The sequence below is a fragment of the Nyctibius grandis genome, chromosome Z (genome assembly GCF_013368605.1).
Source record: "Nyctibius grandis isolate bNycGra1 chromosome Z, bNycGra1.pri, whole genome shotgun sequence".
NCBI classification, from domain to species: domain Eukaryota; kingdom Metazoa; phylum Chordata; class Aves; order Nyctibiiformes; family Nyctibiidae; genus Nyctibius; species Nyctibius grandis.
In genome coordinates, this window is record NC_090695.1 from 64,518,653 (window position 1) to 64,590,741 (window position 72,089).

Below are 72,089 nucleotides of genomic sequence, written 5' to 3' on the forward strand. Positions count from 1 at the left end.
GGAGCAATTCAGGGGATGAAGTGTGATGGGAAAAGATGGGGACAATTCCTTGGTGACCACTTGCAAGAAGGTCTGTGAGATTTAGGCACTTATCTGGGGCCTGGAAGACAAATCTGGCCTCTTTATCATTAAATAAGAGGCAAAGTATAAATCAGCTTACAAATGCAGGCATTTGTTATTGAGACAGTCTAACCGAAACTTGTATTTCAAAAAGGTTCACAAGCTTTGGATGCCTCGTTCCTTCACATGCAGCAGTTGTTAGTTCACCCCAGAGCCCCGTCTCCACCCGTCCTCTACCTTCTCTCAAGTCCTAACCCATCCCTGCCCCGATCCTACCTGGATCCCAGGTGTTCTGTGTCAATACATGTGTGGTCGTCATGGTTGTGCCGTGGTGGAGAGGTCCTTGTGGGTGGTGCCCCTTGCTCTGCTGGAGAAGAGACGCATGGGACATGAGTGTGTGTCCAGCAGCTGCAGATGGTCATCAGCTCCTCCTTTGCCAACTTCTTTTCTCCACAGCAGCAAGATGTCGGGGGTAGAAAATGCTTTCCGTAAATTTGCGATATATGGTGACACATCTGCCAGTGGCAACGACATGACGGGGAAAAACTTCTCCAAGATGTGCAAAGAGTGTGGGGTGATGGATGGGAAAGCTGTGACCAGCACTGACGTTGACATCGTATTCAACAAAGTCAAGTGAGTGTCACAGGGAGGCACAGTGGGCAGCACAGCCGGGCGGGAGGAGGGAATGGCAGGAGGCAGGCAGGCTCACATGCAAGGTGCAGCCCTGAGGTTTCCCATCCCGCTGCCTCCCAGTGGCGAGGTAACTTTCCTCTTGGTCTCCTCTTACCACAGGACCAAGGGTGCCCGCACCATCACCTTTGCTGAGTTCCAGCAGGCCATGAAGGAGCTCTGCGGGAAGCGCTTCAAGGGCAAATCGCCAGAGGAAGCACTGCAGGCTGTGTATGGCCTCATCGAGGGCAAGGAGCCTGGCAACGTGGGCACCACGGTGAGTATGAGTTTCCACACGTGCTGTGCACCTTGAGCTGCCACAGGACCATCCGTCCCTGCTGTAGGGACATGTGCTGTCTTCACATGTAGGGAAGAACTTTTTTGTGAGCTATCTCCTAACTCTGGTTGCCTCTTGCTGGCCTCCTTTCTTGCAGAAAGCCACCAAGGCTGGTGGGGTCGAGAGGCTGACAGACACTAGCAAATACACCGGCAGCCACAAAGAACGTTTTGATGAGAGTGGCAAAGGGAAGGGTCTTGCTGGCCGACAGGATCTGACTGACAACAGTGGCTACGTTGGAGCCTACAAGGGAGCTGGCACTTATGACCAGACGCACCAGGACTGAAACTGCTTAAGGAACCAAGGACCTTTCCCGTATAACACGGGGGGAGAGGCAAATAAACATCTTATGCAACCAGCTTTCTCTGTCTGTGCACCTCAAATCTGATAGAGTAGGAATGCATGGGATGGGCACTGGGGGACTCTGAAGAGTGGTGCAGGTTCCCCATCTGACCATGCTTTGATTGCTGTGTGGTGGGGTTAAATCCAAGCACAAGCTAGCCTTCTGGAGGAAATTCTATGGGCCAGCTAGTCCACTGCCATCACACTCCTTTGCATTTCCAATCGAGTGAACAGTAAGTCAGTCTCTGAATATTCACTCATTACTTTTATTCTTCCCTCCCAACATGCTATACATTTTGCTGTGATTTTTGGCTTGCGGAGCAGTGTGTACATGTTTTTGTATAGGTATGCTGGGTTACATTTGAGTTGATGGTTTCTGGTGGCAGACAGCCCAGCAGTGGTGCCTGACCACCCCTTGACAATTATTCTTACAGGGCATAGGATGCAACATGTACGATACTGTGAAGAGGGAATGGTTACCAATAACACTAGTTCCTGTTCCTCTCCTGGTGAGAGGGTGAAACCCTCTCACCCCTTCCTAGCACTTGGCATGGTCACTCATTACTGTTTCCCCAGGTTTCAGGATGCTGGCAGCTGGGGAAGAGTTTGTGAGCCTGAGGAAAGCAAAGAGCTGTGGTGTGGGGCATCAGGAAGGAGGGAAGGCCTATGTAGAGCACAGCCGGCCCTCTGTACTCGGAAGGACAGTTTGCAAGCTCTGCCTACACCAAAATCCTTTCCCCAACTCCCCTCTCCTTCCCCCTCTGCCTCCCAGCCCCACCGCTGTGGTTGCTTACAAGATCTCTAGTGCTGACAAGACCTATAATCACATGTGCACTTGTTTTTTCCCCCTGGCATTATGGCAGGCTGGTAGGACTAGCACGTTCCTTGTCCCTGCTGCTGGATCTGTGGCTGTGTGGCCAGTTTTGGGGTGCCTAGTGTGGGCACCCATCCAGGATATTCTGCTGGGCAGCAGAGGGCTGTGGGAGTGCTCCTTGGGTGTGTGATCGACTCTCAGCCCACCGGGGCTGCCTTTCCTGCCGAGTGCTTTCAGTCTCCTGGATTTAGTATGAGCGAGCTTTTAGGGATAATTGAAACAGCACCTTTGGGACAGTTGCCCCTAACATTATGCAGAATTACCTAGCTGTGCCGTTCCAGTCCTACAAGCCCTCATGAAGGGCCATGACGTGGGTGCTTAAGGCACAACACTTGCTCAGAGCATATTGCTCTTTGTCCTGTAGCACTCAAAAATGTCCTTCTTGCTGCCCTAACCCCAGATAACATGGCAGTTGGGTGGATCTAGAAATTAACAAATCTCACCCGCTCACTTGCCCTCTCTTATGCTGTCCTTACGTACCGATGACCTTTTAAGCTACTTCAAAAAAATCCATTGTGCCCCTAGGTAACTCACGTGCGTAAAGTGGTTTGGTGACCCTGGGGTATGTGGCAGAAAGTCCTACAGAAAAACGAGCAGGTGCGTTGGGCATAATTGGCAGGGTCTTGGTAGCCGGGGACTGCAGGGGCGACCTGGGAGGAGGAGGAGGTCACAGACCACCCTGTGCTGGCCCACAGTCTGAGCAAGGCTGGAGCAAAGAGATGCCACAAGCAAGGACTGGAGCAAAGAGATGCCCCAAGCAGGAGCAGGCACACAGAAGACACTAGAGGAGGTATGATTCTAGAGGGGCTGCGGCTGGTGGAGAAGGCCACACCAGAGCAGTGCAGTGAGAAACACGGACCAGCAAAAGAAGACGAACTACAGCAGCTGACCCCAATCTCCTGCGCAATCTATGGCCTCCTTGAAGGCACTGAGGGGATGGGAGACAAGGAAGGGGGCAGGAGGGGTGTCTGGGCAGGAAGATAGTCTATTGCCCCTATGTCTTTTTTTAATTGCTTGTCTTTATTTCTCAATACCAGAATTGATAATTTAAAGTTTATGTTAGTTGGCAATAAAATAAACTGTGAAATTCAGACTCAAGACTGCTTCTTTGCCCACGACAGCAGGAATGGGATGTAGTGAAATGGAAAGAATAGCACTGGAACATATGTAAAAAAAATAGGCCTGATGCTTGCTTTTAATTTTTTGTATAACTCAGATCTTTAAAACACATACTCAAGGTGGCTGTCCTCATCAATGCTGTCTTGGTACGTCACGTCCTGTACAACAATTTAAGCAAAGTACCTGTAAATTAAGGGATAACAGAATGTTGCACAAAAAAGAAAAGCTAATGCACTCAGTAAAACAATGACAGAACGTTCTCACATAGCTCTGTTTTTGGTGGCATAGCGTTCCTTATTTCAATACTGTCAGCAGGTGATTGCAACAAATATTAATATTTCAGAGCTGTGATTGCTATTTCTCACGCTTTCTCTTATTAGTTCCTGAAGTGGCTCTACTCACCCTGTTGCCCTTGAGATGCTCCAGCAAAACACGGCTGAGAGGCTACAGGACTGTATGACGGTGCCCCAGACCTGGACACAGCTCTTTTTAACTTTTTTTCTGTGCTTTGGTGTGTAAGTCACAGTCCCCTGGTCTTCCCAGGATGAACGGCCGATTGATTTCTTCCCCACAACATAGCAGTATATGGGGAGCATAGCTAGTGTGTGTTACAGTGTAATCAAAGAGATAGGTTTGAGGTTCTCCCAGTATTGCCCATGCCCCCTCACCCCCAAATGCTTATTAACACATGATAGGCAGTATCAGCAGGTTCCTGCTGGTGCTTGGTGGCCAAGCAGAAAGACGCACCAGTTCCATGGGCCCAGCAGAGAACTATCACCAAATAATGTGGTTTTCAAGCAAGAGATACCAGCAGTCTTACAGCTGTATCAGTGTCCAGGCTTGGTGTGGCATCTGATGTCTCCACTCCTTCTAGCTGTACTTCAAACACCTTGGGACCTTTTCATCTGGGGGGAAAGGAAGACAAGGACTGCCTTCAATAACCAAGCAAACCTTGAGTGTATTTCTTTCTTCAGGCCTCAGTTTCCTTGTAATTAAGTGACTCAAGAAATTGCCCACAAAAAGTTCTGCAAACAAACACAGGAATGTGTTTTATTATTAGTTTCTTTTTTTATATATATATTTATATACAGCTGACATGGAAAAAGCTGTGTGAGCTTTTGGAGCAGAGAGCTTTGTGCTTGTGCTTGTGTAGTGTGAGTTCTGGTTTGCATTAACTCGGGTACAATGTGACACTGGAGGGTGAATTTCTGAGACGTGATTCAAACTGCACTTCATCCTGTAATCTGACTTGTGTAGTACTCCAGCACCAACAAGAACCACTACTTGTCTTGCCTATTCCTTATAAGTAGAAACCACAAACAGATGAGGAATGCCGTGCTCATTCCCTATGGCAGCTACAGAGTGGACAGATAAAAAGGAAGTCGTGGCTGACTGAAGAGTTTAAAAATAGTACCTGATTACTGCATGCCCCTGGGGAAGCAGTAATACCAGTGGATATAAGATTTTAAAATAGCCAAAAGCATGCATGTATCAACGACTAAGTCAACAAAACATTTGCAAAAGAGAAAAGAAAAAGAGTTTATGCTCTAGTGCATTGGGAGCCTGCGAAAATGGAGGCGCTCCCCAGTGCAAGGTGTGAGGGGTGGGTCCTGTTATACCACTGCTATCTGAGGCTAAATATCTGTACCATTTGGTATTTGCTCTCTTAAAGAGGACATGTTACCTAGAAAACCAGCCATACTGGGAGAAAGAGGTTAGGAGCCTTCCTCTTGGCGGTGGCTGAAGTTTATTGTGCATAACTTCTCAGTGCTGTCCTCCTGTCATCAGAGGGAGCGCGAGGGCTTTGGGAAAAGGCTGGCTGCTGGTGCTCCCATTGTAATTTAAGCAAGTGTTTGCATAGTAGTCAGAAGAAAGAGGCCTGTGGAAGCTGCTGGAAGGGAAATGTAGCTGCACACATATAAATGGCCCGGTTTGGGGGATTTACTGGCAACAGTGGAAGTCTTGCTGAAACACCATGACATTGATAATCTAGGTGTTTATACCCAGCTGTGGCTAACATGTGTCATTACCATGGAAAAACAGGGAAGCATTGGCTCCAAATTACACATCTGTTGGGAAAAGAGACATCAAAATAAGCCAAACAGTCAATTTACAACTGCTCCAAAGTAGAGTGGAAAAAATAGCCCTAAATCCTGCTCTTTGGCAAGCTTAGTAAGCTTGTTTCTGTGGTGCCTCTTGATGTATCCCTGCTCCCTACAGCCATTCCCTTCCATGCAGTTTCCTTGCTGTCTTCTAGAAATACAACCCAAGACCAACATTAGCATTTCTTTGCCAGCTGGTCATTGCTTCAGGCTACTGGAGGTGGGACCTGATACACCAGGCAGACAGAAATCACTTGATAACATTGGTGAAATCTGCACACAAACTAGAACAAGATCTGAAGGTACGGCTACAGTGGTTGTGCAGTAACAACTGAGGCAGTAGGACAGCATGTTATCGAACACAGGTAGGAAAAAAATGATGAGAAACTACACGCACATGTGTGCATATATGTGTGTGTAACGTTTTTAAAGCAAAGTCTTCAAACTGTGCAAGAGAGCTATAAAAGGCCTCTGCTACCTGTTCTGCTACCTGTTTCCTCTGCTTCTCTGGTTATCCAAAAACACGTACATCTCCACTGCTTCAGGGAAGCAGAGGTTATACTCGGTGCAGAGTTAGTTATATGCCAAGGAACACAGTGGGTATTCACCTCCATTAACACATATACGGCAGAAAAGAAGAAATACCCATTTGGAGACTGATGCAGAGTGCGAGCCTGGCTTCAGAGAGCTCTGGGTAGATGGAGAACTGTTGTTTTCAGCCAGGTTTGTGCTACATCACTCTGACTGTTGTTTCACAGGAATCCACGGTGTAATAAAGGCTGAAGGAAGATGTGTATGCCATAGGCTTGCCTCTTTATTCCAGCACTATCAATCAATCCATCTAATAGGAGTTTATTTCTTTCCCTGCACACTTTGTCTTTCTGATAGTCGCTGCATGCTCCACCCTCATTCCTCTCCTCCTTCTCCAGCTGCAAACCTTCACAGGTTACCTGACTGCCCCAGTAAAGGCGTTTGTGTCTCAGCCCCAGCTGCCCGGAGTTACAGCAGGAGGCATCTGGCTGTTGAGTCTTGCCCATCAGCCCTAGGACTGCTCCCCGCTACCATCGGGCAGGGAGAGCTGGGGCTCACACGCAGTTGTGCCACTGTCTCACACTGCACCATGGCGTGTAGCACTGGGACACGCTGCTGGGGAATGGTGGTACTGACTCTTGAAGTGGCGCTTTTCCTTCTGAGTCTGGGACCGCTTTAAGTCCGGTATTGTTTTTCTTCGTTGCTGTTTTTCTTCACTGACAAGAGTTGGATGGTGGATTTTTTTTCTCCTTCTTTTTTTTTCTTTTTCTTCTTTTTCTGCATGACTTACAGCTTTCTATCCTCACTAAACTTAGGTCTGGTAATTACAATTGCTGGCTTAATGTTCCCCTGTACTATTATCCCAGATGCCACCCTCAGTCCCTTCTACGCACGTGTGGGACATATTCTGTATCTTTCTGCCTGCAATCTCCCACTGCTGGTATCAATTAAAAGATGAGGGACACAGAGTCTCAGAAGTCTTCGTTAATCATCCACAGCTAACCATCCACAATATAAATCATTGACAATTTGTCCTCACATGGAACTTCGCTTCGCAGCAAGCAGCAAACGGACAAACGAGCTCCTCCATACCGCACAGGCACAGCACCAGCCAGGGCAAAAGGGATAGTGCTGGGAATGCTCAGACAAGTGCATCAGCCCGAGAGCGTTCCGGCATTGCCATCTCCTGGCAGGGCCAGGCCACACGCTGCTCCAGCGCGCTCAGATGCGCACTTTATCAAACCTCTGCTTCCGACCGTGATGACTTCAGATGTGAAAATTACGGGTATTTTTTGTTGTCTGATTAAAAGTCCCCTTTTTGCACAGTGTTTGAAGCAGGTGGAGATTGCGCCAGGGTTTTTAAGTTTGGGGGGGAATCTATATGGGAAAAGGTGCATGGCCTCCTGTGCTCCAAAAAAACTTCATGATTTTGTAGATTTGAGCCCTAACCAAAGCTGTAATTTCACTGTGTTTTCCTTCAATGAAAAACCCGTTTAACATGTTCTCACCTGCTCCTTCCTCTCTGATTTAGTCACACCAGCCTCCCTTCTTCCATGCTGCAGTGTGCTACCCCTTAACTCTGCTGTGACAATTACTTGTGGGGCTACACTGCCAAATGGCATTTCTGATATGAGTCAATCTAAAAATAAAGACAACCAAATCCAGAGAGCCAAAAGACAAAAGCCTCTTCATATCAGTTGATGGTGCAGCCACACAAGTGGGAAAGTGGAACAATTAGGCCGGATTTGCCATGCAGGAAAACCACCACAGCAGCACAGTGTAAGTCAGTCACTGGCTGATCCACCCCAAAGGTAGGCACCTGCTTGAAGAATTGTCTATCTTTTGGCCTTTGTTTCTTATTATTCATTGTCACATTCAGTCCCATCCAGCCTTCGCTTTCCTGAGGACTTCAGCTTGCAGCAAAAGCTAAATGAAAGACTAAGACCTCTCTGTTGTTATTTCAGAATACCTAGAACAGTTGCCTGCACCTTTGAGGGAGGCTCCAGGTGTTATGATGTGACTTAAATCCTGCATAGACAATACCTGTAATGCAGAAATCCCTGGATAGCTGATACACTGCTCCAACTCCTGACACCTCTAACCTTCTAGATCCAGCACAGTATTGTTGAAAAGTAGGATCTTGGAAAGGCTTAGGTGTAATAACAACATGCATAACTTCCTGCTAGTCCTGAATAGCTCCAAAAGCAGCCCAGGCTTCAGTACGCTTCTCTGTCATGTCAGGTACCTTTCAGTGTCAATAGTGGAATCTCAATCTTCCACAACAACCACAGTAATTCAGTAAGTATTCACGCTCTTCACAGCATCAGCATGATTTAGAAAGCACTTAAATATTAAAGAATTCTTGTTGAAACAACATATTTTGTAAAACAGTGTCTTTAATTTCAATTTTAAAACCTAATCCATTTATTTCACAATACTTTATATTCTCGTTGTAAACTTTTGTTACATAATAGTGAAGTTAAAAATAACCAAGTAACACCAGAAAGTGACATTCACTCAGAAGACAGAGGAAGAAATATTCTTCCAGTTTTCCTGTATCTGATAACACTCTTTAAGAGAGAGAGAAAGAGAGAGAGAATGACCAGGGAAACTGAGTACTGTCACTCGCTGGCTAGTAGAGCTTTGTGCAATTTGTTTATAACTAATATCCCCATGAATGTACTAATCGCACATGTAGAGCTAACCACTTCTCTGCAACAGGATCAAAGCGACAAAACACCTACATGTAACTATCGCTAACTTCTACACAAGCTGTTCTTGTAGAAAAATGCTTCTTAAAAACAAAACGTAAAATAAATCGTCTTCAACGTAAGTCACATTTGGTCACATTTGAAACGTGGTCTATTGCACTCAGTATCTTTCAGTAGCACGTGGTTTCTGAAGTGTCGTGCACTGGACACCCAAGATTAAACTACCAAAAATCACCAGATATGTTTTGAAAAATAGACCATAAACTGAGTAAAAAGAAAAAAAAATTACACTAACTCCTACATTTGTTTATAGTCATCTTTTTTATGAAAATTACTTCACACTTTCTCACTGTAATTGTTCACACAGTTTCTTTGCTAGAGAAAAAAATATCACTGCATCTCTAAGAATAATCTGTTCACACAACAATTAAACACATATGTTCTAACCAGCCATATCCAATAAACACATCTAACTCTAAATCTTATTCTTTATATTCTTCTAAAATCTCTATAACTAGTAGATGGAATGTATGTAGGCTCCTGAGATATATGTAAATGCCAGTAAAGTAGCTGCTTGTGAGGAATAAGTGATAGGAATTTTGATATCTATAATATTTAAAATGAGATTGGACAAACAAAGCATAAGGGTAAAAATAGAATCAGAAGTTGATTACATTATTTGTTATTACCTTTGCTACACTCGCACAGATGCACAGGTGCATTACAAAAGAGTGGTAAGACAAATACCTTCTCCTGACATGCTCACAGGGATTAATAACAGGACAAATATTAACATTTAGAAGTGGACAAAAGTAAACTTGATGTCTATATGCCTGTTTTAAAATATTTGAGCTAAGGGTGAAATCTAGCTTTAGAGGTGATAAGGTGTGGTGAATTCTCACAAATGCTTTTCAAGAAAGGTTTGAAAAAGATAGAAATGATTGCTGCTGAAAACACAACACAAGGAGCTTTGGTATACACAGAGATACATGGAAAAGACATCCCTGGAGAAGGCTGAAACAGCACAGAGAAAGAAAGGTGCTGCTCCGTCACCTTTCACTGTACAGCTGTCTTTTTAGGAATGCAGTGATGCAGTTTATGTTAGAACCCAGAATCATTGTCCTAGGTGCTGATACATTTTGTTCCAAGATGGGAGCAAGGCCCTGACTTCCCAGGTTTCACCAGGAAAAAAATAACTCCCTGAGGGACAGCTGGGCTTCCACATGAGATGATGAACGAGAGAAGCTGGTCATGTTGAAAGGAGATGATGACGTTAGAAATTCACGTCTCCCAGTTCCCCTCTGCCTACATGACTACCGAGAAGAATATGATTTGGTTTTAAAGGGGGTTGGGGGTAAAATCAAACACGCTGTCAGTCAAAGCCACTGACACACATTCACAGTGAATTTCCTTCACAGTGAGAAATGTTTACGCTGTTCTTCCTTGGGGAGGGGTAATGCTGGAACAACTCTTAATGCATTTGAGGGCTAAGAATATTAATAACAAGAATCTAAATTCCAATCTGCATTCAAATACAAGAGAGAAAGAGGGATGAAAGACATTAAATAGGTTTTACAGGACCACAAATGTAATGCCAATAAAGCTGTAAATAAAATTAAATGGAATGTAGCAAAAGTACAAGCACCTGCTCTGATGTCCTTGCTGCTCACTTTGGGGCCTCTCCACTTTCAACACTCTATTTTGGGGCTGGATATTGTGCAGAAGGCAAGAAAAGGCAACCTTACAGACACAGGGCTTAGCTCTGAGCTTTGCAAGTTGAAAGCGGTGGTACAAAAATCAGTCGCTCGGTTTCGGAAACTGAACTGCTTCTCAGAGGGTGCTGGCTGGAGTCAAGGAAGCTGCTGTTCTTCATGCTGTTAGTGGGAAATGTCATAATAGTAGTTCCGTAATCTCAGCTCCACTGCAACAAATCCTGGTCGGTCATCAACACTGTGGAAAGATGACAAGTATCACTGCGTAGGAAGGAGAAAACTGCAAAGGTGCATGAGCCTTGGGACTTCATCTCAGTGATAGTTCATTTAAAGCTGCTCACAGTATTTTAAGACTACCCAAATGATGCTACAAAATGAATACCAAGTGGCAAATGTCACTACAGAGCATCCAGTCAGTGGATTTACTATCATGCCTGTTACTTTGTGGTTGGTAAAGGTACTACACGAAAGAAATGATAAATCAGCTCAATTTCATTTCTACTTCATTTACTTCAGTAATAATCTAGAGAAAGTAATATTTACAGTGCAACATCTGCCTTGTCATGGGTACTACAGTCATACAGGGTGGCTTAGCACCACTGAGAGTAGCCTACGCATACACTGTAAGGCTGTACTGTGTCTTTCCTCTATATCTGCAACTCTGTTGGTTTGGGAGAACACAATTAGACTGACAACAAGCCCTTACAATAATACGTTACATACTGAGATAGTTAAACTGCCTGACTTGAGCCTTCTTTTTATTTTTTTTCTTTCCAATCTCAAAGATATTTGAGTACAAACAAATAAAAAGCAGCATGCTTTATGATATGCTTATTAATCATAACAAAAAATGATCCATTTCACTCTAGAACTGTTATGGCATTCTTTGAATGAAACCAAAAGGTATAAATTATTTTGTGGCCTCACATTCTTTCTAGAGTACTAGGTGTAATAAAACTAACAAAGGAGCAAGGTACCTAAAAGCGAAGTACCACAGCTCCTTAAATGGAATCCAGAGACCTTTGTTGGACACACATATTCTCCAAATGGTGAACTGGAAGAATAAGTGACATTACAGTAGACTTTGGGTGCTTTATGGAGACCTTCACAGAATCACAGAATCACAGAATGTTAGGGATTGGAAGGGACCTCGAAAGATCATCTAGTCCAATCCCCCTGCCGGAGCAGGATTGCCTAGACCATATCACACAGGAACGCGTCCAGGCGGGTTTTGAATGTCTCCAGAGAAGGAGACTCCACAACCTCTCTGGGCACCCTGTTCCAGTGTTCAGTCACCCTCACCGTAAAGAAGTTTTTCCTCATATTTAAGTGGAACCTCCTGTGTTCCAGCTTGCACCCATTGCCCCTTGTCCTGTCAAGGGATGTCACTGAGAAGAGCCTGGCTCCATCCTCATGACACTTGCCCTTTACATATTTATAAACATTAATGAGGTCACCCCTCAGTCTCCTCTTCTCCAAGCTAAAGACACCCAGCTCCCTCAGCCTCTCCTCATAAGGGAGATGTTCCACTCCCTTAATCATCTTCGTGGCTCTGCACTGGACTCTCTCTAGCAGTTCCCTGTCCTTCTTGAACTGAGGGGCCCAGAACTGGACACAATATTCCAGATGCGGCCTTACCAGGGCAGAGTAGAGGGGGAGGAGAACCTCTCTCGACCTGCTGACCACACCCCTTCTAATACACCCCAGGATGCCATTGGCCTTCTTGGCCACAAGGGCACACTGCTGGCTCATGGTCATCCTGCTGTCCACTAGGACCCCCAGGTCCCTTTCCCTTACGCTGCTCTCCAACAGGTCTGTCCCCAACTTGTACTCATACATGGGGTTGTTCTTGCCCAGATGCAGGACTCTACACTTGCCCTTGTTATATTTCATTCAATTTCTCCCCACCCAGCTCTCCAGCCTGTCTAGGTCTCTCTGAATGGCTGCGCAGCCTTCCAGTGTGCCAGCCACTCCTCCCAGTTTGGTGTCATCAGCGAATGTGCTGACAGTGCACTCTATTCCCTCATCCAAGTCATTAATGAATATATTGAATAGAACTGGTCCCAGTACCGACCCTTGAGGGACTCCGCTAGACACAGGCCTCCAACTGGACTCTGTCCCATTGACCACCACTCTCTGGCTTCTTTCCTTCAGCCAGTTCACAATCCACCTCACTACCCGATCATCCAGACCACACTTCCTCAGTTTAGCTGTGAGGATGCTGTGGGAGACCGTGTCAAACGCTTTACTGAAATCAAGATAGACCACATCCACAGCTTTACCATCATCTATCCCATCTATCCACCGGGTTATGTCCTCATAAAAGGCTATCAAGTTGGTTGAGCATGACTTCCCCTTGGTGAATCCATGCTGAGTGCCCTTAATAATCCCCCTATCCTTGATGTGCCTAGGGACAGCATCAAGAACAAGTTGTTCCATCACCTTTCCGGGGATGGAGGTGAGGCTGACCGGTCTATAGTTACCCGGGTTCTCCTTCTTGCCCTTTTTGAAGACTGGAGTGACATTCACTTTCCTCCAGTCCTCAGGCACCTCTCCTGTTGCCCACGACTTAGCAAAGATGATGGAGAGTGGCCTAGCAATGACTTCCGCCAGCTCCCTCAGCACCCGCGGGTGCATCCCATCAGGGCCCATGGATTTATAGACGTCCAGATTGCTTAATTGGTCCCTGACCCAGCTGTCATCTACCAAGACAGATTCCTCCTCTATCCTGACTTCTTCTGGGGCCTCAGGGGTGCGGGGCTCCTCAGTACAGCCTCCAGCAGTATAGACAGAGGCAAAGAAGGCAGTCAGTAACTCCGCCTTCTTTTTATCCTCTGTCTCCAGGGCCCCCACCTCATTCATCAGTGGGCCTACATTGCCTCTAGTGTTGGCTTTACCTGCAATGTATTTGAAGAAGCCCTTTCTGTTGTCCTTGACCTCTCTTGCAAGGTTTAATTCCAAGGAGGCCTTAGCTTTCCTAATTGCCTCCCTACATCCTCTGACAACAGACTTATATTCCTCCCAAGTGGCCAGCCCCTCCTTCCATGATCTGTACACACTCTTCTTCCACTTGAGTTTGCCCAGCAGTTCCCTGTTTAACCATGCAGGTCTCCTGCTACCCTTCCTTGACTTCCTACTTGTTGGGATGCTCTGATCTTGAGCTCGGAAGAAGCAGTCCTTGAATGCTAACCAACTATCTTGGGCCCCCTTACCTTCTAGTACCCTGTCCCATGGGATTTCCCCTAGCAATTGCTTGAAAAGGCCAAAGTTGGCCCTCCTGAAGTCCAGGGTTGCAATTCTGCTAGCTATTCTGTTCCTGCCACATGAGATCCTGAACTCTACCATCTCATGGTCACTACAACAAAGGCTGCCCTCAACCTTCACCTCTTCAACCAGACCCTCCTTGTTAGTGAGGATAAGATCCAGCAATGCTCCTCTCCTAGTTGGCTCATCCACCATTTGCATCAGAAAGTTATCATCAATGCACTGGAGGAACCTCCTGGACTGAGGATGGCTGGCTGAGTAGGCCTCCCAGCAAATATCAGGGTAGTTGAAATCCCCCACGACAACCAGGCCCTGTAATTGCGAGACTGCTCTCAGCTGCCTGTAGAAGGCCTCATCACCCTCCTCATCCTGATACGGTGGCCTGTAATAGACACCCACAACAGTATCACCCCTGCCAGCCTGCCCCTTAATTCGCACCCACAAACTCTCAACTCGCTCCTGATCCGCCCCTGGACAGAACTCAATACATTCTAGCTGCTCACTCACATAAAGAGCAACTCCACCACCTCTCCTTAGCGGCCTGTCTTTCCTGAACAGGACATAGCCATCCATGACCACATTGCTACAGCTAAAAGTAATTTCAACAGAACAATTTAAAATGATCAATCATAAAACATTTTTAATAAAAGTTTTGCAATATATTAATTAAAAAAATATATCAGGTAGGCTTTCTTTTTTTTCCTTCTCTATATTTTGTAATTCTAACTTCTGAATTGTTATCAATCTGACAAAATGTTTCCAACGTATTAGGTATGATCTGAAAAGATGTTTTGCTTCTCACTAATAGGAAGTCAATATGGGATCCTATTTGAGTATATTCAGAAATGAGAGAAGAGAAAAATAGGTCAAAACAATTAATTATTGAGGAATGGAATGAATAATTTGGCAATATGACTTCGAAATTTCAGTAAAGAAAAAGTCTTGGAAAATAAAATTAAACAAAATACCACCCAAAATGAAACAAAAATATTTGCTTAATTTCAAACTTTCTTTTCAAAATACATCAGAATGATGTTTTTGTGGAATGACTTGTTTTTTATGATACCCTATTTTTTTGTATATAACTGTTCCAGCAAAATCAGCTGTGCAAAATCAACTTCTTGTAGTACACTCAATAACTCAAAATAATTTTCACTCGAAAGTGCAACTGACTCCTTAGTTTGGAGGTTGTTTGTAAGCTAAACACCAGCTGAAATGTTGTACTTTGAAATACACTCCCTCCCCTCTCCTCCCCCTTCCTGGCTATTAACTAAGTAGATAAAAATATACTTCTGTTAAAAGAGAGAGCATCACATCACACTCACTTGTATGTCCAACACAACTTCATTAGATCATAGATTTCTGTTGGACAGACTTCAGGACGTTCCATTCGTTCTCCTCTTTCAATCATCTGTGCAACTTCGCCACCTTTCATTCCCTGGAACAGGGGGACCAGAACAGTCATGAGAGTTGCAAATGATCACAGTACACATGCTAGCATAAAACAAATAGAGGCCTGGAGTTGGTTTTCGGGCTATCCTTTGACTCATTTGTTGCAACAGACAGGCGCTGAGGCCTGGTTTGGCCTGCAATAACCCTTTTTAGGTAGGAAAAGGCATTGGTTTGAATTTGCTCTGAATTTTTCAAGAAAAAAAAAAGCCAAATAGAACTACTCACCTTATATGGTTTTTGCCCACAAGAGAAAGCTTCCCACATTAAAACCCCAAAGCTCCAGACATCACTTTTGCTAGAAAATTTGTAGAAATTCATGCATTCTGGAGCATACCATTTGACTGGCCATTTTCCATGACTTTGTGCCTAAAATAAGTCACAACAGAAAGGAAAAAAATCTGGCTAGAGACAGTGGTAAGTTGTAAACAACATCAGAATTCATGTAAGCCAAGTTAACTTAGATCTGCACACATTTTTACTAAGTACCATAACATTTCTGATGCAGCTGGCATTAGAGAGAATGGGTAGCAGCTTCTTCAGAACTGTTACAAAATTGTTCCTAATCTTCCACCTTCAAAATAATGCATTGAAATGAAATCTATGGTAAAGCAAAGCTTAGCTAAATGACCTGGAGTCACATTTTTAATGGCATTTAATTTAAAGTTGCTCTTTAAAAGTAAGATTTTTCATCTAGGCTCTCCACAGAGGGTAAGAGCGAACACACGTGGCTACACTGAGTCTCATTTTTACTTGAAATTGATGTTCCATTTCAAAGCACAGCAACCGCCTTGTGGCAAACTGCAGTTTGATTAAATTATGCCATAACACTGTGTTATGACAATGCAAGTGTCAAGCTACCCCAGCACACTGCTAGATCTAGTGAAAGAACCCCACTGCATTTTGTGGAGTTGTAAAGGGAATGGGCCTTTGATACCAATTCTCAAACCTCTGACAAGCAGCTCTGGCTAGGCTAGTGGCAGTGATTTAAGACGTTACTGCCTTTTCTGGCAGCAGTTACTACTCCCATAGAAAGGTCGTCAGAAGGGAGTATGTACTTGCTCCTCCTCTACAGCGTTTCATGGTCTGGCTTATTAGTTTTAAACAGCTGATGAAAGGGAATAGGCAGAAGGAAGAAATAATTTGAACTGCAAGAGCAATATATCAGAAAAAAATGCAGACACAACTAGAGCCTTTGTCTTCCATTGATGTTTTTACATTATTAAATGTGGCAGTTATTTCAGTCCCTTTAGCTGTACAGAGATCCAATGAATTTCAAACTAAACAAATTCTGCTTAGATCAAATGATTATTTACCAATGGTATTCTTTCAAAAACTTCCCCAAATTCAGTTCTGTTAGTCAATAATACAGTGTGCTAGCCTAATTTTTCCTTGGACATCGTGAAAACCGTAAGTGCCTAAAAGTTCCCACCTGCAACAAAGACATTCTCCCCCTTTTATATTAGGAGGTATCTCATTTCCACCATAAATTTCAACCTTCTAATGACACGTTTACCAAAAGTAAATGAAAGAAGTAAGCAAATAAAAGAAGGGACTAGCTTTTTCCTCCCTACAGATCTCTTAATGTTGATCACGCATTTCCAAAACCAGTGACCAACTACCAGGCTATAAAATAATGGATGACACATATTATTTCAAATTTTCAACTTTTAAAAACAACTGCACTTCAACTGAAAATAACCTTATTAAGCTATGCTACTATACAGCTTTCTTGTCTTGTGCAAACCTTACCTTATAATAATTTTCGTCAGCACTAAGAGCTTTAGAAAGTCCAAAGTCGCTAATTTTGGCATAATGTTGGGTGACTAATAGCACATTCCTTGCAGCCAGATCCCTATGAACAAAGTTATTCTCCTCCAGGTATTTCATCCCCATGGAAACCTGATGTACCAGCTCTGTTATATTCTTCTCTGTGACATGTCTGAAAATCATAATTGAATTTTTAAGAGGTCAGAAGTTCATTTTCATGACTTTTCATGGAGTTCAAATATAAATCTTTACTATGAACTTCCCCACATCATACTAGGCAACTGATCCACTTACGTTTAGCTAAGCTTTAATCAGAACAGGCAGCATAAGAATGTCCTGAACAAGATGATGTGTGATCGTATCAACAAATGAGCAATTGAAGGACACGTGAAAATTCTTTCATTTATTCAAAATGCACTATTTTACCAGAAATTCTGTGATTCTGTGAAATATATGACAGATAGGAGACATGTACAAGGTAATCAATGTCCCAGTGCAAAGTAACTACAATTATTAATTATTACATTAACAACATGTAAATTTAAAATTGCCCCTAAAGAGAAAAAAAAGGGACCTGTATCTTTTTTCTCCTTTGGATAAATCCTATGAAATGGAATGGAATCAAAGCTTACATACCTATTTTTTTGCAAAAACTTGTTCAATGGCCCAAGTTCAGCCATTTCCATTACTAACATCCAGGCCTCAGCTTCACATATGCCTATCATTCGGACAATATATGGGTTATCCAGTTGCTGCATTACATTTGCTTCTCTCAGTAATTCATCCTTTATGGCTGGATCATTACTCTCATTCTTAAGAATTTTTACAGCCACTGGCTTGGCACCCCTACAAAGAAAGAATCCAGTTCTGGGATTAGTTGCTGAAATCTGTGTGCAAATCACACAATCTTCATGTAATGTTTCTGTGCACATAGTACAAACTGTGACAAAAGACAGTACTGACATTCAGAGGGGAAAAAACCCGACTGTAACAGGAACATCTCTCTATCACATGCTCAGAAGACAGCTAAGCAAAGGAGAGAGAATGGAAAGAACCTGAGAAAATAATAAATAGTCCTAAAATCGTCTTAACAAGCCTGAAAACAAATACACTGGACAAAATTTTCTTGCCCCCTCTGGCAACAATGCCATGAAGCTTTTCTGGCAAGAATATCTATAAAGGCCTTTCTAAGCACTGAGGTGTTTTGGGGGTGTGACTGGAACATGCAGCATTGCAAGGCCTCAAGGCAGTGCTCTGAAATCCTGAGAAACTAAGCATACTCCTGCAACCTTCAGCTCATACAAGTAAGTGAAAGAGTGACTGATGAGATCAACAGAGCTCAGGTGTGAAACAAGATTAGCAAATACACAAGCTGGGACCAGAGCCCTTCAAATCCCCTCAGACTGTACTGGAAAACAGAAAAATCCTTCCTGGCCCTGAAAACCTTGGTTAAAGAAATGCCTCTAGCTTCAAGTGGTGAAAGTGTATACACAATCAGTCCATGCACTCAAACAACATACTAATAACATTCTACTACGAAAATGCAAGAACAGTCAGGTGCTCCCACTTCTGCTGGTATAAACAGTCTGCTCCTACTGTGATTACATGATAAAAGAGGTCACAACATGTTCTGTCTTCTTGAAAATCAATATTCCAGCTTCACGAAACAGGTATTTATCCTATTTATTTTAGGTGAGAATCTCTTTGCTACAGGTAAGCTGTCCATGGCACTCTACACTATTTCTCAAAAGAGACGTTGTGCAGATCGGCAATACTGAGTAGCATGACTGCCCACACAAACTATGGGCGAAGGCTGTGGACTTCCCACTCTGCTATCCCTGAGACAGGAGAGAAAATAGTCATAAGGGGCACTTGCCCACCTTACAGACAAAAATAATAGCTGGGGTGTGACTATGCTGCAGGCAAAGAGGTGTCTGCAAATTGAGGAAAAGAAAATGAGTGTACAGAAAATGAGTGCATGAGTGTACGTACGAAGAGAGAAACGGGTGAATGTTAGCCCAAATTACTTAGGTACAGAGTCTGTCACCCCAAGTGACATGCAAAGATTACTGCTGCTTCGAAAAATAAAGACTAGAGCTTTTACATATTAGACTCCACAAAAATAGAAGGAAACACTTACTTTTTCATCTTATAGAACCCTTTCTTTACAGTACCAAAGTTGCCAGAGCCCAGTTCTCCTTCCTCCAAGGTTAACAATTTCCTGTCAAGAGTGACATTTTTTGCTTTCATTTCATCTGGATCAGCATATGGACTTTCATAGACCTCAGTATCCATTGGCAAGGCCTCTCTCTGATCACCTGCAGTTCAATCAATGAAAAAATTAGACATGATGTGAGACATTTTTGTTGCCACGCCTACTATATTCACTCTTTCCGAGTTCAGGATCATCAGCATGTTTGACTTATGAGGTCATTACAAAGAAACCACATGCAGCCCAGCTACAGGCACTTTAGAACACCCCAAAAGAGAGTGACCTCCATGTGGTGACATGCTCTAACTATTGAGCATCTGCATAATGTGAAACCATGAGGTTCCTTGACAGAAGGAGGGTTAAAGGCTGGCCCTTCTCCTTAGTACTTCCCATTGTTACCTCACACAATTCTTGACTTGGAATGCTGTCTTATATATAGTTCATTCTTAGGCACCATCTTTAATTGCATTTTACAGAAAGCCTGAGCACCAGCTTGGCACTGTGGATGCAACAGGGCACAACTCTTTCTATGAAGTGCAAGAATGCTGTTTTTAGAGTCAAGGAAGTACTAATCTTTCACTTCAACATGGAAAAGGGATTTCTGCTAAATGACTTACTACAGATGGTGACATCTGGCAGTTTCAGCTACCAGGCTTGAGCTATGATAGTGGCTATATCAATACACAACACGGTGTGAAATGTATGCAAGAAAAATGAAATATGGGTTGAGGAGAGATCTCCGGCATAAAGAAGGAAAATGTATGAATGACATAAAATACTCTGCCTACCTTCTTCTGCTCCTGTAAGGCCTCTCTTCCTTTGCAGCACATAAGGATTAAAAGGTGCTTCATCAGGTGGGTGGCCAATAGTTGGCTGGAGCTGTAGCACACAAATAGAGATTTTATGTTTAGCAATGAATAGGTAAGTCAAAAGCATTTTTTCCCCCAAGGGTTATGGCATAATGATTGCAAGAGACACATAGGTGAGAATCAGAAAGCAAGACAGGGATCCAACAAAGTTTATTTCATTCTGGAGGTTATTGCTTGAGTAAATATGCAGGGCAAAAGAAACACACACTGCTAAAGCATAAAAAGTTATTGCAAATATTTCAGAGCATTTGATCTGAGAGAATTCACTGGAATGGGTCATGCACAAATCTTATTCTGCTGATAGTAAATTCACATGCTCTTTTCAAATCTGCCTTGTAACGCAGGTAGTCATAAGGACTTCTTTTTAATCTCTTCTTCCTCCCTCTCCAAGTTCTCTCTCTCCATATCTACGCCATAGAGAAATTCCTAGCACCAATGAAAACAAAAAGTACTTCCCCATTTCTCTTGTGGATGTTATAGAGTGACTCCACTTGGAAGAAACTGGGGTAAAAAGTAATCATTTTAACAGGCTTGTGTAATGTCATGGACGAGCAGCATGGACCAGATACTAGGCCAGTCTGTCTGCTCTGAGGAGGGAGAAAATTACCTAATTCTTACTATACTTGAACATCTGGTTGAAATACAATCCCTCTGCCTTTACTCTCTGTCAGAGGAATACTATGGAACACACAAACCACCCCATTAGAAACATGGTGTGTTCTGGAGCTCCTTGGCTGAAGGATGAGTTCAGCACAATGAAGTATAGATGAGAGAAATTTATAATCTGCTCTCTTCTGCCTGTGAACTGTCAGGAACAGGGAATTACAGAAATTATTTCTGCAGTTTAGTCCCTTTTCTTTCTCAGTGTAGAAATTTTACTTTACTCATGAGTGACCTCACCCTCGTAAGAGAGTGTTTTAAAACCAGATCTTCAAACATCAGCATGAGTTTGCTCAGCTCAAACAGGAAACAAAGGTATATTGTACTTGCAAAACACTGGATAGAGGTATTTTGCAAGTATTTGAGTATATAATTCTTCTTTTTAATAACTGAAGCTTTCAGTGGCTAAGTTCCTGCTTGAAAAAGGTGTGGTTTTCAAGTAAAGAGAAGCAGAGCTTGAGAAATGTCCAGGAGTGAATTATTGGGTGCAACAGAAGTTTTATCACTTGGAAACTGCATTTTTGTAGGGAAAACGCCTGACCCAGGTGGTACAGACCTTTAAATTATAATGAAGTGATCTGCCCGGTTGGATGAAGCAGAAAGGTTTCACTACATAGATTTTAGAGCAAACCCCAAGTAGGAGGCCAACACTTGTCAAGATTCTCACCTAGTGGGATGAGCATGGTGGCATCAGGGATGTAAGGGTAGTATTTCTGACTTGAATCACTCAGTGTTGTGGAACAGTGTTGAAAGTCTATTTGCTGTCAGGGCAAGCCACAAGAGCCCTGAGACAGTTCTGAGATAGGTCAGGGACGAAACTGACCTGCCAATCTCAAGAACAAGGAGGTAAATTAATGGTATAAAACAAGATCTTCAGCTCTAGTTTTGTTTTTCTAGCTGGGTACATCTTGCCAGGTCTGCAAGTTAAGAACTGTATTTCCAAGACCTTTATCACTATTTCACACACAGGTGATTCACTAACCCAAAACACCCCACTAAGACTGGAACTCTATCCTAAACCTCTCAAGTGATGGGCTGGCAGTCTCACTGTGAACAATTAGGACCGTCTTTCCCTATAGTATGTCAGGATGTATAGGGAAATTGTTATGCTCATTCAAATATATTCATCATCTTTTGCAAAGGAAAAACAAATCTGATGGAATTATACTTACTGAAACCACAGTGATTTTAGTTTGTGCATTTTGTATATCCTGTATTGCTTCAGAACACATCAAGAATACTTAAGGCTTTTTATCTTATTGCTGGTTACTATGACCCATTTGGTATTACTACTAAGAAATGATTACAGTTCCACTGGATAGCTTCCTGGATATGCTCTTGCTTGCTATGTTAACTATATTTATACTTTAAAAGGGAGATCATTTTACATTCCAAAAGGTAATAAGAATCAATCAACTTGAGTGTATACAAAGCAATATGGACTGACATTAATACCTGTTGCTACACAGATACAGGCAAAAGGAAGCAGGTGCAAATTGCCACATTGCGTGGAATTTATGGAAGCCTCTGGTTAACACTTCCTGGCCAAGGGGTCCAAAAGTAGAGTTAGAAAAAAAAGATTAAAATACGGTGACTACCTAAGAAAGGGACTGAGATGCTGAATCTTTAGTGGCAGTTTCCAGGATACTGGAAGGAAAATTCTGAATACTTAGGAATGATAGAATCACAGTTTCAAAGGACACCTTTTGCGTACTTTACCCTTCAAATAATCTTTCTGATAGAAATGCAAAGTGTTCAGAAAATGACATCTAGCAGAGACTGCATTGTTCTGTGACTCCTTTGCTTTTTGAAAGCTTCGATAGGACTATCAATTGTCCTCTGTTCACTGTGGGGAGCAGTTCAGCTGTGCACCAAAAAGTGTGATGGGAATATCTGAATCCAAGCCTTGAAATGTCCCACAGCACACTCCTCACTTAAAACACGTAAAGTCACACAGGTGTAGCTGTAGCTCCAAGCTAACCAATGAAGCATGCCAGCTCCATTTTCTTTCCTTCCACAGTCAAGTGCTGTTTGTGTAGTTGCTGTTACATAATGAGGAACATAAATTCAGCCCACAGAAGGGTACAACTTCAGCAGATCTTCCTCATTTTTAGCTGAGTAAAAAGATTGTGTACCACTTCTCCTCATCACAACCCAGGCTTACGAGAAATGAGACACAAGCACTTTGGAAAAGGCTTTTGAAAATGATAAGCTCAAGATTTCAAATGGACTTGATCTTACTGTTTGAAGAAGTGATGATTTTTTGATGGCAATAAAACCCTGCAGGCTGAATCATAATGATGGAATGTACCAATTCCACCGCAATATCTTTTATAGTCTGATAAGTAAGCTTCATCTGATTGCTGCTGAACAGGGCAGAAACACTTAAAAAGTACTCAGCCAGTACTGGACAATCCCACAAATTTTAAAAAACTCGGAGGGCATAAGGTCTCATGTGATTAATATTAGTTGCAGACTAGAGAGGTAGCTAAATATCTGGGATCCTAGGTCTCAGTGTATGAACTGGCATACTTTGGACTGGCCAAACAGAATTAATGTACGCCAAATTCATACATCTCAAGAATCCATTCACCAGTGCAGAACAGCTGGTAAAAATATAGCTCTGGCCATGACATAGCTGACTCCTCAAATGGGACGTATAGAGACGTTTCTGTTCTTTGCAATTCAAGAATAAAATAAAAGAATCAGAAAGGATTGGATACTCTTGTTCAGGAACTGCATTAAAAAAATGAGTACATCATTCCTGTGTTTGTGAATAAAACTCTGCAGCTGTGAATTGCAAATGACACAGTGACACCAAAAGTAACTACACAGGTTCTCTTTCTCAGAGAGCTGCTCATGTTTAAGATGAGTAATAATGTTTTAAATACCATTAACGTTAGCTTAGTTAACTAATATATATGTACATGTGGAATTATATTCCCCATTGTTGCAGTTTGATTAAAGAGCTTAACAATGCCTTTTTCATTAATATTTCTGGTCGAACTACAATTTGATGTTTCACAGGCACCTTTTCAGCTCATATCAGTAACTTGGGAATATTGTGCACTCAGAAAACCTCAAACATTTTTCTTTAGTTCTGCCAGTTATGTATTCGTGGCATGTAGCACCTTGCATGCCTATGAATAGGATTTTCTAGCAAACAAATTGGAATTTTTCTCTTGAAGTCAGGCGAGGCCGACTGGAAATGGTGCAGGAGGTATGTGGCATTGCATGTACAGTGGTCTGGGTAGCAGTACAATAAAATTTCCTTTTTGTTTAACTGTCATTTAAATCCAGAGTCCTTTCTGACGTACACTTTAAAAACAGCAAGTTTAGTTCTGCAGATCTTTTTCTGACAAAGGCAGCTTTGTCTTAATACAACCAAGGTATAGGGTAAGAGATTACTCCTTGTATTCTTACAAGAAGCAGAGAATGGGCAAAATGACCATGGATTTGTTCGTCCAGTAAAAAGGAATAAAAGAAAACAGTCCACTAGAGAAGCCTGTTAAAAATGGCACATAGTATGTGACACCTTGTGGTACGTACACTAGTAAACTGTGGGGAAGCCTGTCATTTCATGCTCTCATACTAGAAAGCTGTTGTGATCCTGCCCTGTTTTCACATAAACATATTTTTTTTTCTTCCACTAGGGTTTAATTCGCTTTGGTTAAGCTTCTCAGGTACCCATAGTTAAGGTAATCTAAATGTGTCATTCTTTCACTTATTAGGGACTGGCTGTACTAGTGTGGCACTTTTATAGGAATAAAGCCATATCCACAATGAGAGGAAAGCAGGAGGCAGAGAGTTTGCATTGACTCAAAGATATCTTTCTAGTAAAGGAATACCACTTTCTATGCACGGATAAGGCCTTAGTAGCATAACCCCTAAGCAGGTTTGATAACAACTAGTTGACGTAATGAGAATAAGACCCACTTACTGTTTGCTGTAAAATATGAATGAAACGGCTCTAACTACTCTAAGTCTGATTTTTACAGTAAAGATTATCATTTTATAGTAAAGAATATACTTATGAAGGCAATAAATACAGCAAGTGCGATTTCTTTTCAGGTTAATCATTCTGATTTGCAGAAACACAAACGTATATGTAGGACTATAAAGTCGCTTTATTTTGCTAAACCAAACTGAATAGTAAAATACTGCATGACAAAGACATTATTAGCCAAATCCCCTATGAGCTTTCGCTAAGACATCTTAGTCGCCATAGGTGGCACGAGTTCATCTAAATTGTCGTCTAAATCGCCAATTTCACATTAGTCAGTAAAACACACTGAAAAATTATCTTGAGTGCTAAAGTTATATACAAACAACCAGTTTGTGAAATTAAAAAAACCCCATAATTTCCAAGGCTGAATAAATATAACAGCGTAAATTTTCTGGTTTACTGTCTGAAAGTTTTTGACATAAGAGAAGTAACTGCCCAATTAACCATGTCTAAAGTAAACTCTGGATGTTGAGGTTAATGGATGGCAAATCTTGGAAATGTTCAGAGCAGGACTTTTGCTTAGAGTCTAAAATTTGGCAGTATGATGAAATTTGTGCATTTGAGTATTCAGGGTTAAGTACACGTAAATGGTGATCAAATCAGATTTCTGAAATGATTTTCTTAAATGGTTGGTCTTCCTCTGCCAATATGCTTCAGTCTGTACTCTGTGTATGCTCCCCAGAAGGCAGGACATAGGTATTTGACTGCAGAAAGCAACCAGACAGAAGCACCTGTTTTACCAGGTGAACAGATAGCAGAGTGAACAACGACATGTCTAGAAAATTCAGACCCCACACTCAGTTTTCTGAACAAAACCAAAATAATTCTCTTGTCTAATGTGTGGCAACTTTTTTTCAGATGGCTTTCGAAAATGTCCTGATGCTGTATATGTATTTGTACAAGATGACAGCACATTAAAATCGAGACGTGGGTCCTGTAAGGGTATACAGACGACAACAGCTATTGGTACTTCAGCGTAAAAGTGAACTGAAGTTGCAAAAAAAAAGAGTAATTGTTATTTACCAGGATTATCAAAGACAGTATATGTTAAACATAGTTTTTCACTTTGAACAGTAGTGTACCTCTAGGGCTTTTTATGCCTGCTCATTTTTGTTGAAGAGCATCTGGAAATAAATAAATAAATGAATAAACAAAAAGAGAGATTCATGGGTGGAACAGGGACACACATGTTATTCTCAGCATGCAAACAAAGCTCATAACTACATGCTTCACAACTACATCAGTTACTGGACAGCATAATTTTCTGGCCATGCAGCAGCATTTTCATTAGTACAGGGCTGGGTACCCCTTGACTCCCTGACATCTTATCATCTTTCCCATTCTGCTTGGTCTTGTGACACCTTACACTTGCCCAAATGTAATTAACATCAATGCATAACAAGATTTGTGCACATAGGTTCTGTAAGAATATATTTTGTGGTTGTTACTAACAAATTGTTCCCTAAATGTGCTCAGTAATAGCATTGTGTAAGCAAGACAATTTTCGATTAGGAATGATAGTTCAGAGCAGAAATATAATTTTGTTCTGCTATGAGTGACTGTTTTTTTAAAAACATTTTATCACTTACATTTTATTTGCAGACTTGTTGAGATTTGCACTAATATTTTGGGATGTGAGAAATTACTTAGAAATAGTCCCTCATTTTTTAAAACTTATTTAAAACCATTGCTTTAGTTATAACATCAAGGCCATAATTATGCAGATGATTAGGAAAGAAGCGGAAAGCTTACAAAAATCTTCACAATCTGATTGTTAGTAGCCAAGACACACATTTAGTAACAGCAAGCCAAAAGAGGGGAAAACAAACAGTGAAATTAGTCAAGTGTAAGTCCTTTTAATTCAGTCAAAAACCTAAAAAGACTACATGAGGCACCTTTTTGCTGCCAGCCTTGGGAAAGGAGTACGATTTGAGTCTTGAGATAATTCCACCTCCTGCCCAACTCTAGAAACCACAATGTCAAAGAGGAACAGTAAATGTGTCAGGAAAACAGCTAAAGGTATTTTACAAAACAGATGTAGTATACAAGAACAAAACACTCCCAACCTTTCTCTTGTGTGTGGCTGCAAGTGCACATACAATGCATCAAACAAATGTAGTATAGGAAATGTTAGTACTAAATTTTCTTTCAACTATATTACTCTCAAACCATCTTGAATCTGTAGATATACCTTAAGGCAGTTTTTAAATTCAAGCACATTGCCCTTTCACGAGACCTTTTTACACAGTATGTTTCTCCTGCCTCTGTTATTGAAATTTAGCCTCCCCCCCAACATATTTAGCAAGGTAAATCAGCTGGTAACTTTAGTGCCTTGAAGTATGACTAATGTATCAAGCAAGATTTGAAGCCACCTTGGTCTTACAACAAACAATGTGGTTATCGAAGCAAAAAGCACACAAACTGATTAATTTCAAACAAAAATGAACAGGCTTTAGATTTTACAATGCAGTTATGTTCTGTATAAAGCTACTTTTAAAAGAAATGCAAATACATTTTCCAATAATATGTTAATTTAATTAAATGTGACTAATTAGCATTTCTAGGGGTCACGGAGAGATCATACCTGGCTAATTAAAACTGCGATGCAGTACTTACTGATCAAGCATGTAGGCTGATGTTGAGGTTGAAATAATAATGAGTCACATTCTCAGCCACTTTAAACAGCCTTTGAACTGACTTAGAATTAGATGTTCTGAACTTTTAAATAACCCATTTAGATTTTTTTTTTCTTAAAAAATAGCTTTTCTAATGGATAGGATAGGTGTTTTTCCTAGCTTTCTTTTTAAAAAAAAAAAGGTTTGATTTCACAAAAGAAAGGTATCTTTTGTTTTGTAACACCAAGGATAGCCATGTAGTCCCTATTCCTGATGGAAGAACAGAAACTTTTTTGATGCTTGACAATCTTCATAGCTGTGATACATAAAAATTGAGTTACTGCATACTGAAAAAGCTTACTGAATCCACCATTTTCTTTTATTTCACAAAATTGTTTTCCATATTGTGAATAAATGAAACCTGAAGCACTTCTTAGCTATAGTTTTGCAACAGATAAATTCTCTAAGAGATTAAGTGCTCTTTTGCACATCATGAGCATGGTTCATTTTACTTTTCTGATGAGAGTAGCTCCCAGCACTTGACCAGGCAGCAATGTGTACTGCCTTGATGGTAATACTGCTTAACTCAAATGTTTGTATTGGACATAAAAACACATGCTAACAGGAATACTTAATCAGGGACAGCAACAGTACCAGTCTAAATTTAGGCTGTACTCATAACGCTTAGGTCTATTACTACTATGTAATAAACTGTGGTTAAACAAATAAAATACTGAAAAAGGTTAAGTGGAGTCTGGGAAGTGGCCAGAAGTTGGTAGCTTCACTGTAATGTCAACAACTGATTTTAGGCTCATATCAAAAGCTCCTCTGCAGGTTTAAGTACATATTGGGATGATGTGCAGGGAGAAAAAAGTAATTTACAAAGTCAAAAGGGATCAAAATCACCTTAAATCTAGTTATGGAGCCCTGGGTGAAGGCAAGAAAAGTCCTAGTCCATACATGTGCTGAGAGAAGTAGTAAGTAGGAAGCTTCCGTATTCTGCATGGAGAAATTATCTCCAATACAGACTCTGAGCAGAAAGTCCTTCCTTTTGCAGAGGAAGCATATTAGTATCACTAAAAGGGACATGTCCAGGTTACAGAAAAGGAGACAAGAAACAGTAACATTTTGTTACCCTCAGTTTGTTCTTGAAGCATTAGCAAATACTACACAAATCCCTCCCCTGATGTTGTAAACCAAGTGTTTACACACCAACAGTTTGCAGTTAAATTAGCTGGACAGTGTGTCTTGCATATCATCCAGCAGATCTTTCTACAGTGGTCATACACTCTCCTAGCTTCAAAGCAACTTCAGATTTGGGCATGCTCTCCACTAAGTGTTTATAATCTCACCAGTGTATTTCAGGCATGAATTTATATATAAATGAAAAAAAAAATTGAAAAATCGGTCCGGGTGGGAACATCAGTATTAGATTGTGCCTCAGAACAGGCCATTCCCCTCCTTTCTTCAGCTGTAAAACATGTTCTGTCCCACTACTTCCTCTCTTTTGCTTCTTTATTCTAACCAATCTTCTCTCACAAGTTATGACCATTCCTGTTGCCTTGCTCTGGATTATCTCTTGTTGGACAACATTCTTTGGTGTAGTGCCAAAAAGTGGTGAAGGTATTGCAGCTGAGACCTTACCAGTGTTGAACAAGCTGGAAACACTCTCAATGTTTCCCTTTGTTCTACCACCATGATGGTTGTTGGTCCTTGTTCCTGTTCTGATCCATTACAGGCATCACATCTTCTGAAAAACTGTCACTGCTCCCCATCCTGTGTTCTACAGCTGACTATTAGAAATGCAATATCTTGCACTAGTTTCTACTGAACTTCACCCTGTTTTTTTCCAGGACATTTCTCCAATTCATCACAATTATTCTGAGTCCCAAATCAAACATTCACAATCCCAATTCACATATTTTGGCAATCCATTTTATAAAACAAAAAAGATGTAGTACTTCAGAAACGTCAGAAACTCTTAAACTTAAATCTTAATTATGATGGTGTAAATAATGCGAAGATAGATTGCACATCCTCTGTATAAGACTTTGTGATTGCATTTGTTCTTTTCAGGATGAATTTTTGTTTTTGCAATCTGAATTCACTGTATTTCAGGCTCTGCATATAAAAAAAGCTACATGAGTGGTTTGTAGTGAGTTACTGCTTTTGCACAAAGATACTAATGTATAAGAACCTGGCAATATTAACTGAAGTCTTTGAGCTCCATAAATAGTAATATTAATTTAAAATTTTCCACTTTCTACTTTTATGTTTATACTGCAGGAAAGTAACTTAGCAGGTTTGTTTTATAAAACTCCTAAAGAAAACACAAAATTCAGATTTCAGTTTTAAGACGTTCCGAATGTCAAACATATTGTAGTTTTGAACAATATTTTAGGAGAATATTTGCAAAATATGCACTCAACACATCTCACTCATATCTTTAGTGCCTTTCCTTCTATCCATTACGACGAGTCTTAAATATAACTACTGCTGATCAACCCTGAAAACATTAATGGTTGTATGAAAAATGTGCAAGTCACCAAGCATATTTAAGTCACCTACTTGCTAGAGAAGTACATGTTCAAGGGTGGAATTAATCTCACCTAACTATGGCTACCTAAAAGCAAAGCATATAGTTTTGACTAATCACCTAGGCCCCTTCTGAGTGGAAAGACATAGGCACATATTGGCAGAAAGTAATTCCGTCACCACTTTTAGGCTGAAGTGACATATGGGTGGGTATGTGTCTCTCTTGCTTCAAGATTCCTCAAAATCGAGCCTTTGTGATTTGCTGAATGACTGGCTCTTCATTTGAGTTTATTGATGTGAGGCAAGATTAATCATACTCTGTTAGCATGACCAAATCTTTCACCTGTAAAGCATCATGAACTACTGGAGCGGTATTACTGAAACACACTGATGAAAAGAAACAAGGTTGGCGCATTTACTTTCATTGCACAGTCCTAAACATCAGTCAGCTTAGTCAGATACACCTTTTTTTTGTTACTACTTCTTTGATAGGTTAAATACCTAAAGTAAGATTTCTTGAATTTACTTGATTTACACTTAAACTGCAAAATTTTCTATGGATAATCTAAAACCTACATAGTATTCCCACATTTAATGTGCTTGCTCCATCACTATAACTGTATATATACCAGATGATACACATGTGGTCTCATGTGCTTAAACTTCATGGTCGTCCTTAAATGGCATAGATCCAAACCTCAGGACAACATTTTAAAAAATAGCACTGATTTTTGTTGTATAATTTCCAATGATTTAAAAGGGCACATGATTTTCAGAAACTGGTGGTATAAGAACAGTCATTCACGGATCCACAGGGACTCAACAGTACTGAAATAAATGCAATTGCCTATTTGAACAAAAATATTTTTTTCTATAATGTGGGAATGCATTAAGGTAATGACCTAGATGATTAGGCTCTCCAGGGAGTAGTGAAACAACTAAATTAAACTCCCTATTTCAGATGAGATCAACTACAGCTGAATGAGATGGTGTTATGTATCACACCTCAGGTGGCTCCTCTAATCAATGGACTCTGGGAACTTAAGCAACTATAATCACAGATGGGCTTGCTCACTCTTCATGGAGTTGATGAAAGAACTTCCTCTAATTTCACTGCACAAGGAATCAAACCCATGTGCAAAGTCTGATGTTAACTGCACACACCAATATGAAAACAAATTGAACCTCATTTTTCTGCTTCAGTTAGCAGATTCTCAAAACAGACAATGTAAACAAAGTAGTATCTCTCCTCCCAGTGTTGATACAGTCACTACAGAACACGACCATCAGTGAGGCATTTTGCATATGAAAAGTACTGATTTTCACATACATTGTGTGCATAAAAGAAGTTCACAAAATTAAATGATGAATAGCTCATGCAAAACACTGATGAAAGCAATAACCATGCTAGAATATGTTAAACTTATTCTTTTCAACTTACTGCTTCCACCCCTAGAAAAACGAATTCACTGCTGCAATAATATCCAAGCGTTAGGATTCCTAGAGCAGTATGTGACTGTAAGCCTTCTCAAACGAATGCTACTGCTATATCACCATCTACCCTTACCTTAGAAGGGGTTCCAGGAAGAGGAAGACGAGTGTTAAAAACAACACTATCTGTAAAAGAATCAAATGTAGAAGGATACTGAGCAAGGTGAGAAATGTACTGTAAGAACACAAAATTTTGCACAGGGGACCAACTTCCTAGTTTTTAAATCACATTACAGTGTTTCTCTTGGCCCATCTTCTTTGCTTTTGTCTCTAATGTGCAGCAGACTCTGGTACTTGCCACAGAGACAAAAGTAAGTGGAGTCCCTAAATGATTCAAAGGAGTGGAAGAAGCATGGGCATATCCTCTCACCATGGCACTGGAATCCAGTCAGAATGACGGAAGAAGGCCTTAGAGAGAGAATACCAGTTCTGGAATAGCATGAGTTAGACAAGGATCAGGCAGAAGCATCTTTTTTTTCCCCTGGCAGTCAGGGCAAGAGGGAGGACAAGGTCTCATTGGTATTCAACGTGACTTTAAAGAAGAAACAAGCCAAAGAGCATACTGGACCTCAGGACACTCACTCCCCCGGCTTTCTCTCCCTTCCCCCAAGTTATCAAGGAATACCTCTCTGATCCCCATTTTCAGCATCAGGTGCAGCTAATCCCTTGTTCTGACCTGCTTTCCCCAACACTGGAAGTAACTCGTCATCTACCAGCAATTCACCTGTTGGGTGCACCTCTCACTGCACCCAACTTGAATGCCTGTAGCAGCGTTGCTGATGTGCTGGCCTCAGCTTGGAGTAAGGACCGTTGGAGGAGTGCTGGGATGACCACCTTGTTAGTGTGTGTGGGCCAACTAACACATGCTGCCACTTTGAGCAGCAAAGCACATTTTGGATCTGACATTAATCTAGAGGCAGCAATAATTGGAGTTGGTAGCCTACCTTAAGCTACAGGATCTGCCTCCATTCCACATGGTCTGGCAGATCTCAACTCCTTTGAAAAGTCGGAAATTTAACATTTAAATTTTTTTTTATCCAACTTTAATCTACCATAATCTGCACCCACCAACATGACAAGCAGAAGAAGCACACATCTTTATCATCATTAGCATGTCTATTTATACTTATCAAAATAACAGGAATAACTCACCATTTTCTGAGCCAAGCTGTGGACAGGGAATGGTAAGAACCCTTAATAATCCATCTGGTTTGTATGAATAATGCTCAACTAACTACCAGAAAGAGAGGGGAAAAAAAAAACAGAAAAGGAGAGAAAAACAGATGGAAAAGGTAATTAACTATATTGTCTCTTTAATTAAATATGGTCTCTTTATAATTAAATATATTGTATCTCTAAAATTAAATGTATTATCTCTTTAAAATTGTGTGCATATGTACAATAACTGGTACATATAACAGCAAATGAACTGGGCATACAGTAGATCTTTACTGCAAATATTCTTACCTCATCTTTACTTCTCTTTAGCAGGGGTGTATGTTTCTGAAGTAACCTTGTGGATGAATCTGGAACCTGATCCAGGAACTGGGTTTGTAAGACTCAGCATTCCACATCTGGTTCTGCTACTAACAAGCTTTGTAACTCTGAGCAAATAACTTCATATTATACCTCTGAGTTCCCATCCTTTTTTTTTTTTTTTTTTTTTTTTTAAGATGGGTATAACTACAGTCAGGAATTGTCCTAATATGCAATGCTTTCTTTGGACCTAAAAGTTGCAATGGGATATAAGCAGTTAATAAATGTATAGCACCAATAGTTGTGGCCATTTGTGTTCCTGGATTGTCCTCTCCACGCCATTTTATTACAGATTTGTTACTGCTATTTTGGCTTTGGTGCATTTGGGTAGAAAGGAGAGGGTCTGTGAGTGAGAGTTGCAGACATAGTAAAAAAACTTGTAAAATAGCATAGATGCTTTTAGATTTCCAGTGACCCCAACAAAGAAACATGCAGGACATTTACAGGAAAGGCTAAGAGTTAATATATGCAAGTAAAGACACATATTCTAGATTTGTGACTCACTCTACTTGTTTTAATAGATTTTTAGGCAAGAGGACAGGAGAGATTTCTGCAGGGGTTTCAATTCCCTTAGCATTTTCAATTTATGCACTCATCTCTCCCTATTTAAGAGGGTTCAGACATATTTTGGTGGTAACTCTCAGCAAACTATGCTTCAGCCTTGAAGGTAGAGAATTTCAAAGCTAAAGAATGTAGTATGTGTACAGCATCCTAAACCATCCCCTTCGTGCTTGCTAGAATTCTGTTTATCGCTGTCATAAAAGGACATTAACAAAAGACTTTACCTAGCATAGCTATTATTGAATATGGTCACTTGCAAAAGCAAATGGTCTTCCATTCTAGAGAATATTCGGCTAACTGAATAATAATTACAGCAATTTTGAACTCATCCAAGCTGCAACATCACATTTAAAAATTATTAAACTCTCCACACTTACATAGCTTTCTACATTAACATACATATTCTTCATGTATAGAGACCACATAAAGCTGGAAACATGACAAATAACCTGCCGAAACGTGTTGCTGTTTAGCTAAAGACTGTTGTCGCACATCAAAGTAAAACATTCTGCCTTAGTTATATGGAAACACGATGACAGATATCCAAGTGATTCAAATTTAACAAACCTGCCAGAGGGTGTCAAATCTTTTTCCATCTGGTATGGAGAGCTTTCCTGTCTTATCTCTGTCAATACGATAATGCAGTACTTTTCCATCATTCAGCAGACACAGGGCATAGGAACCATTGCTGTCCCTTTCTCGGATACTGTAGGAATAAGAGAGATTTTCAGGGTTACGCTTTGCTAGGAATGAGCATCTGGGTTGAAATTCTTTTGTAAATCACCCTTTCCTATAAGCTTCTGAATTAAAAACAAAGCAAAATCAGCACTGCAAATTCTGAGGAAATTTTGTTAACCCTTTCATTTATTTCTTAGCATCATTTGTTTTCAGACAGAATCCCCTGAAGTTTCTTCCCCCCCCTCCCCACCCCAAAAGGCAACAGATGACAATAGAAAATCCACTATGTGGAGCTCTTTGCTAGGCAGCTATCAAACACTGTGCAATGCACAAAGAACTCTGAGCAAGGAAGCATCTGAAGGCCTATAAAGCGCATGAAAGTCTGAGGCCAGGATCCAGCATATACAAGCAGCTACACATCAATCTCCTCTACAGCTGACCTAAAATTAAAAATAACCGATAATGCCTTAATTAGAGCAAGATTTCTCTCTTACATATTTTATTTTGAAATAAAGAGACGACAGTAAGTGCAGAAGATAAAATATTAAAAGAATATAATGTGAAATACAAATAAAGGGAATATCTTTGCACTGAAACAGCTTGTTGATGGCCGGGAATTTAAAGTAAATCGTACATTTCTGTAATCACTAGTCCTTATAATTTCTGTAAAGACATTAATGCTTTGTTGCAGTTTTCACATAAAATTCACATGAAATTTCACATAATATTGGGGTACATATCTAGTCTAAACTTCACCAGGGAGATATCACCTAATGTAATATAAAAACAATGTCTAAAATTCATAGGTAGCCAGGATGATTTCCTTCTTCCAGGAGATCTGCAAGCAATATCTGAGATGCCTGTAAACTGTTGCAGAGCTGGTTTATGTGTACTCAAGGCTAGCTCACACTGAGACCAGAGTCTTCTGGTGACTGGACCCAGAGCAGACAGAAATTTGCTACTTGCGCTGTCATAGTCGGCATAGCATTTCTGAGTTTAGAAAGTAGGCTTTTTCTTTCAGCCTGAGTTGCCCATGTTCACTTGCTGCTGACAGTGAGACAGTAATAGAGCTAGATTAAAATTTTCTGGAATAATGGGTTTTTCATAAGAAAACCCCAGATTCAGCTGAAATATTTTTTCTTCCAGTGTGCACAGAAATCTACTCACTGTTCCTTGAAATCTTCAAAAGCCCTGAAAAGAAATATAGCAGGATACTCTCACTAAGGTGCTGGGAAGCTTCGCTGGTGCAACATTAGTACTTGCTATCACATCTCAGAAGATTGCAGAGGCAAGCATTAAATTCTGCTCCTCACCTCACTCACTCAAGGCTGAACTAAAACTGGTTTGTCTGAACTACTCATGCAACTAGCAGAGTGATTCTTGTTGCCTAAGATGTGAATAGGACACTGGCTAAAGGAAAAGGGAAGTAGGGTCAGTTTTTTTCCTGAAACCAAAGTAACTTGCCTAGTGTCTCTAAAGCAACTTGAAACACATTGTGGTTTTTCATGACATGCAGGTATTTTCGCAGCATGCTGATTTCCTGTGCTGACTGACCAGTGCAGAGCAACAGGTTCTGCTAAAATGACGAATGACTTTTACTTTGTCTTCCTTTGACTTGCTCTTAGCAAATAAGGCTTGGAAAAATATTTTCAGAGTAGAAGGCATTGTTTCTAAAACACATATGCATGGCATTTCATTGCATGCAGACTTCTGTTCAGAATACAGCACAAATAAGATTATAAAAATGCAATGGATTGTTTCCCAGTAACAAATGTCCTTCATGTTTCACATGAGGAAATGGTGGCTCCAATACAATTAGCTCTACTGAAACTGATTCTCATTTGCAAGAGTTGTTACTATCACAAGAAGCATTGTAAACATTTCTTGAGACCACGAGCATCAATGGGAGAAAAGTCCTGATTTCTAAAGACCATGGCACAGATCCAAACAGCCCTTTATTAGTATCCAGTGCAGGATTTAGGCAGAGTTCAGGTTTATAAGACTGTAGTTGCATTTCTGAGCTCTTCCTTCCCCCAACCCGACAGCTACGTAACTCTGAAGACATCTGCAGTTCACAGTCATGGCAACTTCTGTCAGGCAGGTCTATCACTACACACGCAAAAAATTTCTGTTTTAACACTTATGATTGACCAGGGTCCAGGGGGAGCCTCGTTTACTTGGGGTTATGGTCCAGGTGTTTTTTTAAACTGTAGCCAGTCAACTCCAGCACAATTTGGATCCCTACAAAACATGAGAACAGGAGGTACTGCTATCTTCCAAAACATGTCTGAAGAGCAGAAGTATCAAGAGCATTGCAGCAGCAGCCAAATGATGGCCTAAGTCTTAGTTTTGGCAACCAGATCCCTTACAGGTCCAGAAACCGCTCTCACAGGACTTACCATCACAGTCCAAATCAAAACCGTTTACTGCCTCTGGTGACAAGGATTGCCACAGGCCATGTTTCACAGTTTTCATTTTGGTTTTGTAGGCTGTGATAATGGCTGTCTAGGTTAGGCTAACCCTCCAGAACTCCAGCTGGGTACATAGTATCCAGCACCTTACAGTTACTGTAAAAAATGGAATCAAAAAAAAAGGCTGCTCAAACTGAAAGGTTATAAACTGAAATATCTTCAAATGGAAATCAAGGTTTTCACATCTTCTTGATGGTGCTGCCTGTACAAGTCAGGGTCATCACATCAGATTTGGAGGCTCTCTTCATACATGGAACTTTCCTTCTATGAAAAGTAACAATTTTCAGAATGTTCAGAAAAAAATCCAAAATTCCAAATGCACTATCTGCTTTAATGTGCTATGAAATTACACACAATATTTACTGTTCTTCAATACAAACTAATAACAAAAAAAAAAATCTTAATTTTAAAAAGCCGTATTTTTTTAAAAAAGCATTTTGGTAAGGACGGAAGCCAGCAGTGAAATATGACATGGTCTTCCATTTCATGAAATTGCAGAGAATTACAGATCTACAGAAGAAAAAAAAAGTAAAGATAATACAGACCTATAAATAAACAATATTGTCCTTTCATCCACTGAAATTAATCAGAAACATGAACTTCACTGAGAGCAAATCTGAATTCATAGCTATATTAGAGAAGCACCAAAGTATCTAGATTTTCTATGACATACATTTTAAAACAGTCATTTTAGAAGAAACTGACAAACTCAAATTGTTACATGATGCAATGCAAAGGTGTTTTAGTTATTGATTTTAATTTTCATGCAATCTATGTTTGAGTATTTTTTTGCTTTTGTGAACGTAACCCAATTAACAACAATAACTATTTGGAGTATCATTACAGACTGTGTAAATAGCTATCCATTCTCTCCTTTGGTCAAGTCTTTATTTTTGCTTGGAAGGAAAAAGAACAATGTCCCAGTTTTTTTTGGTTCCAAGTGAAAAGCCAAATGATCCCTTTCTTTCTAAAGGAAAAAATCCCTAAGGGTAAAAAAAATAAATTGCTATTACAACTTGCCTCATTTACTGTGTAGAAAAAAAGAAGTCACAGCATTCTACAGTGGAGAATAATGAAGGAAATAAACTAGCAAAATGCTTCCTTTAGGAATGGTATGAAATTATTCCCACTCCTGAACCCAAGGACATGTTTAAGTTTGTTGTCAGCCTCGCTTTGCCTTCTCAGTGACAACAGCTTCCTTGATGACAGAGATACAGAATCACAGAATCACAGAATGTTAGGGATTGGAAGGGACCTCGAAAGATCATCTAGTCCAATCCCCCTGCCGGGGCAGGATTGCCTAGACCATATCACACAGGAACGCGTCCAGGCGGGTTTTGAATGTCTCCAGAGAAGGAGACTCCACAACCTCTCTGGGCAGCCTGTTCCAGTGTTCGGTCACCCTCACTGTAAAGAAGTTTTTCCTCATATTTATGTGGAACCTTCCGTGTTCCAGCTTGCACCCGTTGCCCCTTGTCCTGTCAAGGGTTGTCACTGAGAAGAGCCTGGCTCCATCCTCATGACACTTGCCCTTTACATATTTATAAACATTAATGAGGTCACCCCTCAGTCTCCTCTTCTCTAAGCTAAAGAGACCCAGCTCCCTCAGCCTCTCCTCATAAGGGAGATGTTCCACTCCCTTAATCATCTTCGTGGCTCTGCACTGGACTCTCTCTAGCAGTTCCGTGTCCTTCTTGAACTGAGGGGCCCAGAACTGGACACAATATTCCAGATGCGGCCTCACCAGGGCAGAGTAGAGGGGGACGAGAACCTCTCTTGACCTGCTAACCACACCCCTTCTAATACACCCCAGGATGCCATTGGCCTTCTTGGCCACAAGGGCACACTGCTGGCTCATGGTCATCCTGCTGTCCACTAGGACCCCCAGGTCCCTTTCCCCTACGCTGCTCTCCAACAGGTCTGTCCCCAACTTGTACTCATACATGGGGTTGTTCTTGCCCAGATGCAGGACTCTACACTTGCCCTTGTTATATTTCATCAAGTTTCTCCCCGCCCAACTCTCCAGCCTGTCTAGGTCTCTCTGAATGGCTGCGCAGCCTTCCGGTGTGTCAGCCACTCCTCCCAGTTTTGTGTCATCAGCGAACTTGCTGACAGTGCACTCTATTCCCTCATTCAAGTCATTAATGAATATATTGAATAGAACTGGTCCCAGTACCGACCCTTGAGGGACTCCGCTACACACAGGCCTCCAACTGGACTCTGTCCCATTGACCACCACTCTCTGGCCTTCAGCCAGTTCATAATCCACCTCACTACCCGATCATCCAGACCACACTGACATTCTGACATTCTGACATCCAGACCAATACTGACATTCCCCACTGCTGATCATGCTCCAGCCATTCTCTACTTGTCTGCCCTTATGACCATCTCTTTTGTAATGTTATTAACAACATGGCTATTCATTATCACTTCAAATATCTGCAGCACACTGCACATGTGCCATGTGTAAAAGGATCATCCAAAGGAAAAAATGGATTGACTGCAGTCTTCATTTGCATAATTTCTTGTCCCCTGTTCAGCAATACATTCAAAGCTGTTTCAGAAATGTCAGCACACTACAGAATTTAGAGGTAGTTCAGCCACAGACTATTGCTATCTACAATGGAACCTAAAACTTCATCTCCTGATAAGGCTATAGCGGTGTGCTGCACAGTGACAAAACACCTTTGCAAGAAGGACTGCATCACTGTGGTCTATATTGCTGGCATTGCCATGCCAGCAAAACACACTGCTCCACCAAAACCCTAACAAAGCCTTGCTGTATAACTGCACCTGCAACAGTGGATATTCTCAGTACAGCTATCTCAGTCAGGGATCTCATCTTTTCCTCACGCCTCTGACCCACTCTGCTGCTGAAGTACACAGCGTAGAGCTAGCCTTGAGAAGCCACAGCCCTGCTGCAGTGGTCTGCAAGTGGCACCTAACTATGTACCTAACTGCATATCAGTGAACAGCTCTGCCAAACAGCTGTGGAGACCATCCAGGCTGCTGTGGAGGGGAATACAGCACCTGCAGAAACATGGTTCACTGTCTGTATTTCATCATTTATCTTGGAAAATGTTTATGGTCATCTAAGCCTAGCAACTGCTTGGCATTTTGAAGAGGAACTTCATCATTAATTAATATCCCTGAATTAAGGTCATGTTTAGTAGGATTGTTTTCATCTTGTCTGATGTCAACATGTCCAGTTCCATTTATGGATATGAACATACTACTGACAGATTTATTTAAAGAATATAAGGTCAGATGAATCATCTAGATCAGTACGTACTCCAGTAGTGGTAAATTCCTCGAGGAAGACAATAAGATTAATCCAAATATAGAGTGCTACATATATCAGAAACACAAATTTTGGTCAGACAGGAGACAAGAAAACTCTTATGGACAACTGCACTTCAAAATTTGTTATTTTGAAATGGTGTTACTAATGTTAACTATTGTGACATGTAAGAGACAGCTTAGTCTCTAGATGTCATGAGATGCCATGATGAGTAGTGCTGTGAGTCATTCTAATAGTTTAAACTAGTTTTGTTCTCTTTAGTATACCTCGTTGCATGTTGAATAAATTCTTATGACACCAAAATTATGTTTTGCTTTCCTTTTACACAACTTTTCACATTTTATGTGAACTACATATGGCTATGAACCCATATAAAAGGTTTATAGAGACTAAACTGCTAATCATGCCATGCCTTCACTCACAATTTCCTTAAAGTTGAATTTTTAAGTTTAGCAGTATTTCTGAATATTGTTTATCTCCCTTCGGCTTCAGAATTTCTGGTTCTTAACACATATGCAAGATCACATGTTCATATAACTGAAGCGGTCACTACTGATGACAAACCAAGATGCGCCAAGAGCTACCACACACTTACCAGAGCCATTTCCTATGTGAAACTGCAGATAAAACTAACATTTCTTATACTGCTCGTTTGCCACTGTTAGCAAATTTTAAATTTATTTTTCAACCAGTCCACACACACGTGCGCTCACACAGATAAGATTAACAATATTATCAATAATATTATTCTATATTATTCTATATTATTAATATAAATATTATTACAATACTAATAACAGTATTAGTAATATTAATAGCATTATCTATGATCATCTAGACAATATTGATCATCATATTCTACAATTATGCCCCCTACCAGGCAAAATCTAACAAAAAAACAGAAGCCTGCTAAGAACCAGCATCCTACACAGCATGCAAAGTAGTGTTAATGAAGCTACTTGAGACTTGAGACTTAAATAAAGTTCTCTGTTTTCAGTTGCTCTTTGGGTCATTTTAGAGATATCGTATTTTCTTTCTATTCCACCGCTATAGTTTTTTCTCCAAATTTTGTGGCTAGAGCGGCAATCTTTCACAAGTGTTCTTCCTGGAAGAGGTGGGCACTGCTTCCTATTTCACGCCATGTCATGACATTGTTTCTATATTTGGCTTTGAAAACAAACTCTATAGCACCCACATACATACTTATTTCACTGACTTTTCAGTCATGACAAAAACTTTAAAAAGACTTGAAAATTCCCTAGTAAAACATGCACAGTTAGCTCAGAACTTTTCCAGCAGCTTGGGTGAGTCACAGTGTTAGATTTATGATGTTATTCATGACATTTTGAATGGCAAACGGGAAGCTTTTCAACTATTTCCATACTTATTATATAAAAAAAAAATATAGATTTGATAATCTTGTAGTGCTGCAAAGCACCTCTAAAGAAATCTAGGTGTTAGATGTGTTCTCCCAGAGACCGCTGTACTGGATTTTGTTGCAAGATAGGTGGGTCAGACAGTTAGCAGATTTCTAGTGTAATAAAGTTTTAGAGACCCTTGTAAAAGAATATACAGAAATATTCTAGCCTTCTAAAATTTATTATTTTTTCTATAACAAACAAGATAATTTTTGTCACATACCAGCACCTGCTTGCGGACTTGCTGAACAGCCTCAGCATACCTCATCTCATTGAAAATCTAGCTTCCCTCCATCTTCCCAGGCTCCAGTTCCTATCTCAACAAGCAAACTTCCCTTACACGTTGAATGTTTCTAAGTTTTACCTTTCAGTCAGCTATTATGCTGGAGTGTCTTGACCAATGTGAGAAAATCCATCCCTGAGCAGCTGCATTCACAAGCACAAATTCACACTCTTCAGTTCACAGATCTACAGAAAATTCTGACATGCACTGCTGCTGGATAAGGAAAAAGTATGCGATGGCTGTGCCTGAAATGTAAAACAATGCACCTCTCTAGCACTCAACAATTTTGCTGCTGCTGTTTCAGTTAGCTAACAAATGAGTGGTTTATTTCCCAACACCTGCTGAGCAAGCCTATGTTAGGCAAACCACTGCAGAAGACCTCTCTGAATTAGACAGTTCTTTTGTTATTTGCTATGAGCCTCTAGGTCTACCAGTATGAGTGCTAGAAGAGCTCTGGAAGGAAAAATAATTGATTTCTGAACACCACATAATTTCTCTTGCTGCTCCCGCTGCTGAATTATGGGGCAGATGAAGATCTCACCTTGTTTCTTCCCTGGGAGCATAAGAGTAAACAGAAGCTGAATGGTTACTTAGCTCTAAACCTGCCAGATAGACTGTCTGTGCAGGAACAATTAATGCATCAGAAAGCACCCTACAGATGCAGAAGCAAAGAGTGTTGTCCTTAATAAGAGGGATGCAAGCTCAACATACTATTTTCATAATATTTAAGCTCCCATGGCATTTCTCGTGGCTTCAACAGACCCTTAAAGTCAGCATTTTCCCCTCTATGGGTTTATCTACCCGATGCGAAAGCAGCCGCCTGAGTTCCAGCAGAACTATATAAGATATGCACCCACTGACATAATCAGTCCCACAGGAGAAGGTCTGACTGTTGCCTCCACAGCTCATCAAGCATGTCACTGCAAACAGCACCAGAAATGCCTCCTAGGCCATCTCTAAGGGAAACAGGAAAATGCTGGGGAAGCATTTCTATTTAAAGCTGTCGGAATGCTTATAGAAGATTAAAAAGAGACAGGCGTCTATAATATGACTGAAAAATGCCAAGACTGCAGAAAAATTACACTCCCTCACTCCAAAGCCCATCCTTGTTGTTAAGAAATGTTCGCTAAGGGATCTATTTCTTTGAAGAAGAATTTGCTTCCTTTTTTTTTTCCCCTAAGAGAAGCACTTTGACCACATGGAAACTAACATGTGCAAGAGGGCAACTGGAAAAGCTGCAAGCTCTAGTACATGACCAACATAATGACTCAGCTCATATAACATTGATTTGGTAAGATGCTAATACAGAAAGTAATATTTTTTTAGAAAAAACAGGTCATTAAAAGAAAGCATTGCTGCTTTGTTTCAGAGTACATATCCACCTGCCCCTATGTATAAAAAGTAGGAAAATAAACTAGCAAAGCCACGGGGCAACGAAAAGGAGAGGGGGTATGGTAACGCTGTGCTGGTAATCTACGACAGCGGCTATGTTCACCAAATCGATGAAACTTCTGTGCTATAGGAAGAAGCATGCAGAAAAGATGAAACTGTGATAAGGGGACTGTTTGCCTCCACAAACTTTTGTAACAACTTTTTCTTACAAACGTAACAAAATTTGTAACAAATTTGTAACAGCTTTTTGTTACAAATGGCAACAAAAACCATCAGGTAAATGACCCTCTAGGTGTGATCCCAAGAAACAGGTAGTAAGAGGCTGAAAATGTGAAGCCCAGTGGCAACTTGGGTGAGAGTGACCTTGAAACAGAAAAAATTCAGGGGCTGAGGAAGGGAAAGAGATTTCAAGAAATGAGATGTCAGCACCCTCCAAGTATTCGTAGGTAAGACCTGATAGGAATTAACTCCATTGGATATAAAGATTTAGAGGAGTTACTGGTTCCTGACAATTAAGATTGAAACATGGAAACATATGAACGTTGCATCTACATTAGCAATGAGTGTGGCACAATTAGGGCAAATCAGTAAAGCAAAAGAGTTGGTACTGAAGCAGTATATCCATCCCACGCTCACTCCTGCGGTTTTACTTTGGACTAGCTTTAAAAAAGTCAAAGATAGTTGAGTGCTGAAGGAGACTATGTAGGTAAGTGATGACATCTCTCTCAGGAATTATATAGCTCTAAGTGATCCTTCCTTGGACGTGACCTTTAAGCTTCATTTTCTATCATTATATAAATCCTTCTATTTGCGGGGGTAGGGGGGCAACCAAAAATGGCTGAGTGAAAACACTGATTTTTTTCAAATGAGGATTTTCCAAGAGAAAAACTTTTTTGTTAGAAGATTTTGACTGGCTCTAATCCTCATAAGATACCTGTTAGTCACTATCCTAAATGACAAGTTTGCACTCAGAAAACAAAAGATCATGAGGTCGAGCAAATGCAGACAGTGGCAGACGCAAAATGGCGTCACCAAGGTAAAAGCAATTCTTCCTGCTGCTTAACTGCAAAACAAAGCACAACCATGGCCCCTGGGAACACTGACAGTAACGGATCCCAGCGGTTGTTAACATGGGCAGTCTGTGTTTTTAGCGCTTTGGTAAGTCAGCGTATTGGGTGCAAGTGTCCAGGCTTTGGCAGCGGGGCTGCCGGGGCTCTGTGAGGACGCCAGGGGCTGCCCTGGGCTGGCTGCGCCTGGTTCCAGCCCAGCCCCGGTGGACACCCCTGCAGGGCACCACCAAGCCCCTCAGTCCCCTACGGGGTGCCTCCACCTCCGTGAAAACATCCTCAAGAAAGGGCAGAAAAATGCCTGGTAGGTGGCAATGGGGAGAAAAAAAAAAACCACAGAACAGAAGCAGCAGTGCAAACACCAAGGGCAGAGGAGGAGGTGGGAAGGAGGTGACCCAGGTGCTGCAGCAGAGTACCCTACAGCCCACGGGAGAGGCCATGGTGGAGCACGTGTCTACGCTGCAGCCCTCCAGGCGGGTGGGTATTTCCTGAAGGACATTTCCTGTGGAGAGCCCACATTGCAGCAGGGAACAGTTTGAGGAGCAAGAAGTAGCAGAGGGAAGCTGTTATGGACTGACCGCAGCCCCTGTCCCCCACCATCCTCCCCCACGCTGCTTGGTGGGGAGGGGAGTTGGGTGTGAAGGATGAAAACTGTGGGGGTGGGTGTGTGAGGGGAAAGTGTTTTTTTACGTTTCTGTCTTTGTTTCTTACTGTCCAACTCAATTTTAATAGATAATAAATTAAATTATTTTTCCCCAAGCGGAGTATGTTTTGCCTGTGAAAGTTAGCAGTACATGATCTCCCTGTCTTCATCTTGACCCATGAGGTTTTCCATCCTGTTTTCTCCCTCTGTTCCATTGAGGAGGGGGAGTGTGACAGCAGCTTGGTGGGCCAAGGTTAACCTACCCTACTCACTTAGTACTGTTTATCAGTTATAAAACAAAGTTCAATGAATTTTTCTTGGTATTGAGTTTCTCTGATGCTCCCTTTAGAATTAAACCTCATACTTTATTAAAAAACAATGACCCATGCTTTTGCTATAGTTTGCCATTTTTAGTTAAGAGGAAACTTAATCTTGGAGATATTTGCTTAGCACAGGAATGATTATGTGATGTGTATCATGCTGGACTGGGCCCTCTCACTGTGAATGATCTACCTTTTAGGGCATACCCTCGTTTCAGATTTATTCAAGGGAATTGTGTAGTAACACTGGCGGCAAGCAGCAATACCACAGAAAAAAAGCACTCACAGAAATTTTCCATTGTTTCTTGACCCAATGAGGATACGGTGTTCTGACTCTTCCCGAGAGATCCTCCCATGGAACCATGGCATCTTCTCATGGGCTGTAGTGGCAATCAACTTCTCCAGCTGAGGCTTTTGACTTATGATAGCTTGTTCAAGAGCATGCCCCTAGAGAGAGGTAAACACAGTGGGACAGTCAAACTGTCTTCTGCAATAAAAACATGACAGGTAGACTCCCAGTATTGGATTGCTTTTGGGACATTCAAAATCTGCACATCTGTTGTATGTGAAGAAAAGATCTGGTTGTTATAGAGATATTAAACCAGAAACTAACATATGGTAATCTAAACATCACAAAACTGGGATTGTTACTTTACCTCTGAGAAACAGAAGGAAAAATAACCTGGCTTCTTCACAGTCATTCTAAGGAAAAAATCCAGCCCGTCTTCCTCAGCATGGAACATTCCTGCTCGACACATGCTGTACTGAAGACATACAGGCAGTGCTCTGCAGTTAAGAACCAAGTTTTGTTTTGTACATAATTTAAATAAGCATCACAGAAACAAGGCCAGCTAAGAGCGGAGGATGTAAAACAAGTCACCATGTCACCATGCCTGCCTGCGCATCAGTCCATAAACATTCAGAATCAAAAGCAATCAAATAAACCATTTCTGTATCTTGTTCATTACATCTATTAATTTTTGGTCTACGTGGAAATCTGATGACATATGTTAGAGCAGTGGTAGATAAGGCTATGCTAGCCTAAGACATCGTAAAAGTCCTAAGTTTTGTAAAATTTCAGGAAAACGATACTTATGGCCAAGTTACTGCACGTATCAGCAGGAAAAAGCCCCCCCCCACTGTTCAAAACTCAAACACCTATGATTTCATTATGAAAAATACTACATAGCGGCAGCAAAAGCTGGAAACAAACAATGCAATCTCTTTTTCTCCTAACTCAAAGAACACTTTATGGCAAAATCAGCCTGGATTTACCTGCAAATTCCAAGTTTGTTTGACATACTCTCTGATGAGGTTCTCTTTTAAATCTTCAAAGGGTCCTGTTTTGGGTTCAACGCCCAGTGGTCGGTTGAAAGGTTTTCTCAGTAGACAGATAAGGCCATCCGCTTCCTCTGAGTGATAGTTAATGAGTTCAGCAGGACTGGCATGTGACTTGCCTCCTGCAATAGCATATGAGCCACTCAGCTCCCTCTCAATTGTATAATGATGAACCTTCTTTCCATGGGCCAAAGATAAAGCAAAGCCCCCCAGGTAATTCCGGCTTTGGCGGAGCAAGTATAGTCCATCACTCACTCCTCCTTGCATCAGATACTCCTCGGCTTCTTCACGTGTAATATTGCCAAAGAAGTATGGCAAATGGTTAGCAGGGTTCGTTGTGTTGGAAGCCATGTTCTTCCTTTTCCAAGTAGCAAACTTAGTATTCTATAGCTGGAAAACAAAGACAGAGACATGAGTATCAGCTGAAAAAAGAGGATAAACCAGTAATATGGCAGTTCACATGTGCTAACACTCTTTTTTAAAATATTTTGGGATGAAGATAACATTTTTGGTTTTATCATGTTAGAGTTGTCTTTCTAAATCCCAATATAAAGTTCTTCCCTGTTATACAGTAATATAAAAGCTTCCTATAATTGCAGAAGTTTCCTTTAACTCTTCCCCTCTCTGCTCCTTTGCCCAGCCATATAGAGGTCCTGACATTTTCACTTGCCTGAATGCCTCTATCCATCCTTCTGTACTGGCCTTGAGATGTTTCCAAATAAAAGGAAATAACTAGGTAAGAAATATTCAGTGAGAACAGTTTTTCATTCCAGTTTTGCGCCATTATAATTTTGCTTATAAGAGTAGCTTATGCCAGTATGTGGGCTGAGTATAGACAAAAGTCCCATATTAAAATAGTTAACATTCCTCTGCACAGAGATTTACTAATGGTTTTTTAATGGGGGAAAAAAAGTGATAGTGTCTTTTTGAACATTTTTCATTTCAAACAGCTTATATTGAAGTAATATGAAGGCACACTACCAACAAAAACACAGAAGAGAATCAAGTTCAGCGTCTCTGAATAAAACTGAATATAACATAAAAGGCTTAAATTCTTTTATTCTTAACTGAACAACAGAAATAACATCATATATATTTTATATATCATAAATATAAAAGGTTATATTATAATATATATTAATATATAATATATTTTTTAAAATATGCACAAGGACTCTATAGAACTCTGGCTACAGGAATACTGTTCTTGTGTCCTGTCTTCCCTGAGTTACCCCAGCCTCTAACCTACATTGTCAGCACAGAAATTTATTTTCATTAAACCGCATGGCAGATTTACACTGCCTGGACAGGTAAGTATTCTGCTAGAGATCCTTTTGTCTCTTTCAAGTTATTGAAGAGGAGACATCATAACGCAAATGCTGAATCTGGGTCATTATTCATATCAGTGATGTTTAAATGACTATCTAATGGACACTGGGAAGAATACCCCAGCTACCTGCTGATAACATTTTAAGTGGATAGGAAGTGAATATATTCACACCAATGAGACCTGTATTCTTGCAAGAGTATTTGCAAGCTTTTTTTTTTTTTGTCAGATGAAGTGGTCCACAACTGCAATTACTTATGTAATCGTAAGTTCACCAATCGAGTCATGAATTGTTTCCTGCAACATCACAAGTTTCTCATATACTTTCTCTTCCAAATGCCTCCCCAATCCAATCACTGTTTAATCAGGACTGGCCACAGACTGTTACATCTACAGTTTATGTGGCGTAAGAAGGAAGGAACTCCATTTAGGAACAGTTCAACATCTTCTTTCAGTCTAGAAAGAAAAGAAAAATCCCACAAAGTATTATTGCCTGTGCATCTGTAAAATGACTCATCATCTGAAAAATTACTTTCAGAGAACACATGAAATGCTGAATAAAACTAGCAGTATGTGCCTATGTTTGTATTATCTGTGTGTGTTGGATTAAACTTCCCATACGAAATATCTCACAACTTCATTGCCAAAATTTTTATTTCCTTGTCTTTTAAGTTCAGTTGTGACAACTTGATATTGAAATCCTCTCAAGTACAGAAAATAGGTGACAGCCTTTGTTACCTGCAGTGTATTATGCAGTTTTTAGGCTAACTAGGCAACACTACAAGTATATCAAAGGAAAAACACTGTAGTTTCTTTGTATTTACAAGATACTGCACATCTTGTATTCTTTTTTTTTCCAATGTACATATACTAACTAAAATGTATACATACTGAATATGAAACTCATGAATATTAACTAACAAAATACTGTTATCTGTGTTTTATTCAGGTTACTGCAGCTCTCTTTTCCCACCTTCATTAACTTGGCTAGAAGCAGACAAAAGGATCAGAAGTTCAGTTCCTGTTTCTATTGCTGTGAAGGATACAGCAGTAAAAACAATGTGTCCTTCACAGTTAAACAAGGGGCACGATTTTAGGGAAGCCATGCAGCAGTCTGTGGAATCAGCATTAAATAATTCAGGATGTATGTGAACAGGGTTAACAGTCCTCTAGGCTTGCAGCTGGCCAAAGTGAGCAAGTGAGTTACATGAGCACAGGTGGAGAGGACTTTACAGAAGACCATGTAAGACGAGAGGGTCCACAGTGCAAAGCTGCAACTGAGGAATGGGCATCTTAACCTAGGGCCTTTTGGCACACAGTGCTTCAGGCTGACACCTTCCCTGGCAGCTCTGCAGCAGGCAGAGCTGTGGTGTGCCTACTGCTTACTTCAGATACGGCCCATTAGTGGACCATGGCTAATCTGCTGTCTCTTGCACTTGGGTCAAGAAACAGTAGAGAAATACCTGTGCTGCTCTGTGAACATGTGAAGACGAGGGGTGGGGGTGGAGAGGAACAAAGTCAAATCAACAAGGTTCACACAGTATAGAAAACCAGACAGGACAAAGTCAGGACACACCACATGCGCAGATCTTCTGGTTTTCTCCCACCTTCCCAAAGAAGGGAGACATTAAAGCTGCAGAGCTACTGCAGCCCTGCAAAACAGAGCTGTGTGCAGCATACTATTTATTACTCCTGTGGTTTGCAACCAAAGGTTGCTGGTTTAAGATCACGTACTATGCTCAAGTTAATCTTTCTTGCATTTTTGTTGACAAAATTTTCCTCTACATTCCCATTTAAGTGTCTCTGTTCCAAGAATTTATGTTCTTAACCCAAATGATTTACTAATATATCTTTTATTTATTAATTGCAAAAGAAAGCTGTAACTGAAGAAACAGAAGAAAGCAGTCCTTGGTAAGTCACCACCAAACATTGATTCGGCATAAAATACTACACAAAATGACAATTTCAACTGCACCAGATGAAGACAAAGACAGCTTTCCTTAAACAGAATGCATTATTTCAGTAACATAACACAAGACCAGAGGATTGTAATCAATCATACAAGGTCCAGTTGCAGGCCAGTTAATAGTGGTGTGACCCAGGGTCAGGACTAGGGCCAATACTGTTTAAGACCTTCATTAAGGAGGTGGACAGTGGGGACAATGCACCCTCAGCAAGTTCACAGATAATACAAAATAGGGAGTAGTGGCTGAAACACCACAGGGTTGTGATGCCATTCAAAGGGAAAGGCTGAAGAATTGGGCTGAAAGTAATTGAAGAAGTTCCACAAGGGGAAACATCCTGTGGAGCAGGCTTTCCCCCTTTGGGGCATCTGCCTTCCTGGCTAGGTGGCCATTGGGGGCAGCCCCTGACACCCCTGTAATGTCACCAGGGAATGGCCGTGACAACCCCTGACCTTCAGCGCTTTTCAGCAGCTACAGCCTCTGTGCCTGTGGTTTTTATCCAGGGCTTCTGTGGGTGCACACACAAGGCATGCAGGCTCCAGCAGGACCTTCAGCTTGTTCTACCAGGTTTGGCATAGGGGAGAGCAGCAGGTCTGGGTGCTGTTTTCAACAGGGCTGTGTCAGGTCCTGGCTTATATCAGAAAATAGTGTGTCCAGCAGGGCAAAGGAAATGATTGTCCCTCTGTACTCAGCACTGTTGAGGCCGCACCTGGAATACTGTGTTCAGTTTTGGGCCCCTTGCTACAGAAAAGACATTGAGGTGCTGAAGAGAGTCCAAAGAAGGGCAACGAAGCTTGTGAAGGGTCTAGAGAACAAATCTCATAAGGAGTGAATGAGGGAACTGGGGTGTTTAGCCTGGAGAAAAGGAGGCTGAGGGGAGACCTTATTGCTCTCTACAAGTACTTGAAAGGAGGTTGTGGTGAGGAGGGTTTTAGTCTCTTCTCCCAGGAAACAAGCGGTAGGATGAAAGGAAGTGGCCTCAAGTCGCACCAGATGAGGTTTAGATTGGATATTAGGAAAAATTTTTTCACTGGAATGGTTGTCAGGAATTAGAGTAGGCTGCCCAGGGAGGTGGTGGAGTCACCATCCCTGGAGGTATTTAGAAGATGTGTGAATGTGGTGTTTAGGGACATGGTTTAGTGGCTGACTTGGCAGTGTTGGGTTAATGGTTGGACTCGATGATCTTACAGGTCCTTTCCAACCAAAATGATTCTGTGATTTTTCTGTGATTTCTGTGCAAAGGCAGCACCTTCCAGTGCTCCTCTCCTCTCTGCCTGGCTGCGCAGTGCTGTGGGGCCCGTCAGCACCTGTCCTGGGACCACGGGCATGACAAGAATGCCAAGGACATTGGTAGTGGTGAAGATCCCCTTGAATTCTTCTATCTTCCCTGACCACTTCCTGCAGGTACCCTGTGCTAACCTGGTGGTGTTTGGGGGGCTCAAGGGTCTTGGGTGTACCAGCTCTTCTCCCAAGGTCCTCCTGACAGCTCACCAGAGCCTACCCCAGCCATCTTGCCTGACCCAGCTTGAGTACTGGGGAGGTATGGAGGAGATCTTGGCTTCCCCTCCTGCTCTTCATCTCTCCCTCTCTCCCTGCCCATAGCCCACCTCCAAAGGCATGCAGAGATAGGGGCACAGCCCAACCCAGCCCCACACCTTTCTGCCCTGCCCCAGGGCTGCAGCTGCTGCTTTCCAGCCCACATGGAGAGCCCTCGGGAGGCCCTCACTTTCCTGCTCCCACAGCCTTCTGGGGCTTCCTTGGCTTTTCTGCTCCTAGCAACAGACAAGCTCCAGCACTTTGCCTGTCTCTCTCAGCAGGACATAGCATCAGGTGCCGAGGAAGCCATGGGGGAGAGCAGCTCTGCTGCAAGGGATGGCAGCATGAGCCAGCTGCCCCAGGCAGGGTTGGTGTCAGTCTCTTCACAAATATGACAGAACAAGAGGAAATGGCCTCAAGTTGTGCCAGAGCAGGTTTAGACTAGATATCAGGAAAAATTTCTTCACTGAAAGGGTTATCAAGCACTGGAACAGGCTGCCCAGGGAAGTGGTTGAGTCACCATCCCTGGATGTAAAAGATGTGTAGATGTGGTGCTTAGGGACATGGTTTCATGGTGGACTTGGCAGCGTTAGGTTGACGGTTGGACTCGATGATCTTAAGGGTCTTTTCCAACTTAAATGTTTATATGATTCTATTAATCTGAAAGTAATTACAAATATGGAGGCTTCGAATGCCCTAGTTCTTGTTTCCTTCCTTCCTGCTTACTCATTTCCCTCAGACACGCCCACGTCACCATGTCATTCTGTTTTACGCCACTCTGCACCACAGATACTGCTGGTTAGGAGGTGAACATACCTCTGGTAAAGTGCTCCTTGAAGGCAGGCTCCAAGTTTTCAATCTGACTTTCAGGAAGGGTGGAAGAAAACAGATTTGCTGCTAGGTTTTCACTAAGGAAAACACACCTTTTTCAGTAAGGTGTGTCCACCACAACTAAAAGAAAAGAACAATTGCTATAATTTCTATTCTATGTGAACCTTTGTGGTCCTCGACAGCAGAGGCAGCTGGGACACAGGAGGTACAGCTGACAAATGTTAATCCTGAGACTGCAGGTTTTCTTTGGCATATTGGCAGGGAAGTTAGCCTGGACACAGACACATGGGATGCATGGATGGATGAAGGATCCACATGGGCTCTTCAGCAGCACTGTACAACTAATTTGGAGAAAAGGCCAAAATAATTCCATATATAATTCTCCTGCCAAGAACGGTACTGCACTGCAGTACCTGTTCAAAACACCTTAGTAATGTTGCATGGAACAAAATTCAAACAGAAAAATGCCACCACGCTCTTTACCCGTGGGAATTTATTTTCATGGACGTATTTCATGGAAGTTCCTTTTCTCCGTACCTTTGGTTTCACACTTTAAAAAATGTTAGGACCTTCATGTCTAAAAAGGATAAAGAACTTTAGAATGAAATTAAGAGCTAATAAAAGAAAAGGCATGTGGGAGGGGAAACTTGCATTCCCTGGCTACAAAAGATCCTGATGCAATGGCTACTGAAATTAAAATTAACTTTGATGTGTTTCTCATTGGACTACAACTCAAGAGTATTGTTTAGTCTTAGATTAGTCTCAGTATTTGCTATACCACTGAGATGAATTCTGTACAGTTATTTAAAGACATAGATTAGGTTCTGTCTCCTCTTCATACTCTTTGACTTAAAAACAAACTCCTTCATCCCAAAAAAGTATCAGCTCTGTTGGCAAACGTGCAAAGCACAGTGAGTGACTCAACATCATGTCATCCTAGGGGTAGAGACACTGGGCAAGTGGTTCAACCATTCTCCATTGATCAGTTACACTGCTCCATCAGACCGAATTTTTAGAAGCAGACACTGTCCAGAAGCTTGCAAAAAAAGGAAAAACTATTTTTCCTTTCAATCCTCTTTTCCTGTTCAACTCCAACTAATGAACAGTATGCAAAGCTCTCCTTGGAACAGCAAATTGCTGTGAACAAGGCCTGGTTTCCTATGAATTAATGCACTACAGCCTTCAAGCAATAAGCCAGGCTCCTCCTATTGCACTTGCACTGGCTCCATCTTCCAAAATTCTCACAAGCACCAATTCAAGCACCCTCAGCTTCCTCCTCATCCATTAACTACTGGATAGCAGGGAAAACATGCTGCAGGGAAAAACATACTGCAGCTATGCCTTTACTGTTTGCAGGCTTAGATGTTAGATGGGCACATGTTGAGCTCATGCTTTCATGCAATGGAGGTACTGTGTTGGCTTGTTCTCCTCTGGGCACATTTATTTATTTATTCCCATAAATGATTGATCAGACTATCCACGAGACCCTCTTCCCTGAGAAATTAGGCCAAAAGTAAGAAGCTATCAGGGAGAGCCTGACAAGACAGTCACTGCATGAGCCAGTTTCTTCAGAAAACCAGGCAAAGATAGTTGAAATGTGATCTGGCAGTTCACAGCAAACTCAGAATTCTCTCAAGTACAAGAAATACCACAAAAGCCAGAGGAGACTCTGGCTCCCAGCAGGACAATGGCACAGATGGGCAGATAAAAACATTTTGAAGAAATGGTAGATACGGTGGAGCCTTGAGTCGTAAAAAGTAGGTGCCTGTGACAGGTCTGTATTTAGACATCTTGGATTCCTTATTGACACTATGACCTCTGTTAACAGCAGTTGTGGGCAATACACTCCACATCCTGCAGTTTGTGAAGATAATTCATTCCAGCAAAGATAATGACTTGGCTGCAGCAAGTTGCACAGTTGCAGGACCAAATTGCCTACAACATCCCAGAATCGCCTGGACCGTTTGTTCAAGAAGTCAACATTCTTTGGTAAACTTCAGTCACAACAAAACATTACAATACATCTCCTCTTTAAGGTGCTGGATGCTCTGAGCCAAGGGCATCATAAAGACTTATAATTCTGAGATGAAGACTGTGGGCAATAATGCACTTTTGGCACAAGAGACCCCTCTATAAGCACATTAAAGTTTTCCTGATAGAAGCTTTAACCAACACATGGAATGAAAGAGCAGTAAAAAGGGCTGTTCCAAGTGCAAGATTGGTTTCTTTGACTTTGCTTATCATACCTACAAACTGACCTCCCAAAAGACAACAACAAACAAATATAAGTACAGTCACCCCAGGTCCTAGAAGCCTGTCAACATGATCTATGTGCTTCTCACTTGGGCCAAAATATGAGAGAAAAAGTAACATTTTGTATGTTTAATCATGCTGCCTATGCCCTAAATTAGAGTTATTCACATCTCATCATAATGAGAACAATGTGTCATCTCCGGATTCCTCCTTTCACCTGGTTGCTTTAGGCATCTATCTGATGGTACCCAAGAGGACAGAAACTCTCTCTTAGGCATGCTGCATGCCTATTTCCAAGACCTACAGTACAGGCAAGTGTTCTATTGTCTTAAAAATAACCAGTAAGAGGCTTTTGTTTTATGATGAACTTGAGATACAATGTTCACTACAATACTGCTCCGTTTCACTGGCATTTGTTGAAGACTCATTTCAAGTTTGAGTTCATATAGATCACAAAGTCCACGAACATGAGCCAGCTCATACACAGGTGACTTAATCCTTCCACTCCCTACAAAAGTTAAATCAAAACCATACAGCCTTCAACAGAGACCAAATATTTATGTATAAAACTAAGCAGGCAACCAATACAGATAAAACTTCAGGTTCTTTCCTATTATCACTTCTCACAAAAAGGTAAGCCCATCAGTGACCTCCTTAATGAAAGGATTATGTCATCATTATGTCATATAAAATTATCGTATGCTATTCCTGTAAAATATCGATTAAAAATTTGTAATTAAATTATGAAAAATATCAAGGCAATATTTTGGGAGGAGTACTAGAAACTTCCACTGACAGTGCTCGATATTGGTCTACTCTATTGGGTAAGCACTGCGTGGTTTCAGCTGCTGGCCGTTTTCACTCTGCTACTTCAACTTAAAAGTTTTACCTGGAATGGGACAAATCCAGTAGTCTGAATTTATGGAAATTTGCTTTTACAGAAATCTGCATTTCACAGATCAGTCAGAACAACCCTCATATCTGATTTTATTTTCTCATAATCCTATGTGTTTTCAGTCAAGATGTTGGCTAAAAGTCAAGGAAAAAAAATATATTTTCTTAACTTCTTTAAAAGGATGTTTCTACACTACAACTAATGCCTTCCTGTGATGGATACATTTAAAAATGTTGTTCCTTTTTACCAGTTCATAGTTCCTAAAACAGGGAAAACAAGTCCACTGGTTGCAATTTAGATGAAATGGCAGTGGCAGCTATGTGAGACTCTCTCTTAATTCTTCAGAACATAAAATGGAGAAGTTCAAAGCTCAAATAAGTAAGAACGCTTGCAATAAAAAGTTTATAAAATATAGAGAAGATTTCTCAATTATCACTGAAAGAACAGCAGCAGGATCCTTATGATCTCTTAGTTTTCACAAGCAATTTATTTATAACTGTTTCAGACAACAAAGGCCAGATTTACTTTTGAAAAACAGGTTAATGTTGATGCATTTCAGACAAAGTTTCTCCACCATGTCTAATATATTAAGGATATTCAGTGTGTAGCTACATTAGGAAATGTTTGGACTGAGGTAGTATCCCATAGACATGCAAGGAGCCAAATACACACAGAAAACATTATATAAAGGTTAAAAACTTCTTATCTATTTTGGAAGAAATTCTGAGTTTGATATGGCTGTTCTCTTTGGTCAGACTTTCAAAATCTTGCCTTCCTTTTGGGAGTTTAAATACTCTTCTAGGATCAGTAATACAGTAGAAGAAAATGTATTTGGATTCACACTTTTCTCCTCCTCTAAATTCCCCCAGGGGACAAATAATGCTGAACTTCTCAAGTCAGCACAGTTACAAACGTGAGGAAATTAAGTCCCCAAAGGGCTGAATGTAAGGCTTTACCCTTGCGAGGGCTGAAGGAAGTGCGGCTGGTTACCTGAGAGATGCACTTGAGCGTAACAGTAAAAGAGGGTCTAAAGTGCAACTCACAACACAGCCATTAAATTTTACTTTTAAGGAAGCTACAAATGCAAGCAAATACCACTGTTATCTTACTTGAAAGAAAAAAAAATATTATGCAAATACATAAGAAAATTAGATACCCACTTCCTCTCAGGTAGCTTCCTCATCAATGTTGCAGACAGTGGGTACTCCAGACATAACACAAGAGTTTAGTATCTCACACATTTGATGCATGCAGGGAAGCAGAACATTCTTACAAAACAGAGGAGTAAAACGCAGGAAAACTCACATGGAAAGCACTAGAAAGAATCTGTGCTGACTGTACTGTCACCCTTAGCTTGCTTCTCTTTCATCTCTTACATTTAGACAAGGATAAAGGTAGAATAATTATTTTATTGAAAGGTTTGCGGAGCAGTGAGCATAGTGTTACTGAGACACTGATCTCCAGTCTAATATAAAAAATTACAAATAGGAGTATGAATCTTTCTACAAAGACCAAACATGAACGTGGAAGGAAACTTAGCGACAGCTGATTGATCAGTTTACTCTTCCAACTATTTAATGAGTAGAAGGACTGAAGTGTGACAAAAGATCAAAAGCCATGTAGTGGTGAAACAGTGTTCCAAATAAGCTCTTTACTTGAACATAGTTATTTTTTTCCCTTCCCTTGTTTTTCAAAGTAGTATTCTGTGAGCAATGTATGAAAGTAAAGTTCAGAAACAATTTGTTTTAGCACAAATATTTTAAGCACAGATATTTTAAGCACCCAACTTGTAACTTCAACAGTTCTCTAGTCACATACAGAAAAAAATAATAATTAGAACAATATGAATATGCGGGTTTTTTTCTAAAATTCTTGTTTAATTAGGATTCTTGGAATCAAGATGTGTGCCTCTGTGAACAGCATTACAATTTTTCATTTTAAGATTCTCTTCTACGTTTCCACCTTATGTAACACATCTAAAAGCTGAAAGGAATTAAGCATGCATAGAATTAGAAATACACATTTGATGGTGACTTTATGTAGTGTATTAAATGTTTTGGTACTTTCAGGGTTCAATATAATCTTAATGGTATACTCCAAACTGATGTAAATTCTGACATAATTACCATCAAGGTATCATAAAGACATTGTTATTGCCTCACATTTAAAGCAGATATTTACATTTTTATAGTATTTTAACAAATGAAATGGATTTAAACAATTGTTCTATTCTCATTTCTTCACCTTTATAATCACCTTCCAGTCGGTCTAGGCAGCTGAATAGTGGTCTTAATTTGATTCACCAGATTGCCTTTAAATGTCTTCTTTACCTTCCTGCATAAACACGAAGATTTAATTTCTACCCAGACCTTAGGAGAGGAACTTTTATGAGAAAATTATGCAGAAACAAAGGAAGAACACAGTAAATGTTTAAAAGTAAGTCGTTAGGGAAGGAAATGAAGCAGAATACCATTTTCTCAAGTCATTCAAACAAACTAGAGTTTGATTGGGACACTAGGGTGAACTTTCTGACCTACTGAAAAAAAATCTGAAATCTTACTTAATTCAATCAGTAACATTGACGATTTTTGTAACTTTTGTAGACAGTGACATCTCCAAACAATGCCCCACTCATCATACTGAAAGAGATGTGTGTAGTATTGTCTCAAAGGGAAAAGTGACATACATAGGATCACCAACATGTTTCTCCTAGTATGCTGATGTTCCTCAGGGAAGTGCCCTGGCTGTGCGCTGATGCCTAACGCAGCATGTCTCAGCCTCCACCTACTATGTCTCTAACCAGCTTACAGCCTACAACAAGCTTACAGCCTACAACAACCTTTCCATCACTCATGCCTGGGCCTCCTTCTCCATGTGTTTTCTCCAACTTCTGAGAAGTTTTCCTCAGGCAATCAAAATGCCCATCTCTGATCTCTGCATCCTTTTAAGGACAACCTAAGCATTATGCTGTATTCTTTTTTTTCCCTGCACTTCAGACTTTAAAACATGCCTTCTTTCATCTCCAAAGGCTTTCCTGTTCCACACACACTCCTGGGCAACACTGACAGATATACAAAGCATATCTATTAGTTTTTAAGCAAATCTCACTTTTACTATTTCTTTAGCATTGGCCTCTCTCCTTAGCACTTTTACCAGACTTAGCTGTCTTGGGTGCCAAGTTCCCTATTTTACTTTGTAGCAGTTCAGTTTCAGAAGCATTTTCTTTCTTTCGGATTTTTCCTATTTCTTCCAATGCTTTTAGGATAACTACAGTGTTCCTGCTAGGGTTTTTAAACACCGAGATGTATTCTTTAACAGAACTGTAGCTTAATTAAAGTCTGCCTGGGAACAAATAGGGAATGTGGTAGCATTGGGCCCAGAAGACTTTTCTGCTGGGGGGTTCACAGCCTAGATCTAATAACACCTTCAGTGACCCGTGGCATTGTCCATCTGTGGCAGGTTTTGTGTGTTCTCATGATTCTGAAAGTTAGTGGCCTTGCTAGCACCTTTCTCAGCTTAAGAGAAAACAATGTTTGCCCTTGTTCATGTAAATTCTTAGCATTTTGGACACATTAGAACAAAAAACCTGCCTGCTGAACAGGTGGTATTAGTGCTTCATCTACTGGGTTTAGGGAAACATCATTTATCTCCCCTCTTGTATCAAACAGTTATTCATCCAAAGAAGTGAAAAAAAAATCACACACACCTAAAACTATTATTAGCTTCAAAAAGTTGTGATTTTAGAAATATTTTTCATTGGATTTGCTTTCCAGAGTAATTTTTATCTACACTGAAGACAGTTAGATGTTTTTATCTCCACTGAAACATGTCAGAAATGCCCTCATTTATTCTAAATTGCATCTGACATTCTGGTATCATCAGACTACTCCAGGCACTCTAGCTATTGAAATATTTCCTGAGGAAATACTACTTGACTTGGCAACACTATTACTGCCCTATTACAAGACAAACAGATGCTTAGAAAAAGCACCACAGTGTTGGTGCATTATTCAGGGGTTTCCTATATAAACTGCTGTACTGAGTTCATGGAGGGACACTGATCACTAAAAAACCATTCTTCACTGATGCTAGGAATCTATTATCTCTCTTCCACAACACCTTCCTTTTGGGACGCTCCTGTCTTTGGTAACCTTTTCACATGTCATAATTTTCCTCTAAAAATGTTTTTCTGCTTTGGTCTTTTAAAATGCTCAGAATGCTACTGGGGAAAAAAAAAAAAAGCCAGGCATTTACGGATTAGAATTATTCTTTCTCTAGCAGTAGAAACCCTATGACTTTCATATACGTTTAAGAAAAACAGGAAAAAAAGAGGAAAAAAAGTTTTGTTTTGTTTTTCTTTAGAGAAAAAAAACCAAACACCAACACAAAAATATCAACACTTCCTTCCACATCCTCACTATGCTCTACTAGTCATTCCCACACCTCCTTTTCTAAGGAACTCTTTACACTGTCACAAATACAATCACTGCCTCTGGCTAAAGATGTCTCTTGTCATAGCAAGTATTTCTGCCTTAAAACAGATGGCATCATTTTTACGGAAGCCTATTCCCTTTTGGATAAAGTACTTTACTGTGACTGGTACCCATTAAACCACCATACAAAAAGTGGAACCATTGGGATGAGCTAACGTCCGAAGGAAAGCATTCAAGATACACCAGGTAGACCCTTCTCTAATCTCCTGTTTTCCTGCTGTGACAAGGTGTGAACAAACTTCTTTGGGCACAGACAGACCTTCACCAAAGCCAGCTGTGGGCTCTGCAGTGACTATGGAAGAGTACAGGGATAACTGTTTCTTCCCAAAGCTGACAAAAAAAAAAAGCCTGGGTTGAGGTGCAGTTAAGAGAGTCTTTCTCAGGGAGCCCAAAACTACCTCTGAATACTTCAGGAACTACTGTGCTGAGTTACATAATATATAAAGTTCCTCTCTGGTTTCGTCTCTAGTTTAGTGTCTTTCCAGAAACACAGTAAAAAGTAAAACTCCTCTATGTATCACAGAGGCTACTATGGCTGCACAGAGCGAGCTGTGAAATGAACTTTAAAGTCAGTGAAAACATGTGAAGAGCAAATCAAAAATATTATCAGCCTACTTGCAAGGAGAATCACTAAAAATAGATGGAACTGCCTACCCAATGGCCTAGATATTTTCAGCTTCAAAGATACAGTGACATTAAGTATGTCAGCATAGCCTCTTTCTAGGTGGAATATATTCTTAATTTACAGAAGACTTCTCACAGAAACAGCTATGACAAAACTGTTACGGATAAGATAGCACAGTAAAACCAAGACACATCAAACTATCACTAAACTTTCACAAAAAATTACTCCAAAATCCTTTTTTCCAAACACACACAAAAAAGTGAACACTACAGCCCTGAGCACAGAGCTGATGATACTGTGGATTTTTATTACCATGAGAACTGAGAAAGACTGGCTTCATTCAGAAGGATTAGGCAGGAAGTGTGGATACATGCACAGTCCATAACTTTGTTTTTCATTCCTTGTGGCATTTTTAGCAAAATCTCTGGTACACAAGACATCGCTCAGAACTAAAGTGGCATCAGTTCTAGAAGGAAGTCACTACTATCAAACAGAAGATGAAGAAAAGTAATACCTCTATCTTGAAAATTAAAGATATCCCAGCAGAAACTGAACATTACTACAGCAGTCTTGAAGTTTGAAAGCCATCACAGAACTAAACAAAATGCCATATGTTTCATTCCAAATTTGGGATAAACAACACCCTGCTTTTACTAGTGGGCAGACTCAAAAGATATGTTTGCTTTTTGGTTCCAATAAGTACCTTCATTTAACTGTTTTTTAACTAGTTATTTAATTGTCGCAGAGTGACATTTCCAAAGCCATTATGACAGTATGAACTCCCCTTCTTTGTGCAGCTTTGTCTGTCTCTACTCAGTTCCAGGTCTAGAGGCTACAAACGTAAGTAACAATCTCAGTTTCTCAGCCATGAATATTAGCAATCACATATCGTTAAGAACAACAAACCAAGAACATTTGGAACTCATTATACTTCATTCATTTCTCTGAAATGTATTGTTCCATCTCTAGGATCGCTGAAACTTGTTGCTGAATGGATGCCTCAATGGACTAGCCTCATTGTGAGTTAGAGTGGCAAAATCAGGCAGGTTCCTCTTTCAGACCAAGGTTATCTGAAACAGTCTGCAGTATCCTGACTTATATAAGTGAAGAAATTATTGCAGGAACAAAAATAACTTGCTTTTCATACTCCTAGAATTGGCAAGTTTCTACAAAACTGGCCAAGACTTCTCAGTGTCACTTTCTAGAGTCTATAAAAACTGTGCCACATTACTTTATTCTTTGAAAAGCTCCGGGTAGGAGGATATAGTAAGGTTAATATTCTGCTATAGAGATCCTGTAACTGACAATGGCTCATCTCTTGCTAGCAGTTACACTCAGAAAGAGTTCATACCCACAGAGATATAGAAGAAAGGACAAGCTTTTTTCTTTTTTTTCCTTGAAAGGAAGATGTGATACTAGCTCCCACAGCCAGACTGCCAACATTAAGGATCAGTTTCTTAAAATCTATGTCATAGTCTTCTAATTAGGAGCCAGATCAAAGGAAGGCTTCTCTGCAAAAATAGTATCCTCCAGCAATCAAGCCAGCTCTTCCTCAATAGCTTTTGTGATGACACGAACATCAGAAAGGCAGACTGCAGCGCAAAAAAAGCTCTTCATACCAATTAGCACATCAGTAAAGTAGCGGTCCAGAAAAGACTATGTCCTCTCCCCATACCACCCTGTATCCTTGAACAAGCAGCACAGCTAAAGCTTACTTCTCAATGCTGTAAAGAGTGGATCAAACAGTCTCTTAGCGGGCAGGAATCCCTTTTAACCAGCAAATGACCACTTGGATTAACCATAACCTCACCTCTCACATAAACGATAAGAATGTTCCAGAACTGCTACACAGAGAGAGGCACAAGCCTTCTCCTCCCCTCCCATGGAGGAAGCCTATTTGCAGCACCCGGACCAGTGAAATACTCTTGACAAGGCCCGTTTATCACTCTGGGCAGAGAGAGGATGCACCTGGCCTCAGCACGTTCTGGGCCAACAGGCAGTATTTCCCTAGCTCTTGCATGACAAACTGCCAAGCTGGAAAAAAATAGCTCATAGTCAGGCTTCTTTTCTCATGTTGTGCCATTCTCTGCAGAGCATCAATGGTTACATTGCTAAATGGTCCAGTGGTTATTGTCACTACAGATAGTTGTTACTCCAGGATACCAAAAAAGCTGCCCCCATTTGATGGAACTCGTCCCTTCGGAGCCAGAGGCAACTGGATTTCACACTAGCAACATCACTCCCTCAACACACCACCGCTTCCAAGTGAACACAGCTCTGCATCCTTTGCAGAAAGCAGGTTCCAGTGCGTTGAGTTCACTCTTCCCTTACTGGATTTTTGCCTGCAATTCTGTGTGCAGGAGTACCTGCAGACCAGATCTTTGTTACATCCACTGGATGAAGACTGTTACACAGTCATTCAGGTCACCTGAAGCAGCATGAGATTTCTCACCAACTGCACATGATAACCAAGGACAGAATAGACACTCAAAGCCTCCCTCGATGCCCACTTAGATTCTGGGTTGTCTTGCTGCACACATTACCAGAACTGTTCAGAGCAGCACTCTTCCTCTTGATACTCATTTTAAATAAGTCATCACTCTCAGAAACTTGCAAGATGGTCCACTGATTCAAAAGATAGCTAATCCCATTACCTGATTTACAAAAATAATCCTTACTTAAACATTCTGCTTTGCTCTGCTAACTTTTGAGCAAAATACTGTGCAATTCGTATGTATTCTTTGAAACTCAGCAGTAAAATCTAACATTTTATGTCAAAGATTACTACTTTAATGCTGCTTCCTTTACTTACATTCCTCATATTTCAGATATTGGAGATTTTCACCTTGCCAAAATCTTAGTTTTGTTTTTTGCATAGAATGAACTTGTTTTCTTGATTCAAGTTATCAAATTCGGGCTGAGTTTCCCAGAGTAGGAACTTATCCATAAACAACTGCTTAGTATACTTACTAGCTTCCTTTTCTATGTTCTCTCCAAACAAAATGAGAAAAAGGATTTTTCTCTTTAAGTTTTCCTGTAACATATTTTAAAAGAGTTGGGGTGGGGAGGGTGGGGGGGGAATAGTGTTTGTAGCAGGTTTCCAAACTCAGTTTCCCCATCTAGATTAAGAAATTAACTTTTCAAGCAACCTTGAAAAAAAAATCTAGAAAACTAGTTTCTAAAAAACATTAAGACATTGTTTTAAACTGAGCTTAATTTCTTCGAAATTTGTTGTAGAATTTTTAAAAGCAGAACTACACACTCAGAGATCAGCAGCAGCACACATTTTAACATTTTAGCTCTAGCATCCCACAGATGCTCTCAGTTATACTGCCTTTAGCTAAGAGACAGTACACTGGCTTCTACATGTTCTAGAGGTTGTGGTCTCAAAAGTTTTGTGTTTTTTTCCTTTTCTTTTTTCACTTACTTCATTACTTTATCCAAACGGGAAAAAAAGAACAGAAAGACTATCCAAGAGAGTAGGGGTAGGCTGTGGCTGATGTATTTGATGATAATCCCTGATTCTTTTACTCATTTTACCAAATCTGTAGCTTAAGACAAGGATTTTTAAGTATTTTTTAAAAAAAGGCTCTATTTTTTTTTTTTTTACTTTATGATGTCAAAATATTTAGGCAATTATATGCCCATTTCCTTGGTACATATTCTACTGTAACACTTCCTGCCTGTATTTTCTCTGTCATGATTCCTGCCAATTTCAACTCCATCTTTAGCCTAGGAGTTGCCTCATGGATTTACATGGTTGGATTTACATACTAGAGTGCCACAAGTCCTACTTCTTCACAAAAGCTTTTAGCACCTCACATCTTACCTCTACTGAGTGTCAGTGCTGAAAGATTCCTTGCACTGCCACCTTGCATTTTGAAAGGATGAGAAGTTGTTGGACATATTGTTGGACATATTGTCTATTCAGGACACGTGGCATCCCATACCTGTCCTAAAGAACACTGTCCCAAAGCAAATTAGTACAAAGCTGGAGAAGTGACAGGGTAGTCCTAGCTGACCAAACTAATACATTCCAACATCAGCTAGTTAGAAACTGAGTGATAGTGAAATTGCACAAAGTATCTGTATCATACTCCTGTACACTGGTTAGTTAGGTTCTAATACTTGTTAATTTTTCATTAGTTGCTCTGGTACCTGGTAAAAAGGGAAGGCTTGTGGCATTTCGCATATACTGAAGTCTCCTTAGAACATTAGGATCCCTGCGAGTCTCAAAAATATTTTCCTTTCTTTTCTTTTTACAACCACGACATTTAAAGAAGTGGCCATTTAGTCATTGTATGTACAGAGGCAGGAAGTTATGACCTAATTTTAACTTTGGAATGTAAAGACAAACTACAAAATTTTATTTTATTTCTTTGAGGTAGGTAATATTTTGTGTCAAACATTATGAATATTTAACAATTATCCTTTCCTTCAGCAAATCCTGGAATCATTTCTTTTGATGCAGGAGAATACAGGCTCCTTCACACTGCTTGCACTTGCAATACTGATGTTTCCGCATCACCCCAACAAGCAATGCAGAAATCAGTGGCAAGAGGTTTTCTTCTGCTTAATTGTATGCCTCCACACTACTCTGTGTCATGAAATTAAAAGCTAGACAACATCAACTACATCACCTTGCTGTTGAAATCTTAAATCAAAGGAGGAAAATGCAAATACTAAGAAATAACTTGATGATCAAATTATTTTTACTATGCCCAAAATAAATAATAATTATGTATTCTACTACCCTCTACTGCATACAAGAACAGGGAATGATCCTGCAAAGCCCAGGGCTTCTTTTTCTCACAAGAGTGATCAAAGGGCTTAAATTAAACTGCAGAAATTAATAAAGTTTCTCTGTAAATGTGGTGCAAATATTAGGAATGTTTCTCTGTAAAAGCATTTCTAGAAATGCCAGCTGAGACATAAAGTGAGCTACCATCACCTCCTCCCCCAAGATTTTCTTCCTTTGTCAAATGCAAGAAAAAACTACTGTTAAATCGAATTATGAAATTGTTTCCCTGTAATAAAATGCTATTTTTTTCCTAAATTAGATATTAAGAAGCTGATCCTGCAAATCCTTGCCGGGTGAGAAGTCTTCAACCTTACTACTCACGCTCACAAATGCCTGTAAGACCATCTTCAGCTTTTAAACAGGCACTTTGAATGGTACAAGTACTCTCGCCTCAGTGGAGTAACTCACTTAAGCATGTATTTACCTTTAAGTAAAAAAGAAGTAATTTTAAGCAGCTTATTGGAACGACCTTTCTGTAACTACTACTCACATTTGAAGATACTTGTTGTATTCCTTGTAATCATGATATAAAAACAGACAAGTTCCCCTTTTCAGCTGTGTTATTCTGGAACTAAACACATGCAACTGAAAGCAGATTCTGGCACAGCCTGTCTAATGTGCACACAAGAGATCTCGAGGCACTGATCCAAAAGTCTATAAAGCTGCAAAAAGGATGACACTACCTAGTATCTTCAGTGGGTTCAGATGCAAACACAATTTCTTACAGTCACGATATTCAAACCAGCAGTGACAACAGACTCATTGCTTTCTGCTAAATACTGCACATTGGAAAAGCATTAGGAAGAAAAAAAAGAAGAGTAATTTGCAAAAAAAATAATTATGATTGTGAGACCGTGACCTCTGAACACAACATACATTTCAGAAGTGACTTCTCCCATTTCCACAGCCTCTGGCATAATAGATCCAAAAGAAAGGATGGGAGACTAAGGAAATGTCCCTACACAACTTTTTTTTTGGTTATTAGTATCTTCAAGGGTGCTTAAGTCCAGCTTATAATTTTACCGTAAGTCTTCTAAACTGTTGTTTTGTGCTCAACATAACCCGCTAGCTGCTTCTAAAAATAAATTTCAGCTTTTGTTTTTCTGTGACTTCAGGTCGAATTCTGCCCTTATATCAGAATCACAACACCACGCAAATGGGAGAGCTGCAGAGTTCACCTTTGCTTTGACAGAGTGGTAATATTTTTAACAGAAGCAAAACCAGAGCACTTCATCCATATTTCTCTTGAGATTTCGCTGTCTTTTCAAGTGAATGTGAAAACTGAAGCAATTATTTACTTTTATCTATTTCAGCCATTTTTGAGCATCCTAACTGATTCCAAACCCTTTAGTTCAAAGTCTTTTGTCTTCACCACACTATAATCTTTCTCCCCATGGGATAACTGTCAGAATATAAAGAACATTCAGACTTCCTTATTTGTCTGTTTATCGCTCAATGCTCAACAGAGGTATGAAAAAAAAAAAAAGAAGTCACAGTTCCTCTAAGTGGACTGCCTCAATGTACTCTATACTGCTACAGTTTATGGCCTTCAAGCCTGAAAAAATACACAGCTTTGCATGCTGATACTAGCTCTGTACCGGATGGCTGTGCCCATGGATTAGGCTGCAGGTTCAACCAAAGGGCTCAGGAGATCTAAGCTTCTGTGGATAAAAAGAGCATGAAAGAAGCCTAACAGAAAAGAACAGAAAAAAAAAATATGAGCAGTTAATTCCTTTAAAAGGAATAATTTTGTTTTAAAATGGAAGTACTTTACAATGTATCACATAATTTGGCCAGACTGGGACACCACTTCCCACTCTTCTATTGGAGTCAGTGTCACCTAACAAAAATATTGCTCATCTTTGTCCAAAATAACATCACTTGAAACTAATCTGGCCAACTACAACACAAAGTTTATGCAGTACAGTGCTAAAGAACAGAACTGAATAATGCTGGCAGAACACATGAAATGAGCGGTGACTCTGGCATCAGGCTCGCTGCATTCAACTCCTTTCAGCACTTCTAGTAACACACTACAGTTGTTTTCTTGGAAACAAAATAGGGAAGTTTGATAAGAAAGAAACACATTTTTAAGACGTTTTGTCAGGCATCAAATCTTTGACATCTTATGTACTATTCAGACAGAAGCCCTACTTTAGCGTACACTTTTCTTTGTTTAAAACCTACCACCCCAATAATGTATCAAGATATAATGAAAGCTATTTTTTTGCATTTAAGTTCTAGATTTAAGTTCCTCAAACGCTGGGCTACTGCTATTTATTTTCAGAAACACTGTAATACTGGAATGTTTCTTGCTTGCTTTCAAGCTGGTGGGTTTTTACCCGGCCGCTCCCGCCCCGACACGGGCGCCGCCGGTTCGCTCTCGCCCCTGACGACGCTCCCGCTGCGCCGCGCTGCTTCGCCCTTCCCGCCGCCCCACCGCCGGACGCTCCGCTGGTTGGGGACCCAGCCGGGCCGCCCGGCCCTTCTTCCTTCGGCCGGTCCTCCCGCTCTGCCCGACCCCCGCAGCAGCGCCGCCCGCCCCACCCGCCCCAGCCCCGCCGCCGCCGCCCGGCGCGGCGCTCGCAGGGAAGGGGCGGTGGCGGCGGGCACGCCGCCGGCGGGGCTCCGACGCCGCGGTCCAGCGCCGCCACTCACCGCTCCCTGCGGGTCGCTCGGCCCCGCGCCACCGCCTTCTGCCGCCGCCGCCGCCGGGAGAGAGCCGGCAGGGAGGCAGCCCTCGGGTGGGCGGCTCCGCCGTGCTGTGCCAGGTCAGCGTACGGCCGGGAGGGGGGCTGGAACCGCACTTAGCGCCGCAGGTGCCGCCGCTTCCTCGTTTTCTCTCGCTGCTGCGGCCACTTCCTTAACGCGCACTCCCTCCTCCTCAGAGGGCGCAGCCGCTGTGCCCCCCATCCCCTCTTTCGGGCGGCAGCCCCGGCGGGAGGGCGCCCAGACCCGGCGGCATGGCGCGGCATCGCACGGCGCGCAACGCAGCTCCGCAGCCTCCCGGCCCCTCCGGCGTCCCTTCTCCCCGGGGCGAGGAAACGTCCATCTCCTCCGGACCCCGGGGCACGGGACGGCTCAGGACTCTGTGGTGTGGGTCCCCTTGCTGTCGCGTGATGTGGCTGTCCTTGGGAACCCATGGTGTGGGTCTCCTTGGTACCCTGCGGTTTGGCTTCCGGTGGCAGCGGCGTCGCCTCGCAGGCGGCTGGCTTTGGGAAACGGACATGCCGCTGCTCAGCACCACGCCTGGGACGGAGGATCAAAGTGTGTCAGATGTGGGCTTCTGTTAAGGAGAAAAGGAGTATGCACACTTTTGATGAATATTGAAGTTTTGTGCCTTTCGGTACTTGTGTGTACTTTGGTGAGAAAATGACTCCTAGAGGGTTTCATTTTGGAGCAACAGAGGGGCCTAACACAGCATAGTATCTCCTCTTCCTGATATATTTCACTTAACCCCCCCCATATTTCAATCAAAAATAACTTTTGTAGCAACTCCAGGTGTGGAGGAGACTCCAGTGTGCCCAGACACTGAGCTGACAGAAAGTCCTTCTTCAAGGCCTCCTCAGCACCCTTGTGTGACAGTGAATTAATTCCCACTGCAGATGACCCCACACAGCCAAAAGGTGGCAACTGTCCTTTGCCAGGGACTGTCCAGGGACAATCTGCTCCTGCTGTGGGTCATACAGGGCTGATGAGTGGCACGAGGGGCCTCGGCTGAGGCCTGAGTTGGAACGTCTCCTTTGGCTGTGACTGTGCTGCATGACACAGCATCGTGTCCCATGACGGGCAGCGCTAGTAGGAGGTGAAGTCCACTTCCTTCTTCCCTGTAGTAAATCAGTGTTAGCACTAATGTGGGATACAGGCGTTATTTTCAATGGCAAAATGCTGGCTCCCTTCCCTCGTTGCAAAATGAACCGTATACACCTTATAGTTAATAGAGCCACCAAAGTACAAAACTCTCATATTTCATACCAGTTAAAAAGGTCTCTGGTTTTGGTCCATTTTAGTGACAATTTTAGTAATTGCTCTAGTGGCAATGTGTTTCTTATTGGCGCTGTCTACATGTTAGAAAAAATAGAAGAACTTAGAAAACCAATTCTTGGACATGTTTTGATGGCACAGTTCTTTTCCTAACAACATGCAAGTGTGAACAGAGGATAATCTGCAGGAAATGGCTTTTGGAAAATCATTATTGGACTATGAACTAGTTTGTAAGGAGAAGTCTCATCGTAAATGGGTGAAAAAATCATCAGTAGTGCATGGCTTTAAATTATACATGAGCAATTGTACTGGACCTGGCTGGGATGGAATTAGCTTTCTTCATAGCAACAAATATGGTGCTGTGTCTTGGATTTTGGCTAAAACAATATTGATAACACACTAATAATTTGGCTATTCCTGGACACTGCTTGCACAGCGTTGAGGCTTTCTCCGTTTCCCATCTCGCCCTGCCCCCAGCGTGTAAGCTAGAGGTAGATAAGAAGTTGGGAAGGGACAGAGCCAGGACAGCTGCCCCCAACTGACCCAAGGGATATCCCATACCATACTCAGCGATCAAAACTGGAGGTCAATGAAGAAGGGTGGAGGGGTGGGGTTGTTCTTCCAAGGTGGCCACTGCTCAGAGACTTGCTGAGCATCACTGTGCTTGTGGGAGGTGGTGAGTGACCACCTATGCATTACTTGTTTTTTGTTTTGTTTTGGTTTTTTTCCTTTCCTTCACCCATTAAACTCTCTATCTCGACACATCACTTTTCTTGCTTTTGAACTTCCTATTCTGTCCTCAGTCCTGCTGGGCAGAGGGAATTGAGCAATTGGCTCTGTGGGTGCTTGGCTCCTGGCCTGGGTCAGCCCATAACAGCAGTAGAGGGGAAATCTAGTAAGGGAAGTAAATATTTTTTGAGGCCATCCACAGTTTCCTTTTTCTTTCATTTGATGTGAGATTTAATACAGATAGTTGTGTTGTGGAGTTCTGCTATACTGATATTTGATAAGGGATTCACAACAGTGGAATATACTATTTAATGTGTTACATGTAATGTTGTGTATTATCATATCTTAACATATATGTTATCATTCTGAAGCTTTTCTGTGATGTGTGGCTGACTCTATAGGAGGCCAATAATCAGTAAAGTAAAATAATTCCTCTTTTTGTCTGGCAAAATCTTTTATCAGAGTATACCGGAGGTTTCTGGAAAGATTCAGTAAATTTGTGGAATCTCCTGCCCAATATGAATACACACAGTAGAAACCAATAGTTTGTACATAGCTTCCCACTGGTTATCCTGTATAATAACGACAATAATTAACTTTGTAATCCTCCATACTTTCTGGGAGCATCTGAGGGTGTCTCAATGCTTTTGTTATTGCAATATGATTTGAAAGACCTTTGCTTTCAGGAGGCATGACAGTTTGCTTAAGGCCAGGGTACATCTATTGCAGTGAGAGGCTTTACCACTACATGACCATGTGCCATGCCGGTCAATGCTAGTAGAAGAGGAGAGAGATGGAGGCTGGGTGAAATGCCATGTCTCTTTCTGGTAAAACTTCAACCCTGAAGTTGGACTTAGCTCTTACTGTAGATGAAGTCCAGATTTCTCCCAATATGAAAAACGTGAATAATTTCTCACATACCATGACACTGTTACGGTCATCAGCTGCTCTGGTAGTTCCACATGTGATCTGCCAGTTTTTTATGCACAGCGAAAGCAATTTGAATGATCCCTTGAACTCATAGGACCTAAAGTGGAAACAGAGGGGTATTACTGTTGGTAATGATGAAATTTACACCACTGGTTTGTTTCAAATATATTTTTATCCTATTATGAATCACAATAGAGTTGATTAAATGAGTTGAAAGGATATTCTCAAATCTAATTTCTTTACTATACTGACTCTAGGATCAATGTAATTTATAAAAAGTAATTATGTAACTGAGCCTCTCCAAACTTAAGCTATTTGGAGTTATCAAGTGTCTATTCTGTTGCCATCCCACTATCTGTCTTCATTGTTACAGGAAATAGATGGTTAACAGAAAATACAAGCAGGTATGTTGAAATAGACCTTTCTTCGTCTAAGCCACCATACTGAAGCATTATTATTTATTTCATTCTCCAGAGGGAAATTTTAAGTTGGTTTGTGGCTTACAGGTGTAGTGGTATTTGCAGATGAACTTTTGCAGATGTAGTTTGCACTGGTGGAATTCTGATCCAGCACTGCGGCTTACTTTCAAGGTAATTACAGGCTGAAGCTGAAGCATTTTTTAAAATGCCATCTCTGTTTCTATAGTAGGGAGTGCTGTAAGCTAAGCTGATGCGTTGTTGTCTGATTGAATGTTAAGTTCTCTAAAATACATAGCAACAAAATATACAACACCACAGACAGACAATCTCATTTGAGGTTCAGATTCTTGATACTTGACCATACCTACAGCTAAAATCAAGGGTTTCTATGCTAGAAGCAATTCATGTCCATAAGACGAGACTCTACATCTATACAAAGATAAGAATGCAGAAGTGGCTCATTTTGCCTAAGGAATATAAAATTTCTGCATAGTTCATTAAATTCATTTGTGGTTTGAACAAAAATGCATGCTATTTGGGAGTTATTTATTATCTACTTCATTTTAATTTTGACAGAAGTAGTGATTCAGTGTTAGCACAATAGTGGTAAACAACATTTAGAGAAAATCAAAAGCCAATAGCCTGAAAACAGTGTTGTGATGCAAAAGCAAATGTCCTGTATTACAGTCAGAAAGAACTGAGCTGGATCAGAACTTTCAAAAAGTAAGGAGCATAATCTCATATCCTTTGTCCTCTTTCTGTTATTCAAGGAGTAGCAAAGACCCCTATTTTACTAAGAACCAGGCCTGAAGATTGTGAATACCAGCTATTTGTGCTTCCGTAAGGATTTCACTTACTTATAGCTTTAAGTGGAAAACAGTAGTGGCAATCTCTAGGGAAAACTGAGTACAATTACACAGAAATAAACCGGGGGAGTTGTGCAGCAAATTACTTGACCTGCCT

The 72,089-nt window shown here is 41.0% G+C and overlaps 2 protein-coding genes across 2 annotated transcripts; one reads left to right on the forward strand and one right to left on the reverse strand.

Moving 5' to 3' along the window:
• Nucleotides 1-523: 523 nt before the first annotated feature.
• LOC137675881 (tubulin polymerization-promoting protein family member 2-like) lies at nucleotides 524-1,352 on the forward strand. The gene is made up of 3 exons (XM_068422158.1): nucleotides 524-693; nucleotides 853-1,006; nucleotides 1,164-1,352. Exons 1-3 carry the CDS (start codon nucleotides 524-526, stop codon nucleotides 1,350-1,352), a joined length of 513 nt encoding a protein of 170 aa, XP_068278259.1.
• A 9,270-nt stretch (nucleotides 1,353-10,622) lies between these two features.
• Nucleotides 10,623-46,711, reverse strand: SYK (spleen associated tyrosine kinase). The gene is given in 15 exon segments (XM_068422157.1): nucleotides 10,623-10,695; nucleotides 15,047-15,159; nucleotides 15,399-15,539; nucleotides 16,923-17,112; nucleotides 17,577-17,786; nucleotides 19,081-19,258; nucleotides 19,941-20,031; nucleotides 26,583-26,651; nucleotides 28,209-28,237; nucleotides 28,240-28,267; nucleotides 31,405-31,454; nucleotides 32,481-32,562; nucleotides 33,993-34,131; nucleotides 45,288-45,448; nucleotides 46,277-46,711. Coding segments are annotated over 15 exon segments (1,968 nt in total). The 5' UTR covers nucleotides 46,691-46,711.
• Between the last annotated feature and the right edge of the window lie 25,378 nt (nucleotides 46,712-72,089).

Coding starts and splice junctions, on each gene's coding strand:
- LOC137675881 (XM_068422158.1), top strand. CDS start 524: ATGTCGGGGGTAGAAAATGCTTTCCGTAAATTTGCGATATATGGTGAC. Junction 694..852: donor ATCGTATTCAACAAAGTCAA/GTGAGTGTCACA, acceptor CTCTTACCACAG/GACCAAGGGTGCCCGCACCA. Junction 1,007..1,163: donor CTGGCAACGTGGGCACCACG/GTGAGTATGAGT, acceptor CCTTTCTTGCAG/AAAGCCACCAAGGCTGGTGG.